We start from the raw sequence: 72,089 nt of genomic DNA, 5'->3' as shown, positions 1-72,089 counted from the left end.
TTTTGGCCAACTATGCGTATTGATATAAAGAAGTATGTCAAAACTTGTTTGGTTTCTCAAAAGATTAGGCCCCCTAGGTAAAAAATCACGTCTTTTGCATCCACTACCCATTCTTGAAAGACCTTGGCAACATGTTTCAATGGACTTCATTGCTAGTTTTCCTCTTACTACATAAAAACATGATATGATTTGGATAGTGATTGATCATTCTAGTAAAGAAGCATATTTTATTCCATTTAACACGATTTTCACCGCACATCTTCGTACGTGTACAAAACGTACGGGACCGTACGAGACCACTATGATAGATCCCATGTATGTAGACAGAGTCTGTCTCTCGTGTAAAGGTTTAGCGAGTAGGGACTGCTACCCGTCGCATTTGTGCTACACTAAATTGGACAATGATGGTCATTGACACAAGGCATCAAGTTGCACCCTTGTATTTGAAATTTATTTTTTCACATCATGGTTTACTTTTGTTATGATTTTGATTAAAATTTAAAGTTATGTAGTGCATTTTGGACTACTCTTTTTGAATATTTGGATACTATACTTAATTTCACTATTGAGCTATTAGAAGCTTGACAGGAGCTGGTGTTGATTTGGTGTTGAACGACCCTCTGTTCTATTCCTTACAATTAAATAGTATTTGAGCCACGGGTACAGTAGCTTGAGTGCTTTTTCTAAAGGGGTAAAGAGGAGTAGCAACTAGGGCTTGAAGTGCCAAAGTACACCTAAAAGTTGTTAGAATGGCCGACAATAGTAAAGAGAGTGAAATTAATGTTGATAACTTTGATTTTGGTAATGAGCAAGCTACTAATGATGCTCGATGCTTGTTAACTATCTTGTTTCTAGGCTTCAACAAGCCATGGGCAATCCATCCCTCCAAAGTGAAGTGCAACGGCAGCTTCGTGCTCATGGAATTCTCCAAGCTCCCCACCATGACAAGAGAGCACCTAAGAAGCCTCCTTGCAAGACTTCCAATAGAGGCCTCTCCCCGATTCGGGAAGAACAAGAGTTTCCATATGAAGGGCTCAGAAATTTTCTCCTTAATGACGCATCTCCTTCTCAAAGGAGATTCAAGAGGCCCCACCGAAGGAACGAGAAAGAAGCGAGTCTCCTGCCACCTTGACACAGATGGCTCCATGAAGATGGCGGGCTAAACGCTCTCCATTACCTCCAAAACAAAGAAGACCATCGCATACTTCTCCACACCATACTTCAAAGAGGGATGACAAAAAGCAAGAGAAGAAAAAGGCGAGAACAAGGACACCCTATTCTCCATCTTCTTCATCCTCTGTCTCTTATGAAAGTGATGGTGAAGACAAAGAAGATCAAGGCAACAAAAAGGCAAGAAAGAGGTCACCCTCTTCTCCATCTTCCTCAAATTCTTCATCTTCTGAAGAAAGTGATGGTGCAACCTTTGAACCATCGAAAAGAAGAGGACATAGGAAATCCTATGCCGCATAGAAGAGGTCATCCAAGCCCAAGAAGTTCAAAGAGGGAGGGAAGAGCATCTCTTTCCTTACCTACGATGGCACCTTTGGTGCTATGGACAAAGTCTTGGCCTTTATCCAAAAATTCGATGCGGCGATTGGAGATGAGGGCTTCACGGAGTCCTCTAAGCTATGCCATGTAGCTATGCACTTTCAAAAGTCTACCAGACAATGGTGGTCTAGCATACGGGCCAATGGTGAAGCTCCACGAACATGGAAAGCTTTAAGAGCTTCCATTATGAAGCAGTTTTTGGCCACCAATGCCAAAGACAAAGTACTCACCGAATGGTGAAGCTTAAAGCTCTCTCGTTACGAATCCATTCACAAATATGTAGACAAGTTTTGGGACCTACAACTCAAAGCCACTGTTTTCAAAAAGTCGGATTTTGGAGAGCAAAAGCAACAATTTTGTGCGGGCTTAGTTGAAGAAATGGTGCTGTATGTCAACTCCCAAAGTCCACGCACCATATTGGCGGTTATACACCGTAATATGGTGGCTTCTTGAATCAATTTCCAAACGGGGGCTAAAAGAAATTTTAAGCCCACAGAAAACAAGGGTTCCAATGAGCATAAGGGGAAGGACAATGTCCAAAAGTCTCCTAAGGGCAACTCAAACAAACCTAAAGAGAAGGGAGTTTACAAAGGCAAAAATAAACTCTCTCCTGAAGAGCTTGAGTGTTATCGCAAGGATAACCGCTGTTTCAAGTGCGGAGAGCAAGGGCATGCGTACCGCGCTTGTCCCCAAAAGAACACCCACCATGAGCCTCCTAGAGCTACCTTGGTCGAAATCCAAGAGGAGGAAACTCACCACAAAGGATCTCCTCTATCCCATGCTTGGGGAAAGGTAAGAGAACATGATGCTTTTATTCTCTTTGACCCTGGTTCTACTCACAACTTCATATCCACAGAGTTGGCCACCAAGCTAGGCATACAAGCTTACGAGATGGGAGATGTCCTATCCACAGACGGTGCTTTCAAGGGGCAAGAAGCTTCAGTCAATCCCTTAATCCGGAAATTGAGGCTTCATGTCCAAAGCTATGTGGACAAAGAGGACTTCTTTATCTCTCCTCTCAAGCATGAGTATGTAATCCTAGGGGCACCATGGTTTGATCGCATGGCTGCCAATCTTAAATTCCCTGAAAGGAGAATATCCTTTAGGTTCAGGGAAAAAGATATGTACATAGATGCTAAGGAAATGGGTAACACCATACCCATTGTACATACACAATCTTTCAATAAGTCAATAAAGAGCTCTGTTTCCGTGTACATGATTTTTGTTAAAGACTCTCAAAATGAATCTAACATTTTAGCAAAAGAAAATATACACAATCAAAAGGAATTAGAGTTATCCAAATTTCTCAAGGGGTTTCAAGATGTCTTTATTGATGACATCCCTTGTGAGCTACCCGTGAGCTACCTCCTAAACGAGGCAATGATGACCATGCAATTGAACTTCTTCTAGGAAGTTCACCGCCTAACAAACCTCCTTATAGAGTTTCTCAAGCTCAACAAGAGGAGATTATGCGGCAAGTGCATGAGTTAGTTGAGAAGGGCATGGTTAGGCCTAGCTCATCTCCATTTTGTTCTCCTGTGCTATTAGTGCAAAAGAAAGACGACACATATTATATGTGTGTCGACTATAGAGGACTAAATAGGATCAATCAAGAATAGGTTTCCCGTTCCACGGGTAGAAGACCTATTTGATAAGCTACAAGGGTCCACCTACTTCAGTAGGATTGACCTAAAAAGTGGCTATCATCAAATAAGGATAGTTGATCAAGACATTGTAATGACCGCATTTCGCACTACGTTTGGTCTTTATGAATACATTGTCGTGCCTTTTGGCTTGACCAATGCATCAGCCACATTCAACCGCTTGATGGAGAAACTATTCAAGCCTCACCGAACCTTTACTGGAGTGTTCTTTGATGATATCATCATCTACTCTAATTCATTAGACGAACACAAGCAACACCTCCAGGTAATATTTCAAGTTTTAAGAGAAAATAAACTTTATGTTAATCGAAAGAAAAGTGATTTTTTTCTTACAAGAGATTCAATATTTAGGTCACATTATCTCTCAAGATGGCATCCAAATGGATCCATCAAAGTTAGAGGTAATAAAAGGATGGCCTAAACCAAGGAATCTTCATGAACTAAGAAGCTTTATAGGTATGTGTGCATACTATAGACGCTTCATACAAAAGTTCTCACTAATAGCAGGACCATTGCATGACCTAACAAAGAAAAACGTTAGGTATACATGGTCTACCAAGGAGAACAATGCTTTTAAAAAGCTTAAAGAAAAGCTTATCTCTCAACCTGTGCTTACACTATTGGATCTCTCAAAGCCATTTGAGGTCTAATGTGATGCTTGTGTTGATTGCCTTGGAGCTGTTTTGCTCCAAGAAGGCCACGCTAGAGGCTATGAAAGTCGAAGACTCGACCCTATTGAGCAAGCTCTAGGCATATATGAAAAAGAACTCCTCGCAGTTCTACATGCCTTAGACTCATGGAAGCACTATTTATTGGGGAGTCCTTTCATTCTGCGAATGGATCACCAAAGTCTTAAGTACTTCATGACGCAGACAAAGCTCTCCGACAAACAAATCAGGTGGAAAATTTCCTTTCGCAATTACATTTTCATATTGCTCACATTGCTAGCAAGCATAATCAAGTAGCCGATGCACTCTCAAGACGGTCGAGAGTGAATGCGGTTTCCATAGCAACTCACAGTGATCTATCTTCTATGATAGATGAGTATTCTATTGATCCTGAGTTTAGAGATGTGATTTTAGCCCTTGCACTAGGGAAGAAAGAGGAACCATTACTTTACAAGATGGTTATCTTCTCTATGGCAATAGACTATGCGTTACTAACTCACTTCGTGAGTTTCGTGAGAAAGTAATGTATGAATCTCATGCTCCTTCTTATGCAGGGCATAGAGGGATTCAATCTACCCTAAAGGGGATTGAAACATATTTCTATTGGCCTACCATGAAACCAAACATACAAGAGTATGTTTCTAAATGTGTGGTATGCCAAAAGATGAAGTTTGATAAGAGGGAAGCAACCTAGATTGCTTCAACCTTTGCCAATCCTTAATTCACCATGGGAGAGAATATCCATGGATTTTATCTTTGGATTGCCTAAGTCTATCCATGGGAATACAGAAATATGGACGATAGTAGACAGGTTCAGTAAACAAGCTCATTTTATACCTATCAAAAAGACTATCAAAGCCCATCAAATGGCAACCCTCTTCAAGTACCATGGCTTGCCAATGTCTATAGTGTCGGATAGAGATCCTAGAATGACCAATAATTTTTGGAAGGGTCTCTTTGAGAATTTAGGGACAAGGATAAACTTCTCTTTGGCCTATCACCCACAAAGGGATGGCCAAAGTGAAATAGCTAACCTAAGAATTCTCTATCTACTAAAAGCCTATGTAACAGAAGTAGATCAAAGATCCCAATGGGAGAAGTACTTACCCTTAGTGGAGTATGCCTACAATAACACTGTACATACTTCCACGGAAAAAGCACCTTTCGAGGTAATTGAGGGAAAATAAAAAAGTCCCTTGCTACTTAAGGTACACGGGAAAATCTTCGCTGCAGATGAGTATAGCCGAGACCTACAAGAATCTTTGCAAAAGATTAAGGATGCTATCTCTCTCTCACAGCAAAGGCAAAAGGCTGCTTGCTGACAAGCACAGAAGAGCCCAAGCCTGTAAAGAAAATGATTGGGTCTTACTCAAATATCCCAAGGCTCGATTAAGGCACTTGACATGCAAGAATCCAATGGGACACCAAAAGTACTATGCTAAGTTAGCAAAAAGGTACTATGGTCTCTTCCAGATTCTTAGGCCAATTAATGACATGGCCTATCAACTCAAGTTGCCCAACCATTGGCTCATACATAATGCTTTCCATGTGAGCCTACTAAAGCCTTACAAAGGAGAGCCACCTCAAGAACCAACTATTGAAGACCCATCGGAGATCGAGGACCAAGAAGAGGTGCTGCAGCTCGAGTCCATTCTCCGACATGAAGATAAGGTACTAAGAGACGGTAAAACTATCCGACGATATCTTATTAAGTTCAAGAATTATCCTTTTGAAGATGCTAGATGGATGCAAGGCATACAATTAAAGGATAACCTAAACCTTGTCAATGCTTACAATGCTTCCCTATAGTAAGAAAATGTACAAAAGTTTAGAATGAACAAAGTTTTTGTCTTATGAGACTCTCTTTTTCCTTATTGTGCACAAAAATGAAGTAGTATGCATACTTAGATCAAGTTTGCAAAGACGACGTCTCCCGAACACCAAGTAGAGCTTGTCACTCTACTATGGAAGACTGATAGGACTAATGTGCAGACATGCTTGCGGTAGCTTAGTCTCTCAAGCGCCAAATGGACTACTCATCCATTCTGGAATGATGTCCTATGGTAACATAGGGATCCTCTACCCGCTAGGAAAAGGACTAATGAATATGCTTTATCTACTCTACCCCATAGTCGAGGACGACTACGATTTCAAGAGAGAGAGAATTTCATAATAACTAATATCTAATTCTCCTAAATTATTTTCTCATGTTAAACTGATCATTTAATATGGGGACCTGCCAGGGGAGAAAAAGCTAGAATATTGGTTAAGCTGGCAGACTGACCAAAGTAGGGATCCAAAGGAGGAAAAATAGGGATCCAAAGGGGGGCCCATCTGCAAAAGAGCAATGTGCAACAATGGGCTTAAAAAGACCTTAAGGTTTAGCCCATTAAGACTTCCAAAATGCTAAGGTACCAAAGTTCAAAGGTTGTGTCCAAAGGTCAAAGCTTAGGAAATTTGGATGCTTTGTGTGTGTGTACAAAAGTATTCACAAGTCCCTACATAGGAGGGGGAGAGCCCAAGAAGTAGGGGATGAGAGAGAAACACCCACACACACTCACAAGCTTCATTTGTACACAAGGGGAAAGAGGGACACATGTCAGCTCCCTAGGCCACATGCCCACAAGGTGTACTCAAATCCTATTGGATGGCCATGGAGGTGGAACAATGAAAATTAGGCTAGAGTAATCTAGATTAATTAATTTAAAGACACTTAATAAAAGAACCAATAAGAATTAAGCTCTCTTGAAGACTATTGGACAGTCTCCCAAGGGGTCCAATGAGCATTCAACAGCCCAATGGCTTGCCTGATTCCTATTGTCCAATGAGAGTTTAGTTGAATTAATTAATTACCTAAAGCTCTCACAAAAGGAGAAAGGGGGACACATGTCAGAAGGCTATCACTTATGCTCCTGAAATCATATTGGCTAAGCCTGGGGAGGTCCAATGAGGTGCTAGCAAGAGAAAATAGCAAGAGGGGTCGACCAAGAGAGAGAGGGGGCTGATTTTTCAAAGGGAAATTATCCACACACACTCACACAAGCTCATGTGTAGAGTAAGAAGACTCTCTCTCTCTCTCTCTCTCTCTCTCTCTCTCTCTCTCTCTCTTTTCTCAAGCTTTAATGGAAAGCTTATCACCTACTCCAAGCTTGTGAGAAGGGAGGCCTACACCAACAACTCTTGGCTTTGTGATGCAAATCCAACTAAGAGCCAAGCTTCAACGCTCATCTCCTCTACCATGCTAATTACTAAGCTAAGCTATGCTAATATGAGTGATTATGTGAGGAGATGTACATCTTTCTCGTAAGACTACTCCTTCTTCCTCTCAATCTACTCTCATACCCCGCTAGCTCTCACCATCTTCGAAGGTGTGTGAGGTCTTGGGTCTGAGACCATGAGGGAATTGATGTTGTGTTTGATAAGTGTTTTGCTTAGTGCTTGAAGTTTCCATCTTCATTGCACTAGCTAGTATTGAAGGAACACAAAGAACAATATTGTAAAATGTCTCTCTTGATGGGAGAAACCATAATACAAAGCCTTTTGGAGGGGGGACCGGCTCCATGCAAATCCGGTCCTCAACTGTTGTCAATTGCTTAATTTCTCTCTCTTTTGAAGTATTGTTCATGCTATCTAACTAGGTGTTATGCTTTTTGTTACTCTCTCCACCCAAGCACTCTTGTTATTCTCATTAGGAATCTATTCTAATGAAATGCTCACTATGTTCATGCTATTTTCTGCTACACACAAGTTACTAGGCCATTAAATGTTACAAATACCGCAAGAATCATGTCTTCAAAGAAGGAGATTATGTTATGGTGGAGAATTGGAAAGCGTATGATTTAAAGTGTTGACTTTGAATCTTTTGTTGAACTTGCTTGTCGCTTTTATGGATAATTTCACATCCCACATATCAACAATAATTTTTTATTCAAACTTGATTTGCCTTCTCTCGCTAGCACATACACAATGCCTTTTGCATGACTCTATTGAGACCATTTAAAAGACCCCTATCACCTCATCAAGTTTATGATGAACTACCATAACTTGTTGACCAAGAAGAAACACTTGCTCTTGACACTATGTCGGATCATGAAACTACCACTACTCGCTCTGATAAAGTTTATAATAGATATCTTTTAACATTTAAAGGTCACTCTAGAGAAGAAGCTTGATGGATGGCTGCAAAATTCTTTTGAAATTTTCTTGACTCTAGAGAAGATACTTGATGGATGGCTGCAAAATTCTTTCAAAAATTTCATGACCTTCTCTCCACCTTTCATCATTCAATAACGAGTTGATTTTCTCTTATGAGAAACTAAGAACAATTGCTATTCTTGGCGAGAGGGATATTATAAAATTTTCCTCTTTCTCGAGTGATTGATGTGGGACACATGAAAAATCACCATGTTGACGTGATTCAACGTCATCATGTAAATAGAGGACAAGGAACTCGTTTATAGTTGATTGCCATTCTTGTGGTCAATGGTTTTAACTAATGTGTGTGGTTTTAACTAATGTGTGGATGAAGGAATTATGGACTGGAGCTAAAGAAGGTTTGCGGAGCAATATTAAATTTATTTTGGCTATAGTTGCCATCATGGCTGCCACTGAATAAATCACTTTGTACATCTTAGCTTGTTAGTTTAGAATAAAGCTCATGGAAGCATCTGTTGTAAAAATGTAGATGAGAATGACATGCTTGTAAAGAGGGGCCTCAAATTGGCACAAGTTACTTTAATAAAATACTCTCAACTATCTAAGTGCAAAGAGTCTTGTGCCATGCACTTTGCGGGTTAGGATTTAAACCATTGTTGTACAGATTCCTTTTTCTCCTCTCTAATTTATGTGTTTATGCTATCGATCTTGTTGGCATCAACCTAATATTCTTAATGTAGTATGATGTCACAGTTGATTGATTGTGTGCGTGTAAGTTTTTATTTAACATGTCTACATCTTATCTAGAAAGATTGAAAGGGATGCTTGATTGTGTGCGTAGAGTTTCCATGATCTAATATGGTGGCGTCTTTCCCCCAATCCAAAAACATAAAATTAGAGTTTTTGTGTGTGTGCGTATGTGTGTGTGTGTGTGTGTGAAGGTTGTTTAATAATTATATTACGTGATATATTTCTTCTCGTTAGATTTTTAAATTTCATTTGAACAAAAAGGGAGTCAATTTATGCAGCCATTTCGGCCTATTCAAATTAAAAAATTGTCATTAAAGTAGTATTTTGGGACAAAAGGTTTGACTTCTTTAATTGTAAAATAAAATACCTTGTTAAACCCTACCCTTTTCCTCATCTCAATCTAGGTCGAATGCACACTCTCTTGATATTGAACTCTTGATATCGAAGAGGCACCATCTCTCCCCAAAGGGCAATGCTTTGATTCATTTGCCTCTACTCTAGCCATGTTGAAGGCACACTCTCTTTGAGACACAATAGATCAACAAACCCCAACCCCCCAAAAAAAAAAGAAAGAATAACCCAAAATAAATTTGTGATCATTTTGGCTTCCCTTTGATTTTATTTTCTCTCTCTCTCTCTCTCTCTCTCTCTCTCTCTCTCTCACACACACACACACACACACACACTCACACACTCTGACTCTCTCTCTCACACACACACACACACACACACACAAAAGGTCTTGAATTAAGACTTTTTTGATAGATATTTGAGCCCTCTTGGAACCGCTCCTATGACCTTAAAACTCCTCCTCTCATAGATTGTCCAATGTTACATTGACTTCCTTCTTCTTCTCTCATAGATTGATCTTTGTGTAAAGGGATACTTTGTTAAAAACACACTTTTCCTTGCTGAAATTAAATCTCAAATGAAAAGGTTGCCCTCCTGCTCCTCTTTGTTATACAGCTCATGGGGACACACCCCCCCTCCCAAAAAAAAACACACACACACACACAATTTAGATGCTTCATTTGAGATTTAATTTCAGCCTGCACCGTAATCAGGCTAAAAGCATTATGGTAATCTCCCAAAAAGAAAGAAGCTAACAACAAACATACATGCGATTGAGAAGCACTAGTCTGCATTGTACCTACAAAAAGACACTCTTTCTCTCTCTCTCTCTCTCTCTCTCGTGGTGGGGATACAATGTCCCTCTCGCTATTATCTCCCCCCTTTCCAAAACGTAAGTATACCTGGTGGCGCTGAGCTATTAATGAGGCACATACCACGACCATGAGAAAGGTGCTAATTTTGAAAGAGAAAGCACTATTTTTAGATAAAAAAGCATTGTGTTGCAAGTTTTCTTAAAAAGCATGGTTCTGTTTTTGGAGAGGGCAACCCTTACGTTTACGTAGTCTAGACTCTAAAGATGCCAAAACTGAGTACTATTATAATACATTCGAAATTGGTATGACTAGTACGGCCAGCCACCACCTTCGGCAGCCCCTCTCTCTCTCTCTCTCTCTCTCTCCCTCTTTATCGTGTGCACAGACAGGAGCTTGTCTTCTTTTTGGACTTTATTTAGTCTTCAACTCATAGTTGTCGACAGAGTTCCGCCATATTATGTTAGTATAGATAGATAAACTCGTGTAAAAGGAATTGCCCCCACAGGGAATTAGTATGATAAAAGTCGTGTATTAAGAACTGCCCCCACTGAGGATCGAACTCAAGACCTTCAGTTTACAAGACTGACGCTCTACCACTGAGCTATAGAGGCGTTGGTCGTTCAAATAGTGATTAAAAGTTAGTTAGAACTATTAAATGTCACGCCACAAGTCAATACGAAATCGACTCTAGCTTCAGAGAAAGAGAGAGAGGAGAGAGGGAGAAGAATCCATGGGCAACGTCTGCGCATGTTTCGAACCTCCGCCATCGACGACAGAAAAACCTGCGCCTTCCACAGCCCTGCCCACTCACACGCACACCACAAGCCATCAAAGGAAGACGGAGCAGGATGCGGAAGCACGAGCGATGGCTGCCCTTGCGGCACAGGAGCGGTGAGTTTCCCGCTCTCATCAGATCTCCATAACGCTCTCTCTCTATCTCTCCCTCTCTTTTTCATGTTTTCCTTTGGTGCGCAGATCAGAGAAGTTCGAAAAGTCTGCGCAAGGGCGGGCCGCACGCGCTCAAGCTGTAGCTGCCGCCAAGAAGCCATCCCCTGCAGGCAGAGCAAATGAACCGGTCCTCAAGGTACACACATCTCTCTCTCTCTCTCTCTCTCTCTCTCTCTCTCTCTGGCCTAACTGTGTTTTCTTCTCCCTCTATAGTGGCAAATGGGTGGCTAAAGCGAGCAACGCCCACTTGTACACGTCTTCCTCTGCTGCTGCCGCCGCCTCTACAACATTTGCAGAGAGCACCATCATCATCTTCATCATCAAACAAACCCCCCAAAAGCAGCTTCTCTATTGTATGTAGAATAATAATTGTATACAGTATTCTTATTCCGATGAACAACAGGGTGTTGCACTGCAATGCGCGCTCGACAAGTATTTGTTTGTAACGCATAATATCTCCCATTATTATGCAAAAGCTCTCTGTGTGCGCGCGCGCGAGAGAGAGAGAGAGAGAGAGAGAGAGAGGGAGGTAGAAGTTTTAACTTTAATTGCAAGAGACCACAAAGATCTATGTGACGGAGTCTTGAACTCAAGACGTGATAGAGAGAGAGAGAGAGAGAGATTCTGTGGGCCGGTCGCCCTTTATAAGCACTATCCCCATTTCTTGGCTCTTGCCCTTCTATGATGTGTGGTTATGGACAAGGATATCTACGATTGGAATTTCTTTTGTCGGTTGGTATGAAAATAGCAAGAGGATGCTCTCTCTCCCTCACGCACACATTGTGCACACACTTATCTATCATAGATGCGCCTGCTCCCCCCTAGCACTAGCTCACTCGGCTCCCAACCTCGAGGTGGTGGGTTCGAATCTTTAATCATTGTGACTGTTGACTTTTTTTGCACTACTCTCTTGCCTCGAGATCTATGCGCTTCAACTCCAACTGTCGATCCCACCAATTTGGGATCATTAAGACCACGTGTCAAATAGTCCCCCCCCCCCCCCCCCCCCCCCCCCCCCCCCAAAAAAAAGAGAAAAAAGAAAAAACAATCAATGGTATTAACAAAGATCATGATTGCAACTAATATTGAGCCCTCAACACTAGAGGCCCCGTGATGGGATCTATTTTTATATTAATGCTTGAGGAAAGTTACAAATTCCATGGACCCTCTATGCTCAATGCTCGTCAACAAAACTGTGTGGAAGAGTGACTCTAGGTACATATTTAAAGGCCCAAAAGCAATACATGAAAAAGCCTAAAGCTTCGTCCCAAAAGCTAACAGCACAAATCACGAAAATCCATACGATGTGCCACATTCATTTTGCAGTGTTCGTACAATCTGCCATGTCAACCAACCAATGTGATTTACAGAGGTCTTACCACGTCAGTAGCTATGCTTTATTTCTTTAATTCACATGGGCCCGATCGGACGGGACCCCCATATGATGGGACAACTTAAAAATTAGTAATTTACCCTTCTGGTCACGCCATGTCATCATTTTGTGACACCTACTACCAACAATAATTTGTCAAAAAGTTATATTGAGACTCAACATCCTCAGTACTGAGGTCATGGGATCTTTAATGAAGACCCCGTGATGGGATCTACGGCCGACAAGTGCACACAAAGGATGCGAGGTGAACTATGCCATCTGATTTTAAAGGGGCATGTCCGAGTTTACTTTTTTTGTCCTAGCATACTTCCGCTTGTAGAGGGTTACTTTATAGGTTTTTGTTTGAGCCCGAGGGCAACAAAACGTACGCGTCTACGTGGTTAAGCCATTGCGTTGCCACAGCCTAGGTCCCGGGCTCTTTTTCTGTTTGGGGGGGGGGAAGATCGACCGTGCAAAATTTCCTTGATCCGAGATTCCCGCGCGCACTTGCCGATTGTAGATCCCATCATGGGGTCTTCATTAAAGACCCCATGACCTCAGTACTGAGGATGTTGAGTCTCAATATAACTTTTTGGCAAATTATTGTTGGTAGTAGGTGTCACAAAATGATGACATGGCGTGACCAGAAGGGTAAATTACTAATTTTTAAGTTGTCCCATCATATGGGGGTCCCGTCCGATCGGGCCCATGTGAATTAAAGAAATAAAGCATAGCTACTGACGTGGTAAGACCTCTGTAAATCACATTGGTTGGCTGACATGGCAGATTGTACGAACACTGCAAAATGAATGTGGCACATCGTATGGATTTTCGTGATTTGTGCTGTTAGCTTTTGGGACGAAGCTTTAGGCTTTTTCATGTATTGCTTTTGGGCCTTTAAATATGTACCTAGAGTCACTCTTCCACATAGTTTTTTTGACGAGCATTGAACATAGAGGGTCCATGGAATTTGTAACTTTCCTCAAGCATTAATATAAAAATAAATATTGAAAGGCGCCAGACATTGGGGCCAACACCTCTGGCAGGGAACTACGCTAGCCGTGTCGACTCTATTGAATTGTGATAACGTTTGTGAAGTGTTTTAAGTGATTCTCTCATGGTATCAAATTCCCGACTTGGGGTGTCGTTTGTTACAGTGGTATCAGACCACAATCGATTTTTCCTTCGATCCCTTTTATCGCAACACACATGATTCAAGTGACGAATCCCGCAAGAATCAAACGAACCCACTCGAAAACTCAAGATTGAGAGAAATACGAAAAATTCTAATGGACAACGTTCGGATCTTGATGATTCAAAACACGAGTACAGACCATCACGACACAGAGTATGAACGAATGGAGATGCAGCGTCAACAATGGGTTGATGCTTGTGCTAAGAAGACGCTCCAATATTCGAAGGATCCCCACTATGCAAAATTTTTGACCAAGCATCCGATTGACAAAATGCATACTCGGTGGCGTACAACCATCAACTCACCTTTAATGTCGACATTGAAGAAAGCACCTGCCCCGCAGGTGTACACTGAAGATGAACTTGATGATGTGATAGAACGACGAGTCAACCACACATTGAGCACCACAAAGCATTCAAAGAGACGCAACTAAGGAGCAGACTACCTTGGTTATTTGGGTCGTCAGTCTTCTTTTGCAAATGCACGAAAGCCAAAGAAGCGCGCACGTTTTGAGGGTGTTTCCATTTCATCTTCATCCTCTTCTAATAGTTCAGATAGCTTCTCTGATTCAAGCAATGAGGACCGAAAGAGCAAGAACCGAAGAAAGACTCAGAGACACGGTAAGAACAAAAAGCCTGCCAAGAAGAGCATATCTCATCGAAGATCTCAAAATTTTTTAGACAGTTCTGAGGAGGATTCATTCTTTTCTAAGAGTTCGAACTCTGACGACCAGATGCTTTATTCTAAGAGGAAGCACTTGTATCGAGAAGACGACTTTCTCAAGGATAAGAGCAAGAAGACCAAAGAATTTAAGAAGGGTGGACAAGCACTAAAATTTGATACCTTTTCAGGCTTTCGAGATGCTCACAAGGCCCTCGCTTTTATTCAACAGTTTGACATACCTTTTTCTGGAGGCTCAAAGCACTCCAAGATTAGGAGGGCAACATCTAGGAAATGCACGCACATGGTGATCCACTCTTTTGTTACAAATAGAAACACCGACAAAGTGGCTAAAGTTCAAGTGACTTTTTATTTCCTTGTAGCTCACTCAAGAGTATGAACGTGATGTAATTACCACTTGGAATCATCTTCGGATGACCAAGGGAGATACTTTGGATATATATTGCGAGAGATTTTGAGATGCTTTTCTATCTGCCTCTTCTTTTAAAAGAATCACTTTCAAGCAACAAATCGAGCGATTTTGTTGTGGACTTCCCAAAGGGATATGAGATTACTGCTTACTACAGAGGTCTGAGTCCATACAACAACAAATGCATAGCAAGGGTTTGCTATGCATTTGAGTAATCTCACTTATCCTACTGATCAACTTTTTGACACCACGGACCGGACGAGATTCACTAAATGATAAATGAAGAAAAGAGAAGTTTCAAAAAAAGAAAGATACAAGTCCCGACTAACAAAAGAATAGAAATCCGAGTACCTCAAAGTGGGAAAGTGTTTTTTGACTGTGGGGAACAAGGACATATATCTGCACGGTGCTCTAAAAAGGCACCCGGTCGACAATCGGACGATAGGCAAGAGAGTTCCAGTGCAACTGAAGAACACGAAAGAAAAGGAAAGACGAAAGCAAAATTGGTACCAAATTGTGTGGAGACTAACCCAGATCAGATGGATGAAAACACTAAACTTCGCCGCACATAGGACACAGTATGAGATCGAGAAGCCCTCTTCTTCTTTGACTGAAGAGCCAAGGCCAACTTTATTTCACCTGAATGGGCAGCTCGACTTGGAATTACGCCCAAGCAAATGGGGCCACAAGCGAAGGCTGTTCTAGTGGCACCCGGACGGGATGTTGCCATTACGTCTGTCATTGGCAAACTTTGTAGAGGTATTCAGGGCACAAGGAGTTTTACATCATGCCTTTGGAAGGGTGTGACGTCCTCGGGAACCCTTGGTTCCACAAGAACAATGCCTTGGTCAATTGTAGGGGCAAGAAAGCGACTTTAAGAATGAGAAGGGAACCTTTGATTTGGGAGGTCCACGCTAGTCTTCACCTTACTGTATGCAGGTAACATTATGTACCCTCATCCTAATCTTATCCTCGACCATGTTTTGATCATGCAAAGTAAAACCTCATGTGAATTGCAAACCTTTTTAGGCAAAGAAGAATTAAATCATCAAATCCGCCTCCATGAATTCAAAAAGAATGAACAAATCCAACTTGACAAAATTTAACATGACCATTTAAAAAGAGCAGTTGGCACGAGTTCAAGATAACCAGTTCGGTTGTTTGTTTGGGGGGGGGGGGGGGGGGGGGGGGCTCCAAGACACAAATTGCACGATGTGATGGAGTGTGCCAGTTATGGCCAAAAGCATCCACTATTTGCCAATTCTTTTCGAGTATACAACACGCATCTTTACTGGCCAATGACATCCATTGCATGGGCAGTTGTAGAGCCCGAGTGCAAGGCAAATCAGGACCATTGCACTTATCATACAAAATCATTTGCTGGTAAGAGTGGGGCATGGGCATGGGCATGGGCATGGACAAAAAAGTTTACATGGACGTACTTTGCTAGTCCTGCCAAAGATTGGCATGTATAATATGTTACAGGATGCAAGAACTTAGGTGCACCCTTCACATCAAAACTGAGGCATTTTCCCAAACAAAGGCTCCGTTTACCTTCAAATGACATGGGGCCCAACAACAAGGCCATGTTAAGCATGTGTGGATTTTCAGACAATGAAGGCTGTGTTGCGAGAATTGGACCCTTCTTGCCACCCTTGCCCCAATCTGAATTTGCAAACAGGACAAGTCGCCTGTTGCCTTAGCCATTGGTCAATACAACTCGCATGAAACTGCAAACATCATAAAGTATTACACTGTCTTGAATATATCATACGCTCTAAATGGCCATTAAAAAAACTAAGAGCATAGAGTAAGCTCTTTTGTCGCTGTAAGGATTAATCGTATAAGCTGCAATTAGGCTCAATTATTCCAAGCCAAGGAGTGTAGTCACTGAAGGGACTAGAACCCAATAACATGCTTACACTTAATTAGAGCTTACCTGATGGAGGCATGGAAGGCTCCTCACAATCTCCCCATCACTGACTTGTTCAAGGCACACACTGCATGTCAGATCCTCATCTCGCCCTTTCACATCGGTATCAGGGTTCACAGAGTCTACTTTTTTCTATACACGGGCAGGGAATATCAGGATATGGTTGATGAAGTTTGATGCACAAAATAATGAATCCTTGCAACATGGCAAGATCAAATTATTACTATCTAGTAAAAAACATACCATATTCTCACTCGTCCCTGTCACTTGTTTTGATGATGAACCGTTTTCACTGCAATGCCCAAAGCTCAACCAAAGTAACTCCTCAAATCATATAAGTTATTTCAAAATTAAACAAGTTTACCAAACTCTCACAAACAGTCATAACGTGAGGCCTGCAATTCAAGCAGTGCGTGCCACAAAAAAGTGCACACACAAAAATAGCGAGGACTGAAGTTTTTGTCGGTGTGTAAAGGGGGCCACTTTGTCTTTCTTGGATTATATGTTAGCACCCCGATCATACACAAGCACGTGCACACATGAGCAGAGGTGAGAGTGTGCCTCGCACATGAAAAGGCTGCTGAAAACTTGCCTGCTTTGATGACTACCCAGCTGAGTTTTGTGCTTATGCAGAGGAAGGGCATTGATTTCTGCATCACTGAGAGATGCCACACCAGGAGGATTATCTCCATCTAATGCTCTCAATGCATCATAATCTGTTAACAAAATTGATGGTCGCCTTAGCGATAAGAAGGGCCAAACGAAAAGTACTTACGACAGTTTAATTGAATGATATAACAAAGATAAAAAATAGCAAAGAGACAAATAATTGATTTATTCAAGAGAACTAATTGCCTTTTCACACACATTCATCTTAAAACGCCCAAAAAAAGGTTCACCAAAAGGTAAAAGTGAAGGAAAAACTAGAAACAGAAATGAAATGTTATATTAACGTCTTCAAAAGGCCAAAATGAACTATGAGACCAACAGTTACAACACGGTGAATCTGATACAATGACTGAGTACCAAAAATAAAAAAGGTAATGAAAAAAGGGGTACTATAGAATCCTTAACTGCTGTATGTGAGCTAAGCAACTAGCTGGGAATGTGTAGGATATGAGTAGGGTGGTGAAAGTAGTGAATGAGGGCTACTACAACGCAATGTGGGTGTATCCTCGAAAAGAGCTGAATCACAAGAGATCCATCATCGGTCGCTTGCGGATCTCATCAATCTCCTCCATGGTCAGTAGTCTGACCGGGCATCGTGCATGTCGGGCCAAAGTGATCCGAATCCTCTAATGCAGCCTCCGTCGATGCTATTCAACAGTTGTGGACGTCTGGATCTCCCTAGCTTGATCGCTCGATCGATCAGCGTGCCTTTCGTGTGACGAGAATGTGAGCTCTGCTGTGGTAGCCGCTTCTCCGGCGGCCTACTGTCCGCTCTATAGAAGTTTGTGATCTGTCTCTTGGACTGGCTAGCCTCTCCTCACATCAGGCTCTCTCTGTGTCTGCGCAGCTCAAGCAAAAACAGTCCCAGGCATCTTTGGTTCTCATAACCCATGACTCTAGAGAGTGGTCCAAAGCCCTCTCTGAACAGGCAATGAAAGCGGCCTCGTATCTCATACTAAAGCGGGCAATGGCATGTGTAGTGCAACTCTGTCTCAGGGTCCATGTGACATAGGGAACATGTTCTGGCCTCTGCTGGTACTCCGCTGTATCTACCAGTCTCGACCTAAAGCTGGTGTGAAGATGTGCGTATCTGGCCAATAGCACATCGAGACTAGAGGCTTCTCCATGTGCGACCTGACCTCCCATAGTGATCCAATGAAGGCCCCCATACCTCAACTCCATAGAGCAATGCGGAAGCCACCAAAGTGTCAAAAAGGCAGAACTTCGTCCGAGGCTCTTGAAACTGAATCTCTGAACACATCCTCTCCAATCCACTCAATGCTGCATAGGCTTTGGTCAGTCTAGTCTAGCTGCTCTCCTTAATGAAAATTCTGGTCCACTAAAGACCACCCCAAGGTAGGTGTAAGCATTTGCATACTCCACTGTCTCATGGCCGTATGTGAATGCAGGTGCTGATCTCCTGATCCACCATAACCTTGGTTTTACCAAGATTGACGACAAACCACTGTCGTGGGCAAACCTATGCGAAGCATCCAAGTGACATTGCATCCCCTCCGGAGAGTCGAAGGTATAACCGGCCTGTACAACGTAGAGGGCGGTACTATTTCAATTACTTGTTAACTTTACACAGAGCACTGAGAAGGGAAGAGAACACAGTTGCGTTCAGTGACTAGAATGTCACTGCGCACACGAGACCGACACCCTGTAGGCCCCAAAGACTGGCGCCCCTTTCAGTATTTCTTTATTCAAATTAAAGTAGACGATCCGACCACTTCGCACAAGCTTTCACAAAGCTGTCCAAACCTGGCGAGGGCTGAAAACGCAGGTTTTTCAACCTGATTTTGGCAGCATAACGACGCAAAAACCCCTATAGATCAAAAGCACATGTCTAGGACGGATTCCCTTGCTATCTGGAAGCTTTCTGGTGAGCTGTTACAGAATTTCAGCAGGCTGTAATTCCCTGTTTTTCACTGCCGGGTGCCCAAAAGCCTGTACACGCATCCCAAGCCTCTCACGAGACTCCCCCGGTGTTCCCTTGCAGTTTAGGTGCGAAACCCTAAACCTGCAGAAAAACACAGCAGGCTGTAATTCCCTGTTTCGGATCGTTTTTAGCGGAGCGAACACGCCTATGCGTGTCCCAAGGGCTCCCGCACGCAATGGGACAGTTCCCCTGTGAATTGGACGAGTTTTCACGCGAGAAAACTCTCCGAACTCGCAATCTTTCGCGATGGAACTGTGCGTACCTGTGAGGGATTAGCAATTAGCTAATCCGGTTCCTGTTCAGAAGGCTCTTGCCTTGGCAAACGCGCATAAACCCCCAGAACTGTACATGTTCAACTGAGTAGCCCATCTAGTGGGGCATTACCATATGTGCCAAAGGGGAGAGAGAGATGCACGAGAGCAAATCATCGCGCAACATGAGACAGAGGAGAAGGCAAGCTTTCCATTAAAGCTGTAGACCTACACCCACTACTCACACACACATTGTAGCTCACTTAATGCAAAAATCAGCCTCCTCTCAAATTGGGCGCCCCCTCTTGCTGTGGAAGTGGAAAATCCACCTGGAACCGCCATGTGTCCAGTTTACCCCTTTTGAGTTAATTCTCTAGTTCCCACTGACTTATAAAGTTATAAGTGACTTTCCGAGTGGCCCAGACTTCATTTGGCGCACACAGGCTTCCATACTCATCAGAATTCAATGCTAACTGGCCCGACCAGTCCCACACTGACCGACCTAGACTCCCGATGTGAGAAACCTATTCGGCCACAACCGTTTCACACTGGCCATACAATGTCCACTTGCACCTTTTCAAGGGTCCCGGGGAAACAAGTAAAAAAATAAAAAATAAATAAAAATATCTAGTACTTATTTACGGAAGGCAACAGGAAAAATACACTTCCTGGTGACACACCCCACCCTTGAAATATTGCAAGCGACGTCGCTTGCATGCCAATAATACATGCAATATCTCCTGATATCACATATATTCTATGATGGGAATCCAAGATATACATGCTTCCGGAAATGTAGCGTTGGACGATTAAACAATCCCACCAACTTGGCTACGACACATATATCTATTATCAAGCATAGAAGCCTTCTAGTGTACTCTGAAGCACAAACTTCTCTAGCTAAATTCTCTATGGAAAGAGTAGATACAATTGCTTAACTACTCTCTTGAGCATCATGAACCATGCTCTTGCCTTGCTCCAAAAAGTCTACATCAAGTCACTGTGGGTTCCATCTGAAAGGCTTCAAGATACAATTGCAATAGCTGAGGTGAATCAAGCAATTCAAACTCTTCCATCCATTTGGCATCCAATGATGGATAGTTCTTGAACTTCACCAAATAGCGTCTTGCAACCTTTCCTCTAACCTTTCTTTCTTATGTGCCAATATCTGTTCAGGAACAAGGATTTCATCCAATTCTTCCACTTCGGGTTGTTCCTCATCAAGCATATTCTCTGGCACATCACCAACAAAGGGTCTTAGAAGGCTGACATGAAAAGCATTATGTATTTTCCAGCCTTCTAGTAGCTTTAACCTGTAAGCTACATCGCTGATCTTTTCTGAAATTTGAAAAGGACCATAATATCGCATACTGAGCTTAGGAAACAAGCGTTCCTTGCCTTTCCTTTTCCTTAACCTGGCCTTTTCAAAGCGCAAAAGCACCCAATCACCAAGTGAAAATACAAGTTCACGACGGTGACGATCAGCAGCTTTCTTTTGCTTAGCCCGAGTCTTCTCAAGAGCAATCTTTATCTTCCTGTATGTTTCATCCATATCTTGCACATACTTGTCTGCCTCAAATATCTTGTCCTTAGTCTGCAAAATGGGTGGGACTTTCTTTCCTCCTTCCACTATCTCAAATGGTGCCTTACCTGTTGACGTATGCACAGTGTTATTGTAAGCATATTCAACCAATGGGAGATGGTGTTCCCAAGTTGCCTTGTGCTCTGAGACATAACATTTGAGCAGGTCCAAGACAGTAGAATTTGCCTCTTCTGACTGTCCATCAGTTTGCGGATGAAACGAAGAAGAGAACTTGAGCGTAGTGCCCATGTTCTCAAACAATGACTTCCAGAAAAGACTCGTCATACGTGGATCCCTGTCACTGACAATTGACTGAGGCATCCCATGATATTTAAAGATATTGCTCATGAATATCTTGACCATGTGTTCTGGCTTTATCTTCTTCCTAACAGGAATGAAATGGGCCTGCTTACTGAACCTACAAATGATAGTCCAAATCCCATCATTTCCTGTTTGCGTCCTTGGAAGATCAAAGATAAAGTCCATTGCTATACTTTCCCATGGCCTATCAGGGATCGGCAATGGCTGCAACAATCCCGGTTGCTTTTGTCTGTCAAATTTGACTTTTTGGCATACTAAGCATGATCTTACAAATGTGTCAACATCTTGACACAAAGCTGGCCAATAGAAGAATGCCTCAACCCCTTTCACTGTCGCATCAATTCCACGATGCCCAGCATAAGGTGGAGCATGACTTTCCATCAAAATCTTTGGCCGTAACTGTTTAGTAACGCATAACTTTCCATGCATCATGAGAAAGTCATTCTTAAGCATATAGTGCTCATGATGTTGCCCATCAACAAGCTGGTCATAGATCCTTGCAAAATCTGAATCTTCAGCATATTGTGTCTTCATTTCGTCTAGTTCACAATGGTACGGAATTGACACTGCTGAAATTAGGGGCTTTCGTGACAACACATCAGCCACCACATTCTTTTTCCCTTGCACATGCACAATCTGAAAATGGAACATTGACAAGATGTTTGCCCATTGCATGTGCTTCTCAGACAACTTCGTCTGTGTGAGAAAATATCGCAAGGTTTGATGATCCGTTTGGACAACAAAATCAGCCCCTAGCAGATAGTGTTTCCAACTAGTGAGAGCATGAATTACTGCCAGCAATTCTTTCTCATAGACTTGCAAGTTCCTTTCAGTCTTCAAAAGAATTCTGCTCTCATATGCGACTACTCGGCCATTCTGCATTAGAACTGCACCAAGACTATGGCCACACGCATCACACTGAACCACAAAAGGTTTCGAAAGATCTGGCAAAATGATTACCGAATCTGAAGTCAGCTTCTCTTTCAAGTGTTTGAACGCTAAAATTTCCTTGGCTGTCCACTTGAAAGTAACTCCTTTTCCTTGTAGTGCATGGAGTGGAGAAGCAATCTCAGCAAAATTTCGGATGAACCTCCTGTAGTAGGAACATAAGCCTAGAAAGCTTCGAATGTCATGTACGGACTTCAAGTCTGGCCATGGCCTAATTGCTTCCACTTTAGCAGGATCCATGCGTACCCCATCCTTTGAAACAATGTACCCAAGGAAGTGAATCTCTTGCAAAAAGAATTCACTCTTCTTCGCATTAATGAGTAGCCTGTTCGTACGTAACTCGTTGAAAACTGCAGTCAAGTGATCCCTATGCTCCTCTTCGGACTTTGAATAGACAATCATGTCATCAAAGAAGGTACACATGAAGTTTCTATGTGGTCTAAAAATTCTGTCCATCATTCTATTAAACGTGGCAGGAGCATTTGTGAGACCAAATGGCATAACAAGAAACTCATAGAGACCAAATGTTGTCCTGAACGCAGTCTTATGGACATCTTCTGGCCTAATGCGTATCTGATGATACCCACTCTTTAGGTCTATCCTTGTAAACAATGACGCTCCCTCAAGCCGATCAAGAATGTCATCTATCCTCGGTATGGGGAACCTGTTCTTGATGGTATTCTTATTCAAGGCACGATAGTCAATGCACATGAGCCATGAACCATCCTTCTTTTGCACTAAGAGTACAGGCGAACAAAAAGGGGATGAACTGGGCTGAATCAGCCCCTTCTCTAAAAGCTCGTTGACCTGACTCATAATCTCTTTCTGTTGGGCTGCACTAACCCTGTATGGTGGTCTATTCGGTGGACTAGAACCTGGCACAAGATCTATTGTATGATCCTCAGGTCTCTCAGGAGGTAACTCCCTTGGCAAAGAGTCCGAAAAACAATCACTGAAACCACTCAAAAAAGTTGACCTGTCTTTATCTAAGGTAGACAAATTAGATACAACTTGAGGTACTTCTTTTGCAAAGATCAAGTACGCAGAAAGATGATTCTTTATTACAGATGAAATAGCAGAAGCAGAAACAACTGGAACAGACTAGCCTTTAAGCTTTACATCAAGGACATGAGTCTTTCCTCTATGTACAAGGGTAATCTTTTTGTTGTAAGTATCCACCATAGCATGCAACCTGTAACACCATGGGATACCCAATAACACATCACAGCCCTCAAGCGGCATAATATGAAATTCTTCCGCATCCACATAGCTCTGAATGTGCAGACGAAGCTTTCCCAGAATGGGAGTAACAGGCTTTGAATGTCCTGGGCATGCCAAACCTGCTTCGCCTGTCATACCCATCTCCTCTGCACGAATGCCCAACTTTGATGCCAATTCTGGTGATATGAAATTTGCACGGGCTCCTGGATCAAAGAAAACCAGCACTGTCTGGTCTCTAACTTTGCCTCAAGCTCTGCACAGCTCCGTGGCATCTGTGTTTGGCTGATCTCCAACCAAATCTGGAACAGGTCCTGCACTCGGCTTTGGCTTCTTCCCTTTATGGTCTGGCTTGTCATCCTTATCCTGTGACTTCTTCTGTGGGCACTCATTTGCAAAGTGTCCTTCCTGTTCACAAATGTAGCATTTCTTGGCCTCCCTAAGAGCTTTCCTTTCTTGAAAAGTTTTCCTAGAAAAATGCCTTTTTTGTCCTTGTCCTCGTTCCAAAGAAGATTTAGACTGCTTCTTGGACGTATCAGCTTATTGAGTGGAGGGCTTCTTTGCAGGAGACTCAGAAGGCTTTGCTGCAACATTGCCCTTGGCTGAAAACTGTTTGCCCTGGGCCCCTTTCTTGTGGCTATTAAATCCATCGGAATCTCCCTTCGACACATTGTTGGCCACTCTTGCATTCTCTATCAATTGAAACATATTCATGACAGTAGTCTTTGTGCAGTAGTCCCTGATTTTCTTGGGCAATCCGCAACAGTACTTCTCAATTGGTTCTGACAAAGGCACAAACCTGTAAGAGGTGACTGGCAACAGTGTGGCCCAAAACCGTTTATTGTACTCTTCCAAATCCGCACACTGTTTAGCATTCAACTCGTGCCATTCCGTCATTACATCCACTTCAAAAGTGTTTGTCAACCATGCAGGCGCAAAAAGTTGTTTGAATTGGACCCACGTTGTTGGGGCTTGACCCTGGTTCAACAATGCGGTCCACCATTGAAGCGCATTCCCTTTCAAGAAAGTGGCAGCCTTGCGTATCTTTGAAGATTCCGTGAAGTTGCCTTCAGCATAAGCTGCATCGAACTGTTGTATGAAGGTCAAAGCCTTCAATTGGTCCTCAGTTCCTCTGAAAGTTTCAAACTTCACTCCCTGTCCACCTTCCTTGTAATCCTTAGGCTAACTCAAAGGAGTCACATTATCATAAACAGGTGCCTGTAACAGTGGTGGTCCATGAGTGTTCATTCCAGCACTCGCACCAACTGTTTTCCCTGTCATATCTGCATTTTGTACGTATGGCTGCGAAAAACCAGCCATACCAAATTGTATCCTAGGCACTCGAAACTGGCCGTAGGCACCCTGAAAACCTGGTTGGACACCCATGTTCGCGTACATAGGGTTACCCATGCCTGTTTGCATTGTCCCGAACACATTCCCTGGCATATAACCTGTGGAAGATCCAGCCATAGCTTGAAACACTGAACCACCTCCAAAATAACCAAGATAAGTATTAGGTAATAGAAGGGTCTGACGCACAGCGTGTTCATTACTCCCTTGACCATTCACAAACGGTTCCTGTCCAGCTAAAGCAAGCTGCTTTGGATCATTGGACACCTGCGAAACCCAGAAGGAGAAGGTGGTCAAGACTCTCTAAACAAGGAAGAAGCCACAGGCTTAGAGGAGATGCTAGCTAAGGACCTACTAGAAGAAGAGAGAGAACCCTATTTGCAGGTACTAAAGAAGCATGCTGGCCTCTTTATAACTGATTACGAGCACATTAAAGGAGTGACGCAACGGCTCAGTCGTGCCTTGTGTAGGAGGCTGAAAACCCTGTGTCGGAGCCTGTAAGAACTCCTGCATCCTTGGATTGTTAGCCAACTGCTGAAACATGTCCATGCAGCAACGCAGTTGAGTTCTAAACAACCTGTCCTCTTCTTGAAGAGTTGAAGGAACTTTCTCCATGCCATGTGAGGAAGATCCCTCTTCAGGTACTTGGTCTCTCTTCTCTACCATAACGACAAGCTCTCTGTTGCTTTCACCCACAACAATCCACGCTGCACTTTTTGAAGAAAAAGTGACTATCCCGTCGATGGAACCATATAACCGGCCTGTACAACGTAGAGGGCGGTACTATTTCAATTACCTGTTAACTTTACACAGAGCACTGAGAAGGGAAGAGAACACAGTTGCGTCCAGCGACTAGAATGTCACTGCGCACACGAGACCGACACCCTGTAGGCCCCAAAGACTGGCGCCCCTTTCAGTATTTCTTTATTCAAATTAAAGTAGACGATCCGACCACTTCGCACAAGCTTTCACAAAGCTGTCCAAACCTGGCGAGGGCTGAAAACGCAGGTTTTTCAACCTGATTTTGGCAGCATAACGACGCAAAAACCCCTATAGATCAAAAGCACATGTCTAGGACGGATTCCCTCGCTATCTGGAAGCTTTCTGGTGAGCTGTCACAGAATTTCAGCAGGCTGTAATTCCCTGTTTTTCACTGCCGGGTGCCCAAAAGCCTGTACACGCATCCCAAGGCTCTCACGAGACTCCCCCGGTGTTCCCTTGCAGTTTAGGTGCGAAACCCTAAACCTGCAGAAAAACACAGCAGGCTGTAATGCCCTGTTTCGGATCGTTTTTAGCGGAGCGAACACGCCTATGCGTGTCCCAAGGGCTTCCGCACACAATGGGACAGTTCCCCTGTGAATTGGACGAGTTTTCACGCAAGAAAACTCTCCAAACTCGCAATCTTTCGCGATGGAACTGTGCGTACCTGTGGGGGATTAGCAATTAGCTATTCCGGTTCCTGTTCAGAAGGCTCTTGCCTTGGCAAACGCGCATAAACCCCCAGAACTGTACATGTTCAACTGAGTAGCCCATCTAGTGGGGCATTACCATATGTGCCAAAGGGGAGAGAGAGATGCACGAGAGCAAATCATCGCGCTACATGAGACAAAGGAGAAGGCAAGCTTTCCATTAAAGCTGTAGACCTGCACCCACTACTCACACACACACTGTAGCTCACTTAATGCAAAAATCAGCCTCCTCTCTCAAATTGGGCGCCCCCTCTTGCTGATGGAAGTGGAAAATCCACCTGGAACCGCCATGTGTCCAGTTTACCCCTTTTGAGTTAATTCTCTAGTTCCCACTGACTTATAAAGTTATAAGTGACTTTCCGAGTGGCCCAGACTTCATTTGGCGCACACAGGCTTCCATACTCATCAGAATTCAGTGCTAACTGGCCCGACCAGTCCCAGACTGACCGACCTAGACTCCCGATGTGAGAAACCTATTCGGCCGCAACCGTTTCACACTGGCCATACAATGTCCACTTGCACCTTTTTAAGGGTCCCGGGGAAACAAGTAAAAAAATAAAAATATCTAGTTCTTATTTACGGAAGGCAACAGGAAAAATACACCTCCTGGTGACACGAAGGTCGACACAATATCATCAGCATATAGCAATAGTGGAATCCATGTCCCTACCAGTTGTACACCTTTATCACTATCTCTCTCAATATAGTCAGAAACCTCATCCACATACATACCAAATAGAGTAGGAGAGAACGGGCAGCCCTACTTCACCCCAATAGTGCAGTGAACTAATATAGATAGCCCCTCTGAAGTGCGTACATGCCCCTCTACTAACTTGTATAATGACATGATCCCCCAAATCAGCTTTGTGGGTACTCCCATTGTCACAAACGGGAGCACATAGCAATATAAAATACATTCGAATAAATAGGATTTACCACTTATTACTGAAGCCAGAGGATATAGAGAGAGAGAGAGAGAGAGAGAGAGAGAGAGAGAGAGAGAGAGAGAGAGAGAGAGAGAGAGAGAAGATCGACACAGTACTGGGGACCAGAAGATAGGTTGGTCCCCCCTCCCCCCCCCCGCCGCCCGGTAATAGTATCTTTATTACTGAGAAGAAGTCTATACAAGCACTTGAACCGAATGTATTACTATGTTTGACTTGATGGTTCCCGGAAGCCTCGGCTTCCTATTCCAAGGAACTTTCGTTCCTTGTTCCAAATCCTCGAGAATCAAGGTTCTCGCCTCTGGATCTCACCTTCCAGACTCAGGGCGTGGCATCCCTGCAACTCTTTTTCGACTCTGTTCCCAGAGTCCTCTTCTTGCAAAATAACTCTGCTTTCTCGGACATGAAGTCCTTACTTGGGAATCCCAACTTTCGGATCAAAACTTGAGAGACTACCTCTCTCCGATCCATGGATCTACTTCCCAAACTCGGGTACGAAACCCTTAGGTTGATCTAGCTCTAGTTTCTCAGAGCGCTTTCTCCTGCAGAGGCTCATGCCTTCCTCTCCTCCTACTCTCTCACTAAGAGGAAGTACACCTGCAAACAAATACTCAGAGTTTATAACATGAAAATCGTTACCTTCAAAGTCTCGACGCTCGAAACGCAACTCGGTTCTTGAAAAGCAATTTCCCCGAAGAGATCTTTACATAGAAAATCCTCTCTTCCAATCCTACACACAAAATAAGTGTGTTCTCGGGTTCCTTCTCGTAAATCAGCCCCGTCTACGACGTCTATGGGCTGAAAACAAAGAAAAACAACAACTTGTCACACGGAAACACGCTCCGTACACTTGGGGCAGCCATGGGCATCACCGGCAACATCTTCTTTGCGGATGAAATCTGCAGCAGCATCTTCTTCTTGCAAAAATTGATCTCCCCTCTGGGAGAGGGCGTCTGATGCTTTTATAGCTCCCTGGCTGGCAAAGATAGCAGAGCATTGGCTGCTCGCGCAGAGATCGCGGCCGTTTTTCGGTTTTTGTTTTTTTGTTTTTTGTTTTTTTTTTAGTGTTGTTCTGCCAAAAAAAGAGAGAAAAATCGCTAGCTGGTTTTTGCTGATTTATTTAACCATAGGCTGTCCACTTATTAAGTGGGCGGCCGGTCACCTTTAACAATGGTCTGTTAAAAATGGTCTGAATCTGCCCAAAAACTCAATAAAACCTTATAAGTTAAAAACGATGCTTTCATAGCACTTCCCAGGCCACTGGATGCAATCACATGCACAATTGCAATGCAGACATAGACTTCCTCGTGGGAAAGCATCTGCTTTTCCAAAAAGCAAACCCGCTTCCTCAAAAAGCATCTGTTTTTCCTCAAAAATTCCTCCGAACCCATCTTCATTGAAGTGCTTGCTTTTCCTTGTGCACAATTCTAACACAGTTCGGAATTTCCTCTTGACTATGGATATTCCCTTTCCGATGCACCCGTCACCCACCTTGTGACGCATCAGAAACACCCATCACCTAGTCACTTCCTACCGAACTTACGATACAATCTCCTTCGCGATGCTCTATGTCACCCATCCTATGACGCATCAGAGATGTCCATTCCCGGATGGTCGAATACTTCTTCCCGATGCTCCCTGTCACCCATCCGATGTGACGCATCAGAAGTACCCGTTCCTGGTGGCTGTACAGATATTCCCTTTCACGGTGCTCCCGTCATTACTCTCCATGACGCACTAGGAATACTCTGCACTCGGATGTCTCTAGTGAGAAAAACCCTCTCACTTAAAATTCCAATAATTCATTTAGAATTATTTTTCCTAGTGTTCCAAGCGAGAAAACTCTCTCACTTATAAATCCAATAATTCATTTAGAATTATTTTTATGTCAAATAAAGCCAATTTAGCAACACCCATCTCCTGTAGTCTACGCATCAATCTAGCTCTGGGAACTGTGTCAAATGCTTTGCGGAAGTCCACAAAGCTACAATAGATCCGTCTCCCATGTGATCTGTGTCGCGTGCACATCTAACCCTATGTGTACGTGGACAAGTTGTTCCTACTTCTAGGGTTTAGGAAGCCTCGAGAGTGTTCTAGCAACCTCGTGAGCCTATGCGTAGGCTGTGCACGTCCAGGCACTTAGAGTAGCTGCATACCCTATGATTGCACATAGCATGATCATTAGCATAAGTGCCCAAATACCAAGCATGAGCATTCCCCGCCGCATGAACCCAGTTTTGTTGCGCATGGGAACCACCTCTTATAGGTCACTTAATTTATTAAGTGACTTAATGATTTTCCAGAAACATGGGGGCTAAAAGAAGGGCTGCCCGACCCAATTGCAGATTCATATAAAAGAGCCCCTTGGCGCTAGAGACAGGCAGAAGAAGCACGACGCAAAAGGGCAAGCACTTGCCATAGAGCAGGTAGGCACCCAAGGGTTTCCAGCGTTTTCTCAACAGTTCAGCCCAGCGTTTCAGCATCAGCAAATCAGCGTTTTCAGCCCACAGCCACCAGCGTTTTCAGTTTCAGCCCTTATCCTCACGAGAACCCGCAGCTCCCGTTGTAGATCCTCACCGAATTTCCCGTCACGACCCAGATCAGCCTAGCGTTTGCAGATTCAGCCCAAATCAGCCAGCGTTTTGCAGTTCAGCCCTACCACGCCTCGGCGGTTGCAGATCGGCCCGCAGTACAGCCATAGTTGCAGATCCCCTCAGCATAACCTAGCGTTTTCAGATTTCAGCCATCAGAATCGCTAATCTTGGACTTGACAACGACACCCTCGTCGTCCACGTCTCGGTCACCGTCGTCATCGTCAACATCATTGCATCGTCAACATCGTTGTCAACTTCGGCATCATCAAGTACCACAGCATCTAGAAGCATTGTACCAGACTTTGTGCAATCTAAAGCAAATACCTCTCTAGCAATAGAGAGGGGGCCCTTGGAGGGAGGTTTGGGACCCCATCTGGTGTCGTCTCTTCTCTCTCTCTCTCTCTCTCTCTCTCTCTCTCTCTCTCTCTCTCTCTCTCTCTAGCACTCTCTTGCACACTCACCCACAGTTTGCATTCCACTCTCGTGTTTTGGTCATGCACATTCTGTAACCGCCTGTTCAATCCAAAAAGGGCGGTAGATTTTACTTTAAACCTTGATTTAGCTTTCACCCATTATTAGTCGTCTATTATACCTGCGCTATAGTGACACAAGAGAGGGGAATGGGATACAAATGCTAGAATGCACCTGTATGAGAAGACCGACACCAGATTGGCCCCTAACTTAGGCGCCCCTTTCGGTATTTCTTTATTGTTTAAAAGAGGGAATAAACGTTGTGGTTCTTTCCAAGCTGCCCCGCACAACCTTGGCTGAATTTTGACTGTTCTGGCCTGATTTCGACAACATACCTGTACTAGAACCCTTCACGGTCAGTATTCCCACGCATTAAATGACTTTCCCGACGCATACAGGCACTTTGCAAAACCTGGCGAGAATCTGCAGCACGCTGAATTCTCTGTTTTCAGCCCTGAAAATGCGCCAGATCGCCCGTACAGCGGTCCCCTTGCGTCCCCGAACCTCCTGGGGGTATTAGGGTCCGTTTAGGGCCAAAACCCTAAACCTACAAAAATACACAGCAGGCTGTAATTTACTGTTTTGGGCTCCGTTTCGCGTGCCGGTCGCATCCTTAGCAAGTCCTCGAGCTCCCGCACCTGTAGGGCTACTTGCCCTTTGAATCGGACGAGATTTCTGGCGTGAAACCTCATCGAATTCACCTGTACTGCTAGCTAATCCAGTACCTGTGCAAGAGGCTCTTGCCTCGGTAATCGCGCATGAACCCACACAACTGTACATTGGTCAAATGAAGAGCCCACTAGAGGGGCATAACATACTGCCAAAGGGGAGAGAGAGGGCAGTGCGTAGCGTGTAGGGCATCACTCCTGGCACCGCACTGTGCATAAGAGGGAAAGCAAGCACTCTATAGCTCTTAACCTGTGACAAAAGCTGCAAATGAGCCTCTCCCAGCTTAAAATTCAGCGCCACTTCTTGTTGCATGAGGAAAGTGCACCAGAAGGTGCCACTTGGCACATTTCCAAGAATTTTCCCGTTTCGGGGTTGCCGCCTAAAAATCTCCCAACCGGTTGCCCAGTTGACTTCACGACAGAGTAAGAAAATGTTCCCTTTGTCATTCCGGAGGTAATGACGCCAACACATTTTCAGGTGCCAAAATAGCAGTTTCCTAAATTTTAGGAGATGCTGCCATTGTATCTTTCTAGGTCATCCGACCCTCTTTGTACATTGTGGCCACACCCAGAACTGAAATGTAGCCTCTGTAACAAAGGATTCCAATATGGCTAGTCAATGACCCCACTTTGGCTAACCATAGTCTTTGTCCAACCTTAGTGCTCTCTTGCCCTCAGGCCTCGACTCCCTCTGGACAGTTCCACACTAGCTATGCAATGCAGGGCAGTTAGATTTCCCGAGGGGTGTTTCCAAAAAGTGAAAGTAAATAGATAATAAGAAAGAAATCAACAAAAAGGATAGATAATAGTCACACGCTGGTGACATACCCCCCTCTTGAAATCTCAAACGTCCTCGTTTGCATCTATGTCGTACATTCTCCTAGTCAACACTGATGTATTCAACACCTGTCGACACATGTACGACACATACATGCTCATTGTCAACCTTGGTGTATTCAACACCTCGTCGACACATGTATTGCCTGCGTGTGAACCCTGTCCCAATGACATAGTGGTAGCTTCGCACTGTGCCAGTGCTTTGAGTCACCAACTTTCCAATGACAAAATGGTAGCTGCACATTTTGCCACTGTGTTATAGTACACGTTGGATCCCGTAACACTTTCGAGCATACCCAAACCGACAATTTAAGAATGCAGTTACACATGTACTCTTTAATAGAAGCAATTGCTGTATCCTTGACAAACTGACAAGAAATACTCACTTCTATAGCACTAAGCACACTTTTGGACATTCCATAAGAGCAATTGCCAAACTGACAATCTGTATAGCTCTAACATTCATGTAACAGGTATTTCATTTGAGCTCACTTTAAATACCATGTACATCATTTGTTTCAAAAGCCATCGCAACACTGACAATCCATGTAGCTTTGAAACTCATGGGGTCAAGGTAGGTTGCAAATCGAAGGCTTCAAGGTAAAGTGATAACACAGTTGGTGACTCTGCAAGTTCACCTTCTTCCATCCACTTAGCATCCATTGGTGGATAGTTTCTGAAATTTACCAAGTAACGCCTAGCAACCTTGCCTTTCACTTTTCTTTCTTTATGTGCCAAAATCTGTTCCGGGACCAAGATCTCGTCAAGTTCCTCGACTTCCGGCTGATCTTCAATTGGCATATCTTCTGGCACATCACCCACATAGGGTCTGAGAAGACTCACATGAAACGCATTGTGAATCTTCCAACTGTCAAGGCAATTTCAGCCTATATGCAACATCACTGATTATGTCGCATACTTTAAAAGGCCCATAGTAACGCATGCTGAGCTTTGGAAACAGTCTTTCCTTGCCCTTCATCTTCTTTAACCTTGCCTTTTCAAAGCGTAAAAGCACCCAATCACCAAGTGAATATACCACTTCACGATGGTGACGATCAGCTGCTTTCTTTTGCTTTGCCTGAGTCTTTTCTAAGGCCACTTTGACCTTCTGGTACATTTCATCCATGTCCTGAACATACTTATCTGCTTCAAATATCTTGTCCTTTGTATGCAGTATGGGAGGAACTTTCTTGCCACCTTCAACTATCTCAAAGGGTGCCTTGCCAGTTGATGAATGCACTGTATTATTGTATGCATACTCCACCAATGGCAAATACTGCTCCCACTTTCCTTCATGCTCTGACACGTAGCACTTCAGCAGATCTAGGACAGTAGAATTTGCCTCTTCTAACTGCCCATCTGTTTGAGGATGAAATGACGAAGAGAATTTGAGCGTGGTGCCCATATTCTCAAACAAGCCTCTCCAAAACAAACTTGTCATGCGTGGATCACGGTCACTAACAATCGACTGTGGCATGCCATGATACTTGAAAATATTGCTCATAAACAAGCGTGCCATCTGATCTGGCTTTATCTTCTTCCTGACAAGAATAAAATGAGCCTGTTTGCTGAATCTGCAAATAATGGTCCAAATACCATCGTTTCCTGTCTGCGTTCTCGGAAGATCAAAGATAAAATCCATAGTAATACTTTCCCATGGTTTATCTGGAATAGGTAGTGGTTGCAATAACCCTGGTGCCTTTTGCCTATCAAACTTGACCTTTTGGCATATTAGGCATTCTCGCACAAAGGCATCCACATCTCTTCTCAATGTAGGCCAATAGAAGAATGTCTCAATCGCTTTAACTGTAGCATCGATACCACGATGCCCTGCATACGGTGGGACATGACTCTCTTCCATAACTTTGCGTCGCAATGGCTTTGTGACACACAATCTGCCATGCATCATCATGAACCCGTCTTTAAGAAGATAGTGTTCATGACGTTGTCCATCCATTAGTTGCTCGAAGACCCTTGCAAAATCTTCATCATTTGCATACTGTTCTCTCATATCATCAAGTTCATGATGATAAGGAATTGACACAGCTGAAATTTGTGGCTTCCTTGACAAGGCATCAGCCACAACGTTCTTCTTGCCTTCCACATGCACAATCTGAAAATGGAACATGGACAAAATATTTGCCCATCGCATATGCTTCTCAAATAACTTTGTCTGTGTCAAGAAGTATCGCAAGGTCTGATGGTCCGTTTGGACAACGAAATCTGCACCTAGCAGGTAGTGTTTCCAACTTAAGAGCGCATGAATCACAGCCAGTACCTCTTTCTCATAGACCTGCATGGTCATCTCTGGCCCTTGCAAAATTCTGCTCTCATAGGCTACTACCCTGCCATCTTGCATTAGCACTGCACCAATGCTACTACCACAAGCGTCACACTGGACCACAAATGACTTCTAAGATCTGGCAACACAATGACTGGATCTGAAGTCATCTTTTCCTTTAAGAGATTAAAAGCTGAAATCTCTTTTTGTGTCCATCTAAAGGTGACTGCCTTCTTTTGAAGGGCATGTAAAGGTGAAGCAATCTCAGTGAAATTTCGGATAAACCTTCTGTAATAGGAGCATAGTCCCAAGAAGCTTCGGACATCGTGCACCGTCTTCAAATTTGGCCATGACTTGATCGCTTCAACTTTTGCAGGATCCATTCTGACACCATCCTTTGAGACAATGTGTCCCAGAAAATGAATCTCTTCCAGAAAAAATTCACTTTTCTTTGCATTGATGAGCAACCTATGACTGTGTAGCTCTTTGAACACAATGGCCAAGTGATGCCTATGCTCCTCTTCATTCTTTGAGTAAACTATCATGTCATCAAAGAATGTACCAACAAACTGCTGGTGTGGACGGAAAATTTTGTCCATCATCCTATTAAACGTAGCAGGAGCATTTGTGAGACCAAAGGGCATCACTAAAAATTCGTAAAGGCCAAACGTCGTTCTAAAAGCAGTCTTGTGCACATCCTCTGATCTAATGCGGATCTGATGGTACCCACTCTTTAGATCTATCCTGCTAAACATAGCTGCTCCTTCTAATTTGTCCATAATATCATCAATTTTAGGTATAGGGAACCTATTCTTGATGGTATTCTTGTTCAGTGCACGGTAGTCTATGCACATACGCCATGAGCCATCCGTTTTCTGCACCAACAACACTGGAGAACAGAATGGAGATGAATTGAGCTGATTCAGCCCCTTTTCTAACAGCTCCTGTACTTGGCCCATTATCTCTTTCTGCTGAGCCGCACTAACCCTGTACGGAAGCTTATTTGGTGGGCTACTGCCTGGCACCAAGTCTATCGCATGGTCCTCGGGTCTCTCTGGCGGTAATTGAGACGGTAATGAATCGGAAAAACAGTCACTGTACTGTTGTAAAAACATCGACCTTTCTTTATCTAGCACAGATAAATTTGATTCATCACAATCTGACACTTCACGTGCAAAAACCAAGTACGCAAAAGATGCTTTTTCATTACAGAAGTAATAGCAGAAGTTGATACAGTGGGAATAGACTCCCCGTTAAGCTTTACATCCAGAATGTGAGTCTTTCCCCTGCTCTGAACAGTGATCTTTTTGTTGTAGACATCCATGATTCCCTGTACACGAAATAACCAAGGAATACCTAACAACACATCACATTCGTCCAATGGCATGATGTAAAATTCTTCAGCATCTACATAGGACTGGATATGTAGACGCAACTTTCCAATGATGGGTGTCACAGCCTCTGTATGGCCAGGACATGCCAAACCTGCCTCTGCTGTATACCCCATCTCTTCAGGTCTGATTCCCAACTTTGAAGCCAATTCTGGGGAAATGAAGTTGGCTTTGGCACCTGGATCAAAGAAGATAAGCACTGTTTGATCCCTGACCTTTCCCCATGCTCTGCAAAGCTCACTTGCATCTGAATTTGGCTTGTCGCCCACCATATCTGGCACTAGACCAGCCATGGGCTTCTTTCCTTTCCTGTCCTCCTTGTCTTCAGAATCAGCTGGCCTTTTCTTTGTAGAACAACTGTAAGCAATGTGGCCAGGCTGCTCACAAATAAAGCATTCGTTCTCTGTCCTCAGGACCTTCTTTTGCTCTTCAGACTTGCAAGGAAAACGTCTTTTCCATTTCTTCACTGGTCCCTTTTCTGATTCAGCCGAAGCTTTGCCTTTCCCTGCGTTGGCTGGCTCCTGAGTCACTTTAGGAACCTCCTTGGAAACATACTTCTTCGCTGAATTTTTCTTGGCCGATCCTTCCTTGACGCCAGTATTGAATTCACAATCTTCTCCCTTGAGCAAACCATTGCCAGTGTTTGCTACCTCGATGAGCTGCGTCAAAGTAGTGACTTTGGTCTTCGTACAGTACTTTCTCAATCCTTTGGGTAGGCCACAACAGTATTTTTCAATCTGTTCTGTCAATGGCACAAACATATAGGAAGTTATTGGAAGTAGAGCTTTCCAAAACTTCCGATTGTAATCATCCAGATTCTTGCAAGTAGCAGCATTAAGCTGGTGCCATTCTGTCATGACATCTGCTTCAAAGTCATCAAATAACCATGCTGCTGCAAAAATCTGCTTGAAGTAAATCCATGTGGACGGAGCTTGCCCTTGGAGCAATAAAGTTGTCCACCATTGTCCCGCATTCCCTGTCAAGAAAGTGGCTGCCTTACGGACCTTGGAAGCCTCTGTAAAGTTTCCCCCTGCATAGGCCTTGTCAAACTGCTTGAGGAATGAGAGAGCCTTCTTCCTGTCATCAAACCCTGTAAAGGTCGTGAAAGACACACCTTTGCCACCTTCTTTGTACGGAGTTGGCCTCTCCAGCGGCGTCAAATTGTCATATGGAAGTGACTGAAACATGGGAACACTATTAGGGTTCATCTGTGTTCCTTGGCCGCTATTAACTTGACCTGGAAATGCCATATTTGGCTGCTGATTTGTAATTCCAGCCATACTAAAATTTGCATGTGGCATCCCAAATTGGCCCTGAGTGCTTTGAAACCCTGGTAACATGCGCGTGACACCGTACATGGGGTTAGGCATCATCGTTTGAGCGCTCCCGAACACTGTTCCTGGCGTGTAAAACTGATTTCCAGGCGCATGACCAGCCATGCTCTGGAATACCGATCCACCTCCAAAATAGCCAGGGTGTACTGAAGGTGGTGGGAAGACTTGTTGCATAGCCTGTAGGTTGCTTCCCTGCCCATTAGAACCAGCTATAGGCTGCTGAAAGGTGGCGGGCTGAACTGGTACAGCTTGAAAGACTGGCATCTCAGCCACCTGTTCTTGCATCTTAGACACAAGTTGTGGAGACTGCATGTTCTCCGTCAAGTGTACAGGTGTTTCCATTGACTGTGCAGTATGAATCACCTGTGCTCGAGCCTTAACATGCTTTTGAATATGACCAGTGACCCAACTTGCTAAGACGGAACTGGAGGTTGCAGAAAGGCTAAAAACCTCGGGTTCTGCATTACTTGTGTGAACATAGCCACAACAGTAGCCAACTGGGTCCTGAATATATCATCATCCGTCTGTGGTGGTCTTGAGGACTCACCCACTTCATGTGTCTGTTGACCCTGTGAAGAGGAAACCTCTTCAGTCACATCATCTGGTCTGTCAACCATAATTGCAATTCCCTGTGTCTGGTCTATGATCCCCTGTGTCTTCAAGCCCAACCTAACCAAGGCTCACTTCTATGGGAAAAAGTGATTTAATCCCGTCGATGGAACCATGTAACCGGCCTGTTCAATCCAAAAAGGGCGGTAGACTTTACTTTAAACCTTGATTTAGCTTTCACCCATTATTAGTCGTCTATTATACCTGCGCTATAGTGACACAAGAGAGGGGAATGGGATACAGATGCTAGAATGCACCTGTATGAGAAGACCGACACCAGATTGGCCCCTAACTTAGGCGCCCCTTTCGGTATTTCTTTATTGTTTAAAAGAGGGAATAAATGCTGTGGTTCTTTCCAAGCTGCCCCGCACAACTTTGGCTGAATTTTGACTGTTCTGGCTTGATTTCGACAGCATACCTGTACTAGAACCCTTCACGGTCAGTATTCCCACGCATTAAATGACTTTCCCGACGCATACGGGCACTTTGCAAAACCTGGCGAGAATCTGCAGCACGCTGAATTCTCTGTTTTCAGCCCTGAAAATGCGCCAGATCGCCTGTACAACGGTCCCCTTGCGTCCCCGAACCTCCTGGGGGTATTAGGGTCCGTTTAGGGCCAAAACCCTAAACCTGCAAAAATACACAGAGGCTGTAATTTACTGTTTTGGGCTCCGTTTCGCGTGCCGGTCGCATCCTTAGCAAGTCCTCGAGCTCCCGCACCTGTAGGGCTACTTGCCCTTTGAATCGGACGAGATTTCTGGCGTGAAACCTCTCCAAATTCACCTGTACCTGCGGGGGGATTAGCCGCTAGCTAATCCAGTACCTGTGCAAGAGGCTCTTGCCTCGGCAATCGCGCATGAACCCACACAATTGTACATTGGTCAAATGAAGAGCCCACTAGAGGGGCATAACATACTGCCAAAGGGGAGAAAGAGGGCAGTGCGTAGCGTGCAGGGCATCACTCCTGGCACCGCACTGTGCATAAGTGGGAAAGCAAGCACTCCATAGCTCTTAACCTATGACAAAAGCTGCAAATGAGCCTCTCCCAGCTTAAAATTCAGCACCACTTCTTGTTGCATGAGGAAAGTGCACCAGAAGGTGCCACTTGGCACATTTACAAGAATTTTCCCGTTTCGGGGTTGCCGCCTAAAAATCTCCCAACCGGTTGCCCAGTTGACTTCACGGCAGAGTAAGAAAATGTTCCCTTTGTCATTTTGGAGGTAATGACGCCAACAGATTTTCAGGTGCCAAAATAGCAGTTCCCTAAATTTTAGGAGATGCTGCCATTGTATCTTTCTAGGTCATCCGACCCTCTTTGTACACTGTGGCCACACCCAGAACTGAAATGTAGTCTCTGTAACAAAGGATTCCAATATGGCTAGTCAATGACCCCACTTTGGCTAACCATAGTCGTTGTCCAACCTTAGTGCTCTCTTGCCCTCAGGCCTGGACTCCCTCTGGACAGTTCCACACTAGCTATGCAATGCAGGGCAGTTAGATTTCCCGAGGGGTGTTTCCAAAAAGTGAAAGTAAATAGATAATAAGAAAGAAATCAACAAAAAGGATAGATAGTAGTCACACGCTGGTGACACATTCTCTCACTAAGTCGAGGAAGGCTCTCCCTTCCCGTCAGTAAAAGGAACCTTGAGCACTTACTGGTGACTCATCTTGAGCCATACACCATCATTCACTTCCGCTGCACATTACATTGGCATCATAGCTCTTTGGAAGTGTTCGGTATCATCACTCAAGGAAAGAAGCACAAAAACCACAAGATTTTCTTTTTGCTTGTTGAGGTCGCACGTAACCCAAGACCACTTGGGCGTGTCAATCCCTAATCTGTGTTTTTGAAGAGTGGCAAGTAACCCAAGAAAGAAGGGCTTGTCCAGCCTCCCCTCGCCCTCTTTTCCACTCATTGAGAGCGGACCTTGCACTTAGCGACAGGCCAATTGACGTGAGGTGGGAAAAAGCAACCTTGGTGTGAGCGTAAGGCCGCTAAGGGGTGCACCCGCAAGAAGGAGTTGAGCTTGGATAAGAGAAAAGCATTCTTAAACGCAGATTGTGAGCCAAGAACCTCACGACCCTCAAGGACTCAAGACCCTCAAGACCTCAAGCATCCAAGAACCCCAAGTAACCAAGAACTCGGTGCATGGTCATCACATGAAGCGGAATGGATACTTTGCGTGAAGGTGATGAGAGTGGAGTTGGAGAAGAAGAAGTGTTTCTACACCAGGAGGATTGTTCCCCGATCCTCCCCCATCCCCATCTACGCCACGGATTGAACCAAATCCTGTGCAGGCTTTGCTCAAGTCGATGATGGAGATGATGCTACAACAAGAGGTGCAACGTGCCGCCATGGCAGAAAGAAGGGCAACCATGGAGCGCGAGTGTGAGCAAGCTCGCATGGCGGCCGAAGAACAAAGGGCAACTATGGAGCTCGGGCGTCAGCAAGCACGCGAGGCTCAACGCATAGCGGCCGAAGAGAAGCGAGCGGCTATGGAGTTAGAGCGAGAGGCGCAAAGAGACCAACGCATGCAAGAGTTGGTCCTACATGTACTCTCCTCAAAGACCGAGCCACTCAAGGAAGTTGGCGATTCATCAGGTAGCACAGGTAGAGACGAAGATCATTCATAATTATGTTTCAGCGTGCGAAGCACTATTCTTATGAGTAATAAGGAGGGGAGGTGTGGTGGGGGTGGGCTACGGGGAGGTGCGGTGTGGGTGGGCTATGGGGTACGGGGTACCAAACGCGTTTCGCTCCATTGAGGAGCTCATCAGTGGTAGGAGAAAGGAGAGAGGAGAGAAAGAAAGGAGGGGGGGAAACATGGGGGAGAGGGTGTTCTTTATATAAGGGGGGGGGGGGGGGGGGGGGGGGAGAAGGAAGTGTACTTTTTGAAGGGATTAAGTTAGGGAGATAGTTCCTCTAACCGAAGGAAAAGAGTGGTGTATAGTGTGATGTAGAGTCCCCGTAAAATCAAGGGAAGTCTTCATTGATTGTTATTGAGGAGCGGTTAAAGTGAAGGCAGAGCCTGAAAATATGGGAACATCTCCATTGATTGTTATTCGAGGAGCAGTTTAAGTGAAAGCAGGGCCCGATAATATATGGAAAAAATGGTGGGTGGGTGGGTTGGGGGGGGGGGGGGGGGGTTGTGGCGGGCGTTGAACGCAATATAAGGGGGTGTATCCCTCAAGGGGGGGTTTAAGTCCTGAAGGGGACTAAATTAGGCAATAAGGGGGGAATAGAGGGTAAGGGAGGTTTATCAAGCTAAGAACGTGAAGGGTGGTGTAGCTAAGAACTCTCCATGAAATGATTGTTAGGAAAAGACGATGTTGGGTCTCAAAAGAGTATCTAATCCAAGACTGGGAGTGTAATGCACATGACCGGGTGTACGGTGTACATCGAGGGGAATGTGGGGGGGGGGGGGGGGGGGGGGGGGGGGGGGGGGAGGCCTTGAGGAGCAAGGGAGAGTATTTAATTTCATAAAAAGGTGTTACAATAGTACCATTCAACGGGACAAAAATTGGGAATGTAAGCTCCAAGAATGGGGATTTTTTAGGATAGAAGGGGTCTTTATCATCGGTGAGGTTTATATGGGCGGGAAACGAAGGAGCGGTTTTAAGGATCAACCTGCAAAATAAGCGGTAGTGGTTAGGGAGGGAATAAAGAGTATTAAAAAAACTTGGCTTGAATCTTGTTTTTGGATTTGGTTAGAAGAGTGTCTTTTTAAAAAAAACTAGGTTTGAATCTTGTTTTTGGATTTAGTTAGAAGAGTGCCTAAGTTATGGCCGTTGGTCCAACATAGGATAGGTTTGCCAATATGAGAAAGGGTGGGAGAGTGATTGCAGGCTGTATGGATAGGTTTGCCTATTGTACGGGTAGGATGAAGTCTTCGAGTTTCAGGTGCAAAAGGGAGTTTGAGGATGTTAGGGAGAGGATTTTTTGAAGAAGGGGTTTTGGTTAAGAGCGAGGTACGTTCCTTATAAGTGATCAATCCAAATATCTTAAGAAGGAAGCTTCTTGGGTAGCCTCTGCGAATGAGTCTTAGGAAGAAGCGGTTTCTCAAGCTAGCGAATCCGTCGGGATTACTTTCCCTGATGATATAGCGCCTGAGTTCTATTTTGATAAAGGCTACTTTTTGGTGGAGCGGGTGCCAAGAGATCCAAGGTATATATTGGTATGAGTTGAGAGGCTTTTGGTAACAATTGGAATCAAGGATATCATAAGAGTTAAAAGCATGTCCCTTGTAGAAGTGGATATCTAGGATGGTAGCCTCGAAGGAGGAGATGATGGGAGAGATCACTAAATGTTTTTGTAAAAGGAAGGCGTAAGAAGAGAGGGCTTTGGTAAGTGATTTGCGACTACCTGTCCAGACCCCGAAGGCATCATCTATGAATCTTTTATAATATGCTAGGTTCGGGCTGAGGAGAAGAAGGGATTGGTTTTCTAGGTGGCAGAGAAAGAGGCAAGCATGCACTACTGCGAAATTAGATCCCATTGCGGTGCCTTTAATTTGCTGCCACACTTTATCTTTGAAGCAAAGATAATGGTGTGAAAGAATAAGGGTGGCAAGTGAGATGATGAACTCTGTTTTTGGGGTATCGAAGAAGTTAGTGATGGTATTTCTGAGGGCTATGAGTCCCTCAGTCATACGTATGCTAGGGTAAAGGGAGGTTACATCGAAGGTGAAAAGGAGACAATGGGGGGAAGGTCTGGGAGTGGAGATCGGTGATAAGGGATAGTGAGAAGTTGACGTTTAGTAAGTATGATGGTAAGATGGATGCTTCTTTTATTCATTCTTGGTTGCATCAATTCAATGCTTACTTTGCGACTGTCAAGAAAACAAGTGACATTAAAATTTGGACTGCTGCCATGTACCTAGCGGGTGATGCCATTAATTGGTATCAAGCTTGGCAAGAGTCACAGATGGCTGAGCATCTTGAGCATGCCGAGGAAAGCGTACCCCTCTCTTTCAGTTGGATCGACTTCCAAGACAAGCTCAAGGCTCACTTGATGCCACCACAATACCTTGATCGGTTAAAAAAAGATTGGCATGGTCTTAAGAAGAATGGATCCCCTGTTAAATCTTTTTCTAATCGTATTTTCCAGATTGGCGTGCAATTGTGTAAGTCGGATGAGGATCGCAAGGAGGCTTTCCTCTTTGGGTTAGATGGATACATCAAGTTCAATTTGCAGGTTCACAGCCCTAAGGACTATAATGACGTCGTCAAAATCGGCTTAGCACAAGAAATGAAGCACAATAAAGGCAAGCCGAAGGAGAACAAGTCGAGTAATTTACAAGACCAACCGAATGGTAAGCACAGTAAGACCATTGGTAAGAATGACTCTTTCAATCTTCTTCTACACCTAGAGCACAAAAGTCTCACAGTGATGATAAAGGAAAGGCTAAAACTCACGACACCCCTAAGTTGACGCCCGATAAAAAATCTGCTCAAGGAATTTTAGGAGGTTGGTTAACTCTTGAAGAACGAGCCGACTATGCACGAGACAAAAGATGTTTTGAGTGTCACAGTAAAGGTCACATGAAGCGAGATTGTCCTAAAAAAGAAGATCCTAAAGAACCCAATGTCACAAAGTTCTGACGTGTCAAGCCACTGAAGAACAGAGCCAACCTTCAGATCCCGGCCAAGGGGCCAAAACCCTAAGAAGAAGCAGCAACAGAAGAAAAAGAAGTTTTACAGACTTACAAAGTCTTGACAAGTGGCCTATTTTTAAAGAAGAGTTCCCACCAACTTATGGGACCCCATCCGATGGGACCCAAGTGACATAAGGGCATTAAAAATAAAGCAGAAACACACTCAGAAGACTTTGCACAACAAAATATGATCACGTGGCACTTGTACGGACGTTCCACAATTGGCGACAGGTTTTTAGGAAAATCCTGAACTTTTAGGATAGTGTTTTTTTGGGGTCAACTTTTCATATTTGATGCTTTTAGGCTTTGGGCCTTTAGATATGAGCCGTGGGGGCCCTCTCTGGCACTCTTCAGTGCGCCGATTGCAGAGGAGGTGCTCCCCGGTTATTGTACTTTGCAAATCAGCAATAATAAAGAAATACCGAAAGGGGTGCCCGCGTGTGGGGCCAGTGCTCTCTTGGGGTGGAACCTCGCCACTCCCCGTCTCATGTCGTGCTCTCTCTCTCTCTCTCTCTCTCTCTCTCTCTCTCTCTCTCTCTCTCTCTCTCTCTCTCTCTCTCTCTCTTTCAATTCGGTTGTTATTAAGGTGATAAAAGCCCGTTCAGCCTGTTCTTTTCTATTGGCACGCGGTGCCCGTATTGTGACAGTGATATCAGAGCATCAGGCGTGTGCTTTTCTGAAAGCATATCGGTCCTACAAAAGAGCAGACAGAGCAAACCAGAGGCTACTGGAATTTTATTTGAAGTATCTTGGGGTCCCGACCCCGGAGTTATTAGCCACTCCCACCCTTACTTCATTGCGCATCAAGCGCGCTCCCGTCTTCCATGTCTTACAAGGCATAAGCCATAAAGATCACTTGCAAGAGAAGGATCACGGATTTGTTTCAAATTATACAGAGGTTGATGACTATAGCTACCAAGCCGCACGCTTCAAGGACTTGGCAAGCTTTCAAGAAAATTTTTGCCCGAAGTTAGATGGTTTCTGACATCTTCCTTCGGAGTGCAACTTCTGGCAAAGTGGGGTATCTTGAATGCTTTCCATGGAAACCCTAACAGATTATAACTTGAAATTTCTCGACATCTCGATAGGTGTCTCTTTTCGAGCTGATAACCTTGGAGGTCCATTGTGATTGCTATGTCTTGAGACTACCATCACCCCCAGAGGAACACTGTTTGTCCAAGACCTGATGGACCATGCTGTGGTTGGCTACGACGTTATGGAAGGAACCTAACCCTAATTTTTGGTGCATGTTTCGGGATGGAAAATCAGTCGACTTTTCGAGCTCGGGATTGCTTTTTAAGTTTGAATTTTATCTGAGAACTTGATTGGTGATCCTGTTTGAAATTTGTTTGAAATGAATGGTATTTATTTTGAACCTGTCTAGGTGCCGATTTGAACTGTTTGACTCTGGTTTGAATATTGGTTTCAATGCTTGGTGATTTACTCCCGGGTGGAGTAGTGAGAAATGATGTTTGAAAATGCTTATTCATACTCATGGCCCGGACCCTTGCGATTATTTGCGGGGGGATTATTGAATGCTTGAAAAGTATTGTTGTTACTCCCAGCATGGACCTGGATAGTTATGCAGGAGGAGTATTAAGAAGTATGAGCAGTGGTTGCTCTTAGCACCTCCAAACGACAGGGGCTGCGGTCTAGGGGGCGTTTTCTATATCTCCCGGCCTGGACCTTTTTAGGTTATGCGGGAGGAGTGATGAGGGAGTCGTTGAATATTTCCCGGCCCGGACCTTGTTAGGTTATGGGGAGGAGTGTTCATCGGCGACTTTATGTTTCTATGTCTTGTAACATGCATATGTGAGCATTTGTATTGCATTGTGATGTGCCAACTACTGAATATTCCTAATTGGATGAGATTACCAGGGTATGTAATTTTAGTGCATCAAGACACCCGTGGAAGATCAGTGCGGTTTGGGTGTGATGGCTAATTTTACTACGCCGGAATATCAAGAGTTCCGATCGGGACCAGAGGAGAAGCCAACTCCTTAACAAAAAGAAAAGCAAACTGATTGTCCCTCGGAATGACCCTCGGAAATTTTTGAGCTAACTTGAGTTGTTTTGCAGATATGTTGTAATCGCGGAAGATTACTTTCTTTCAAGAAGGGGGGATGTTGCAAACTGCTGACGTGTCAAGCCACTGAAGAACGGAGCCAACCTTCAAATCTCGGCCAAGGGGCCAAAACCCTAAGGAGAAGCAACAAAAGAAGTTTTACAGACTTACAAAGTCTTCACGAGTGGCCTATTTTTTAAGAAGAGTTCCCACCAACTTATGGGACCCCGTCCGATAGGGCCCAAGTGACATAAAGGCACTTAATTTTTGGCATTAAGTGGTTTAAAGGTCATAATCCACACATTGATTGGAAAGAAAACACTCTCTATCTCACAGTTGAAGGAGCACCTCTTGTGGTCCTTCGATGTGACAAGAACATTCCTTCTTTGCCATTAGTCTCTCACTCTCATGATTCAAAAGAGGTTAGAACACGTAGTATCATTGTTTCTCTAAGTACACAGTCCCACAGTCTAGAACAACATAAGTCATTGCATGAACAAGACTCTCTTGCTGTCACGTCTTCTCCAAAGCACGACAGACATTTTTTGCATGATAGGGATGTAATTGTTTGTAAGGAGCAATTTGGTGGTTTGGATGATGATGATGTTAGATTCTTTCTCTCCAGATGCTTCGCACCCTGCCTACAAGCTTCACATACATCACGTGCACTGGCCCTTGGTTGTGGATTGGCCACATGTACACCTGCTGGACAGGGATCTTTAGGCACATTAAGGGTTTTGATCAGCACTTTGCCTAGCCGGACCTATTCTAGTCCTTTATTATTTTTTCCTCATTTATGGGTTTTTTGTGCATGGTCGTTGGGGCTTCTGGTCTGCCCTACCTACTCCCTATTCTCCTATATATAGGAGAGGGGTGATGCACTCTCCCATTCATCTTGTCTTGTACACAACAATTTTTGCCATCTGGAGTTATTGGGGCTTGCCAGCCTTTTTCATCTGTCTCTTGAGTGTCCATCGCCACTCTCTCTCTCTCTCTCTCTCTCTCTCTCTCTCTCTCTCTCTCTCTCTCTCTCTCTCTCTCTCCACACCTTCCGCTGCTCAATTGACATGGTATCAGAGCTCTAGGCTTGGATCAGCCATCGCCTACACCTGGGAGGACTCTGCGGAGGAATTCATCGCAAAGAACTGCTTCATCACCTCCGTGGTTTTTTGGGATCTAGCGTTTTCTGCTTCAACCCTAGCGTTTTTGGCGGACGGTACCCTCTTCTGCATCCTCTGCTCTTGCCCTCCCTTTCTCTGCCTCATCGCCACCACCTGCCCTCATCCTTGGCCTAGCGGTTTTTGCAGGGGACTCCCTTTGCATCAGCGTTTTTCAGTCAGCCTGTGGATCTAGTGTTTTTGCAGGAAGGCAGCCCGCTGATCTGCGTTTTTCAGCCCTAATCCCTAGCGTTTTTGGGCAGGACAGCAGCCAGCATTCCTAGCGTTTTTGGTGGCAGTCAAGACACCATTGGACAAGCATTTTCACCCTCTACTTCAGCGTTTTCTTCTTGCAGATCTTGGACAGCCGGAGCCCCGCTCCTTGCCCCTTGGTCTTCCTGCTTGGGAGCTGAACAAGTGTGACTGTTGCCGACGATTTCCCGATCACTTACCTGCAGATTTTCAGCCTGTTTTGGTGCATTTACAGCCCTTGCCTACCAACCTCGGCATCTGGTGTTCATCCCTTGGAGTTTTTTGCTCAAACCCCTGCGTTATCACGGTGTTTCGAGCTCCCTTTTGCTGCGATTTCAGGTTTGGACAGCACCTCGACTTTGCTACATCGGCATCTCTTCGGATTTCCCTTGCCTCTCCCGTCACGTACCCCCTACTTCACGGTCTTCTGGCGTTCTATCCGGCGTGGTTTTCCGATCCTATCCTCACCTTTGCTTTTGACTTTACACACGAGACTTCTCTGCTAATTTTTTGTCTATATCTATGGCAACACTCCCAACCATGCGCATCTTTCCTCCCAGCGAAAAGCTTGACGGCTCCAACTTTGTCGTCTGGAAGATGAAGATCATGGTGATGCTTATGCAGTTTGACCTTTGGGACTGCTTACCAATCCTGCCAATGCCATGAGTCCTTGCCTTGCTCCTGCATCTGGTGCTCCTACATCGACATCATCAGCTACCACTTCTTCTGTAGTTACAAGTGCTGGCTCCTCATCTACTTCTTCTCATGGTACTGCTTCTGGCGGATCAGGTACTGTGGTTACACAGGCTAAGGTGGATCAGTGGAATCTAAACCATCCCAGAGTTTACTCTTTCTTACTCATCAACTGTGCAGATAGCGTGTTGACGTCTTTACGCTCTCACACCACTGCACATGGGGTATGGGGTTTCCTTTGCAACATGTATGAGGCGAATACACCTGGAAGGATCTTGCTCTGGAGAAGACTTTGATGGACTTATAGGTCTCGTCATTTTCGACTATCTAGGACTTCATATCCCGCATGCTTCTGCTCCGTGATGAGCTAGCAGCTTGTGGTCACCAGATCTCTTCCGAGGGCATGGCAACTCGGTTGCTGCTCAAGCTTCCCGATACTTATGATTCTTTGTTCCAGTCACTCACTACCTCCACGCGCCCTACTCCTATCACTTGGGAGAAGCTCTTACCCGTTGTGCAGTAGAGAGCTTCACCCATTCAAGACAGAGACACCTCAGACGCCTTTGCAGGTTCTACTGCATTGGTCTCTACATCCAGTAGGGGTGGTAGTACTCTCGGACAGTCTGGATCTGGTTGTACACCTTCTCGCCCTGACATTACTTGTGCCTATTGTGGAAAGAAAGGTCATTATGCAGCAAAATGTTATAAACGACGACGGGATCGCAAGAAGGATTCGGATCCTGAGGATGGGATGGCTTCTCGACAGACATCTGCCACCGCTATCTCTAGCCCTTCACAGGCCGATGGCTTCACCCTCTAGTTTCATCCACCTCCTTCTTCCCTCTTATGACCGAGATCACTTTTTGGCTTGGAGTTTGCCGGTTTACCACCTTGGCCTTCTATCCTTTTGTGACAGAGTGCTCTTCTTAGGGGGGGTTCTCTCTATTCCATCTCTCTTCCGCCGACCTCCACCGATGAGCTCCCTGCTCATCTTCCATCTTTCCCTCATATATATCCTCTTCAGCAACTTGTTCTGTTGTTAGCCTCTCCATCAACTTCCTTGTGCGCCTTGATCAGTGTGACCTAGCTTCGGTCATCTTCACATTGGTGCTGGACGGTTCTTCGTTTTTTGTTTGGCTGGCGCTTCTTCTTTTCAAACTCCAGATTTGCCAGGCGTGTTGCATCTTCTTCCTCAACAACTCCGCATCTGTCGTTGACGGGGGGTGTTAGATTCTTCATCTTAGATGCTTCACACCCTGCCTATAGGCTTTACACACATCACGTGCACTGGCCCATGGTTGTGGGTTGGCCACCCGTACACCTGCTGGACAGGGATCTTCAAGCACATTTAGGGTTTTGATCAGCACATTGCCTGATCGGACCTATTCTGGTCCTTTATTATTTTTTCCTCATTTATGGTTTTTTTGTGCATGGTCGTCGGGGCTTCTGATCTGCCCTACCTACTCCCTATTCTCCTATATATAGGAGGGGGGGGATGCACTCTCCCATTCATCTTCTCTTGTACACAGCAGTTTTTGCCATCTGGAGTTATTGAGGCTTGCCAGCCTTTTCCATCCGTCTCTCGTGTGTCCATCGCCATTCTCTCTCTCTCTCTCTCTCTCTCTCTCTCTCTCTCTCTCTCTCTCTCTCTCTCTCTCTCTCTCTGTTCGCACGACTTTAAGCCAATAAAGCAGCTATTAAAGCTATGCCTGTTAATTGAGTAGGTGATTTCGGATCAGCTCTCGGGATTATTGGTCGTTTTACTCTTTTTTAAGTAGTGGACTCTTCTACCACTTTTGCTCGTGTTAGTGTTTTTTCTAAATCTAATCATTATTTTCTTTTTTGTAATATGGGATTTTATGCCATAACTGTTATTCGTATTTTACCTCTTGTCGACGCTATCGAGAAATCTGCATAAATGGGATTGCATACTCGGTTACCCGACGCAATGGAGGGTCTCACTCCAGTATCCGCTTTGATTTATGCAGCTATATGGTAACAGCAGGCGTATTCATGATAGCAAGGTGCTCCCCTTTATTTGAATATTCACCCAATGCTTTGATTGTTATTACTTTTGTGGGAGCTATAACGTTATTCTTCGCGGCAACTACTGGAATGTTGTAAAACGATCTAAAGAGAGTCGTAGCTTATCCAATTTGTAGTTAATTAGGCTATATGATCCCTGCTCGCGGCATTCCTAATTATTCAGTTAGCGTATTTCATTTAATGAATCACGCTTTTTTTAAAGCATTACCTTTTTTGAGCGCAGGTTCAGCAATTTATGCTATGTTAGATGAATAAGATATGCGCAGAATGGGAGGGCTTGTTTCTCTATTACCTTCCACTTATGTTATGATGCTTATAGGCAGCTTATTCTTAATTGGATTCCCTTTCTTGACCGGATTTCATTCTAAAGATGCGATTTTGGAGCCCGCCTATACCAAAGTGCGACTTGAGGGACATAAGACAATATGTATAGCCCTCCTATAAGAGAAGAGAAAAGGGCTATATTGCCATCTCAGCCCAGTGGGAGGCTCCTACCCCACCATGCGTTCCTTTGGGGAGGGTGTGAAGCATGGAAAACAAAGCAAAGAATAGACAATGCAACATAGAACCTGCTAAAAGAAGCAAGATTATTCCTTTTGATTAACCACAGTGAACTGTGCAACGACGCTTCGCTTCTACAAAGCGGCCTAGCACACACCTACGAGCTATAATTAAATAGGCCCTTGCTCCTGTAGGGAAGGGATGTGATTTAAGACACGACGTTTGGTTGCGTGCTCCGATCGGCAAATGATCACCGGAGTATAGCACAGGATCGCTTTTCCTTGTAATAAAGTCAACATGTCGACAAGGTAAACCCAATGGGCTCCCCCCAGGAGGTCTGGTCGTAAGATCAGATACCGTCCAGTGGGCAGAAGACGATATGAAAAGCTTTAGCTTACCTTCAAGAGAGGTAAGATAGGCAACAATTTGCCGACCAAAGTGCTGACTCGAATCCTGGATAACAAAACACTATTGCCGGGCCACTTCCATTAACCACACAAGAGTAGAGGTAGTCGGGACTGTGAGTAGTACTAAGTAAATATGAGTCAATCGCGAAGTTACGGCCGGCGGAGGAAGGGAAAGAATTTGCCTTTCGTGCGTGCCCCGCCCCAAAAGAAGAGAAAAGAAAGATGTTACAACTGGGCTAGGGAAAAGCGAATTAGAAACAGGCAAATGTGTAACTTGCGAAGTAACATTACGTGTGTCCATCAGTGACTTGCTGAGGCCAGCCCAACCGTCACTTTTTTTTGCTGCTTAAGCCGTATGCAAGGAAACTTGCATGTGCAGTTCAAAGAGGGGGGGAAACTTGAAAGAGCCTATCCTTCCTGATTATACCATTAGTGGTAACTTCGCTTTCCGGTTAGGAAGCGTCTCTGTCTTCTTTACTTCCTATCACTCTTTTCGTTTACTTTTCTTAACATTTCTAGCACCAACCAATTCATTCAAGCGAGACATCTTATGATGCCACGATGCGCCTATTCTTATGGCCATCCCCTTGATCCTTCTGGCTTTCGGAAGCATTTTTGTAGGATACTTAGCCAAAGTGTGACCTGTTAGCCCATAAGTCAGTCCCGTGACGAAACGGCTGTTGCTCACCTAGCATGATCCAAGCAAAGTGAACAATAATTGAGGATTGGATGCGAGCGAAACTCCCGCCAATGGCTGAGATGTTCAGTCGACTCTTTTCCCTTTGTAGGAGGTCTGGCAGCCTCTGAGTCACAGATAAGCAAAAAGGAAGAGAGAAAAGAGGCCCCGGCGAACCTTCATAAGTGAACAAGTGTAAGCTTTGCCGCCCAACAGTATCCAGTACTGACTACATCGAGGGACAGGCCCAGTGAGCAAAGGGCAAAAACAAAGGGTACAAGCAGTGTCAGTTTTCGGGCTTGCATCGAACATCCAATGGACCATGGACTAATAAACAGCCACTGCATGAAAAGACTATGTCCAAGAGACCGCCCCACAAGGTACATCTTGCGCCTATGGGCCACTATAACTGTTCAATACACTTGAAACTGGAGTACCCTAATAAGGTTCCCTTGCGGTGGGCTGCCAAGCTACAAGCCCTACGGGAGCAGGATTCTCCGAAAAGCAAAAGCCCTAACAAATAAAGGCTAGGGATATGCCCATTTGGAGATTTAGGATCTCGATGGTCAATGGAAAGAGAAATGGACTATAAGTATATTTTACATAGATAATACTTAAACAATACCTTGATGGAAACAAATCCCCTGGCCCAAAGCTAAGGCAGTTGTAGACCTAGAATTTACCAACAAGCTTCTTGCCCCAACGAACGATATGAACAAAATGTATGTTCTTTAATCTAGGCAACTCATACAAAATGTACACGCAAGATTATAGTAATACGAGTCACACAGGGTAACCAAAAAACAAACACCCCAGACCTCGACAATGGGGTAAGTGGTGACCTTAGGGTCGCAAGGAATAGAGACGGCAAGAGAAGGTCTCCTGTTGGGTAGAAAGGCTATAGTACTCATTTGTTGAATATAGATACTAAAGCCTGAGAAAGAGAAAAGCGACTGCTTCGCACCTTTAGCTTTTATTTGTTTTGCCAACCACTAAACTAACAGGTGGAGGTGAGGTGAACCCCGCGCTGCGGAGTTGACCACACGAATAAAGGTTCAATGGGAACGCAAGTCCTCGAAAGCACATTACATAAGGGAGGGCGGGGAACTGGAGAGGGCCCTGAAGGTTCCTTTACTCGTCTCGTAAAGCCGGCCAACAAAATAACTTCCATTCCAACAAAACAAAGAATACTTGACAACAAAAAGACTTATAGGGCCAAAGGCTCCCGGGGCTATGCCAGGAAAAGCTGCACAACCCCTTCTTTCTTTTTACTTTCTTTTTTCAGTTGAAAAGTAATCGCCGAACCGAATAGTTGAATGGCTAGCTAAGAGCACATAAAAGTAAGACAGAAGCTTAGTAAAACGTAAAGCGTTTAAAATCAATCAACGAAACTACAAACAACAAAAAAAAAGCTTTGCAAATGCAAACAAAGGCCAGAAGCCTTTGTGGCCCAAAGAAAAATTGTTTAGGTAATCTATCTCCAGGTATACATATATTTAGAGATTGCCTTACATATCCGTATAGAATTGTTTTTTGAAACAAAGACTTAATAAAAGGCAACCTCAGCTCCTATGCAGGCATTGTCATATTGAAAATCCCTTTTTGAACCTTCGTTCGTAAAGCCAATAAAGATCTTCGATCCTGGGAGAAGCCGTATGAGGCGGGTAGAAGCTTCACGTACGGTTTTGAAGCCGGGCCTTTCTAGCAGCAATGGGGTGGCCTAGGGACCGATATGATGATTGGTTTAGGTACTAATTTTTGGGCCAATTCCCTTTCAATGCTACCCAAAAATGATATTCTTGCTGAATCTGAGTTTACTACTCTAATCACTATCAAACTAGTACCTATTACGTTTAGCATCTTAGGGGCTCTTAGGGGCTCTTACGGCGTATAATGTAAATCTTTTTGCAAACGAATTACTTTTTGCTTTTAAAACCAGTACTTTCGGTAATAGACTTTATTGCTTCTTGAATAAGCGCCGGTTCTTTGATAAAGTTTTCAACGACTTTATAGTGAGATCGTTTTTGTATTTTGGATACGAAGTCTCATTTAAAGCCTTAGACAAGGGTGCTATTGAGATCTCAGGTCCTTATGGGATTTCGTATACATTCCGGAAATTGGCTAAGTAAATAAGTTAACTTTAAAGTGGATTTGTTGTGCGAGGAGTATGTCATGACTTGTTAGCCCTAAGCTCCGTGGTGGGTAAACGGTAAACTCGACTCTACGAGCCCAAAAAGCGACAATAGGGACGTAAAGGCCAGAGTTAATGTAGTGCTAGCAAGAACGTGAGTTAATAAGCCTCAGACTCCTTTTTTTTGTCCACAAGGCATGTTAAAATGAATAAAGGCATGGTAGGCGTATTTAACAAAGGTCGCGGTATGTTAGGTTTCGCTAAAGCAGGGAAAATTGCAGCCCCCTGCCTTTCCTTGATAATATGGAATCACGCTGCCGTCACTATACATACGGTAAAAGGTTTGAAAGGCAAAATAGCTAGAGCACAGGAAAAAAACAATCTCAGCAAGAGCCATACGTAACGACTACTAGTGCTCTTAAGGCTCTGGGATCTCCTGTAAACCCCCATACGATATATGACGGATATTAAGGGAAGCAGTAATGGGGACTATTTCGAAAGTGCGTGCTGCAGAGAGCCAGATGAGGGGAGATCTCCACGTCCGGTTCGGAGGGCAGTGGTATCTTGACCCTACTATCATTATGCCTTCGTTATGTTACCTGGATTAACTTTATTTGCGACTTTTTTTGGTATGTGGGATTTTTGCTTTTTTTGGGTGGATAATCGATCGTATCTTATTTTCATAGTTTGTAGTTTCCTTTTATAGATACAGATATAGACTTTCTTTTTTTTATTATAAAACAGAACTTGAAAATACAAACTAACGTTGGGGGAAGGTCCGATCCCTTCCCTTCCCGGAGGTATGGCTGAGCGGCTTAAGGCATTGGTTTGCTAAATCAACATACAATACATTGTATCATGGGTTCGAATCCCATTTCCTCCTACACTTTTCCTTGATGATTATGCTGAAGTACAGTACAGAATCGAAAATTACAAGACGCTCTTTCCCTATGATATGATGGCCAAGCCGTTACCTGAGCACTCTTCCCGCCGATCTTACCTTGGTAAGAATGTAACTGTGTCGTTGCCTCTGTTCCGTAACAATGAACAGCAAAAATAGACAATCAAAGGAAAAAGTGCAGTGGTCACCCCATTTGCCATCCCTTCAAAATGACAAACCAAACGACACATAAGTCTACTTTGATAACTGTAACAGTAGCCGCTACCTTTACCTTATCAACGCTTTTTTGTTTTATTAACGCAAGCAAGCAATTCTATTTTTGCTTTCGTTTGCTTTCTCTCTTTTTAGAAAAGCAGCAAAAACAACAAGCTATAGTAGCGCTACAGCAGCTATAAAAGTAACCCAATCCCAGTCCTTCACGTTAAGCGGTCTCCTTTTCATGCTTTAGATAGCATAGCATCTCAGTCTCTTGCATTTATGTTATGGCCCTCGATTTCCCCAGCAGAAAGGGAACCCAACCCTTTAGTCTCTTTTTACCCGTATATAGTGGACCTAAAAGCATGAAGCCTTACTACGAGCCCTTCAGACATGTATGCAGCAAGTCTTTCTAAAGGATCTCTAAACACAGACGCCGATTTATGAAGATCTTGCATTGCTAGCTCTGCAACCTCCATCTTTTCTTCAAATAACGCAGCAACACATGTGATAAGAAGATTCTTCACACGACTGCCAAGATTCAATGCTTTCAACAAATGCTCAAAGGAAAAAGAACCATGCTTTAAAGCTGTTACTGCACTTATTTCCATCTTGGTTTCTTCTGGAGCTACTGAATCATGCACCAGCTCCTTTATATTATATGCTGCTGTTTTTTAGTCAAATGATGGAAACACCCAACCATACCCGTAATGATAAAGACAAATGCCAACACGTAAGCCACTATTATTGCAATCAGAGCTCCTAATTGGCGCAAGTGGTGCAAGGACAAGCTATCTATGAAGGTATGGGATGTAGTATGGTGCAATGTCTGCATAGAAACGCTAAGGTTGCATCTCTGCTCTGGAAGTTTAGAATTTTGCTTAGCCTTAAGGGGTGAACTCTTCTCATGGTAAGCACTGAACCCAAGCCATACTCTGTGCATAGATCTTCATGCAGATTCTTGAAAAACGCAGGAATACTCCCTTGCCTGTGAACACATTTGCTTTGCACTAAGGTCAAGGACCTCTAAGCTACTGGAGTTGGCAAGGGATGCAGGAAATGGCCCTGTAAAGTTGTTAAAGCTCAATACAAGCTACTGGAGTTGGCAAGGGATGCAGGAAATGGCCCTGTAAAGTTGTTGAAGCTCAATACAAGCTTACGCTTGAAAAAAAGAGAAAGGTTACTACACAGTCGATAAAGTAAGCCAACCGCAGGGACTAAACAAAAAGGCGTCACTTAGCTAGTTAGCCAAAGAGGTGCTTTTTTGTATATATACAAGAGATTAATTATGTTCTTATCTAACGTCGTCGTGTGTTTAAACGATTGAAATCAGTGGGTTTCTTTCTTCATTAAGCTCAACTGGTGTGGTAAAATAGGACTAGGTGTTTCTTGGTTAGCTGCATTTTCGTTATGATTGTAAGCTTTACATAGATTCAAGGCTTTCCTTTCATTCTCACTTGCCTTTTGCATATCTTGTTCACAGCTCGATGGCCGTACTAAGAATATAGTAAAAGTGTTGTTGTGCTTGGGAGCGCTCTAGCTCCCAAGCCGTGGTTTGTTTTGAAGTGTAATTCCCAGTCACAGGTTTATTCGTGAAGTTCCTCTGTGTCGTAAAGTTTAAAAGTGTAAAGATCGGGTGAAAGCTAAAGCCTACCGCCCTACGGGCCGATTTCAAAAACTATCCTCAAAAGCATCCACATCAAGGCGTAGAGATCCATTACAATTCCAAGTAGCAACTTTGAGTGTGGTCCCATAGGTCTCGCACCGTCATGCGGAGCGTGGCTCCAATATCACCACTCTCCCATCTCGGTAAAAAGCAATCTTACCTTTTTCCCTTGCCGCTCTAATGTCTGGCATTACCTCCTGCATATGAGCGATCTACGAGAGGGTGAGGTCATCTCCGAGAAATATGCCGGTCTTTTTAAGACTTCTCTTCTTCAAAAAGTCCTTTGCTTCCATGGAGGGGAAACGAAGGATAAGTGCCCTTTCCTTCGAGGTTTCCCCATTGCCTCCGTTTTTCTTATTGCCCGCTCTCCAAGCTCTCATTTGCGTTGGCTCACTAATCCCCATCATAGTCATGAGTTCTTTTACCTCTGCATCAATATTATCTTGGTCTTTGAGGCCACAAATCCTCACATGTAAGGCACGCATACGCCTCCTTTGCTCCTCTTCTAGCGTCATGTTAATGATGGTGGGTGTGGGGGTTGCTTCCTTGCCTTTCCCTTTCTTGGCGATTGCAATCCATTTCTCGGCTTCGTCCGCTTTTTGTTGGGTCTTTGTAATAAAATCTACCCACAAAGTCGTCATTTCTTTGTGTTACTCCTCGCCTTCTTTGATGGCCCGTACTTGTTCTTTGATCGTGTTGAGTTCCTCAACTACCGAGGGTTGGAGCGCTCCCTCTTCGAGTGCATTTCCTGATCACAAATCTGCGAGCTCCTTCTGGAGTAACGCAATCTCTTCATCTTGGGCCATCACACGATCTTCAAGTGTGTTTATCTTGCTTTCCTGCACTGACACGAGTTCTTCGAGCGTCTTTATTGTGCCCAGGAGGTTGCTCCAGAGGGTCATCCTTGCTATTTTGCTTTCTCATGCTTGAGAGCCACAAAGGGATAGGGAGAGGGGGAGAGGGAAAGCTCTTTAGAGAGAGAAACCCGCATTACACATACATGTTCTTGCACATTATGCGTACATGTTCTCTCACATCAAGTAGGCATATTCAAGCATATGAGAAGCATACGATTATGCAATTTCTGAAAAGCTGAGAAACTGAATCCTTCACCTGCACTTCTGGAATTCCCAGAAAATCCCAGAAAACTGTTCTGAAAATTTTCTGATTGCCCTGGTTTGTGGTTCGGAACTTCTGAACACTCTTGCAAATGCAGCAGCGCGTGATACAGACCTGGGGGGGGGAGGGGCTGTGGGGGGCAGGCGCGACAGGTGAGGGGAGGGGCGGGCAGGATGGGCGCGAAAGAGAGCAGCAACAGGAGGGGGCGAGAGAGAGAGAGAGAGAGAGAGAGAGAGAGAGAGAGAGAGAGAGAGAGAGATCAGGTTCCTAAATCATCTCTGGGTTTTGGTAGAGCTACACTTCATTATCTCTAAGTCTGCCCTGCATCTCCAGAGTCATGACGCAAACTCAGCACGCACACCCTTATGAAATAGATAGAAATTGAACTGGTAGTACTGAAAAGTAAAAGGTACATACCAAGGTCATCAAACTCTCGATCGAGTAGTGCAAGTTGCAGTCTGAGACCTTGCAAACGACCCCTCGTGGCAAAAGCTATGGATGGAGGCATTCGAAGGCGAAACTCTGTGTGACCAACCAGACCTCCAGCTGCAGCTGCTGCAGCAGCAGCATGAGCTTGTGCTTGTGCCTGCAGCTGTTGGCATATGGCATACACACGTAGACCTGTAGCCATGAGAAAAATGCCCATTCCCAGCCAAAGCTGTAAGAATCAATACAAGAAAGCCTTTGCTGATCAGCTCATACTTAGTCTCGTAAATCTACTAGAAAATAGATCATAACCAAAAAGACAAACCAGAAAATTGGGAGACATCTGATGAGAGTTCAGAATCATAAACAATAATAGCACTGGGATCAAAAAAGACACAAATAAGAGATGGCTCAAGTTTGAAAGAACATAATAAATCACAGCAACTATAACTCTGGCAATTAACCTGTGACAAGAAATGCCATTGAGTTTGAGTTGATGGACCTGCCATTTGCATGAAACCTCTGAAAAGAAAACCCAAAAAAGATTACCAACTTGGCAAGTATGTGATGTCATGCCGTACGTACAATCATAGGCGATACGCATGCTTATATGGTTACACGCGTGTATACGTGTGTGTCCTATCAAAACATAAGACATATCTACATACACACAAAGTTACCCCAGTTTTTACCCCCCCCCCCCCGGGCCCCTTTTTTTTTTTTTTTTTGGGCGGGGGTAGGTAGGGTAAGAAGCATCTAAAAACTAAACATTATAGCAATTCAGCTATAACTTCCCACAATATGCCGAATTTTACGTCATATTGGTGATGTCAGATAGAACAATCAAAGTCGGTTACCACGTTTCGGCGTTCAGGGATAAAATCTGCAAATCCACTTTCTAAATCTCCACGAGATCCCCGAAATACAAAACTCATGGCTCCAAAATTACAATCCAAATCGAACAGTTTGAAATCTTCAAGAATTTGTCCTTTGTAATGACCTGCATTTGAATCCAAACAAATCTCTCTCTCTCTCTCTCTCTCTCTCTCTCTCTCTCTCTCTCTCTCTCTCCAACTTACAGGATCCTCATCGAGTGGCCCAATTATTAAATGGGTTAGGATTAAAATCCTAACCCCCAACCACTTATGGAGCCCCGGCCAATGGGGCCTGAAAATAAAGCGCGCGTGCATGCACACACACTCTCTCTACAAATTGCCTAGAAGAGTTGATGATGTGGCAACTGTACGGACGCCACGTTTTGCGCTGACTTCTGCTGACGTGGTACTGATATATGGACAATCCCTAAGGGCGCTAGCTTTTGGGACCAGATGCTTTTAGACTTGATGCTTTTCATGTAACTACTTTTAGATGGCCAAGGGCCTTAAAAGATGTCCCCAAGGCTCACTCTCTTCTTATTTAGGATAGTCAATCGCATGTCTGCTTGAAATGTGAGAAAGGACATCGATCTGATAGTGACAAGGCTTAGTGGATCAAGACATCCGTGAAAAGATCAGCATGGTTTGGATGTGCTTGCTAAATAAGTTACAATGATCAATAAGTTACAATGCTCATGATTTGTATCCGAGATCTCGACGGAAATATATTATATGATGTGATTGATCAGTAATTGCTGCCTTTGTGCAAGTACTGAAGGTGTGCAATTTGGTGCATGGGTACATAGAATCAGTGTCTATTGAGCTAATATTTGTCCTTTGCCTGTTTTGCAGCGTAATCGAGGGTAATTACTATTCTTTTAAGAGGGGGTAATGTCACAAGTGCTTGACGTGGCATAGCTAAGGGGTTAATAAGACGCCTTGATGGATAAAAACCTGCTGAAAGTGTACAAGAGCCTAAAACAGTGAATTTGATGACATGGCAGGCTGCTTTGTGTTTTGCGCTAACAAGTGCTGACGTCGCAAAACTGTACGGCCTCACACAACTCGGTGACAGGGCTGCCCAGTACACACACCCTCTGGCAAGGATGCAGCAAATGATGACGTGGCTGGCTGCCGGTTGGGTGACATGTGGCTGGCTATACGGACGCCCACGTTTTGCGGCGGGAATTGCGGTAGCAAGAAAAAACAGGCAGACTTGCGGCAGTTTTGCTTTTTGGCTGGCTACGCAATTGGAAGAGAGAGAGAGAGAGAGAGAGAGAGAGAGAGAGAGAGAGCTCTTTGCTTTATTTTTGCAAAGCCTATGAGAGAGAAACCTCTTCTACTTTACTTCCTGAAGAGCTTTTGATTTTCAGCTTTTGGGGCTCAGCTTTTACCATCCCTTGTAAACCTTTATATTGGTAGCTTGGGCTCTCACTTCTCAGAGCATCGGGACGTAGAGTCTCAGAGTGAGTCCCGGCTACTCGCTTGTACTTTGAGTTGCAGATTAATACAAAAAGAAATACCGAAAGGGGCGCCAGTCTTTGGGGCCAATATCTCTAGGCACGAACTCCGCCGGGCCAGTGTCGAATCAATTGTGAACTGTGAACTGTTTTGAAGTGATTATTTGTGGTGTCGCGGTAGATTCTCGACTTGGAGTGTCCAAGTCTCTTACACGGCCCGCATTTGGGATGCTTTTGCGCAAGAGATTTTTGAGTGCCAGCTTTAGGCACGTGCTTCTGGAACTCAATGCTTTTAAGGGGATTTGCTTTTAGGCCCCATGTAACTCTAAAAGAGTGCCCAAGGCCTTTCTCGGAGACAAAAGCAGGGAAGAGCTAGCAAAGAGTCGGACCCTCGGGAGTTGTACCTTTGTGAACAGCAATAAAGAAAGAAATACCGGAAGGGGCACCAATCTTTGGGGCCAGTGCATCTGGAAGCTAAACTCCACTGCTTCGTGTCGACTCTCCACTTCTCCCTCTCTTCTTCTCAAGTTCAATTGTTGCAGTTTCTGTTCGTGTGCTGGTATTGATTTCTCACTTGGGTGTCCAAGCCTATTACACCATCCTCTGCATAGTGTCCTCCAAAAAAGCCCAATCAACTCTATCATAAGCCTTCTCAAACATGACAACCACTAGCTGTCCCGCCTGTCGTGCCAACTCAACTGCCTCATAAAAGGTGAAGATGCTATCCAAAATGCATCGATTCTGTACCAAACTATCTGTGAAAGATGTATGAGGTAAGGCAAAAACGGTCTCTCATGCATGCTCATCATGCTAAAATCTTATACGCAGAAGACATGAGTGTGATCGGCCTTCATTGTTGGAGGGACGATACATCTCCAAATTTCAGTATAAGAGAAATGAGTGTCACAAATTTCAGTATAAGAGAAATGAGTGTCACAAATTGATGACGTGGCAGCAATCAGTACAAATTTTTGGAATTTTCGCTAGCATGCTAACATGGCAAACAGTACCGACTTCCACATTTTGCGCTGACAGCTGCAGACGTGGCAGGCTATACGGATTTCCACAAATTACGCTAACTACTTTTTGGCAGTTTATGAAGCCCATTGCTTTTTGGGGATTAATGCTTTCAAGTTTAAAGCTTTTGATCAAGTTGCTTTTGAGTTTAATTGCTCTTGGGGCTCTGCTTTTGGCATCCCTTGTAAGAATAAAAGAGCCTTAAGGGCCTCAATTCTAAGAGCATCTGGACGCAGAGTCTGAGAGCAGAGGTTCCCAACGAGAGTTGTACTTTGCACAAGGATTAATATAAAAGAAATACCAAAAGGGGTGCCAGGTTTTGGGGCCAATACCTCTGGACACGGAACTACGCCGGGTTGTGTCGTCTCGAATTGCACTGTGATCTAAAGTTGTGAATTATTTTGAAGTGAATTCTCTTTTGTGTCGCGACAGAATCTAGACTTGGGGTGTCCAAGTTTGTTACAATGGTATCAGAGCATAGCCGATTTCTCTTCTACCGGAAAATCCGATCCTTCTCCTCACGACACCTATGGATTCCAAAAAGAATCAGTCGACCTATTCTGCCACCATTGAGGCAGGAGGAGGCAATACAAAAAATTCAAGCGACTTAGCAAAAGATGAGTACGGGCCACCCCGGCCCACACAGTATGAACTCTTGGAGATGCAACGTCGACAGCAGGTTGACGAGTGCAAAAGCAGATGCCTCAGTTTGCTAAAAATCCCAATTTGCAAAATTTTTAGCAATCGATGGTTGAAGTGCATACTCAGTGGCAGAAAGCCACCGAGCCACCAATCAAACCGGCAATCAAGAAGCCTCCTACTCCAAGAATGTTTACTGAAGAAGAACTCCATGATGCTGCCACACCCAAAGCAATCAACTTCTGGACACGGAGAAGCCGTCGAAAAGCAACTCAAGAAGTGTAACAAGAGAACTGATTTCCCCATTACTTGGGCCAAACACTTTTGAAAACGCCAGAAAGCAGAAGAAGTGTTTACACCTGAAGGATTGCCCAATTCGTACTCATTTTCTTTTGACAGCTCGAACAGCTCATCTTCTTCTGACTCGATGATGAGGACAGAAAGGGCAAGAAACGACGGAAATATCATGTTTTATGCAAAGAAAGCACTTTTACAAAGCCAATCAATATGATTTCCGCGACGACAAGGGCAAAAAGCCCAAAGAATTCAAAGAGGGAGGACAATCAGTAAAGTTTGAGTACTTTTTAGGGTTTTGAGATGCTCCCAAAGCTTTAGCCTTAGTCCAACAGTTTGACATAGCATTTTCTAGAGGCCGCTATACAAAGCACTCCAAGATTGAACGACCGGCATCCTTTCTGAAAGGCAATGCACGGACATGGTGGTCCACTCTTTTGTTAAGGAAACAAGTGTCGACAAAGTCGTTGAAATTTAAGAAACTCTTTATTTCTTCATGGCTCACACAAGGATACGAACGAGACGTGATTACTGACTAAAACCATATTCAGATGGTCAAGACGGAATCTTTGGATTCTTACTGTGAAAGATTTTGGGAAACTTTTCTACTTATTTCATCCTTTAAGAAGACCAGTTTTAAGGAGCAGATTGAGCGGTTTTGTTGTGGACTTCCCAAAGAAATTCGAGACTACTGTCTTGAAAGGAAATCCAAGTCCATACAACAGTTGATGGGACATGCGAAGCGAGGATTTGCTATACATTCGGGTAATTTGACTTACCCATCAAATGAATCTTCAACAAGTCATAGCAGAAATAATCGACAGAGAGATAGACAACCTCCACTGACAGAAGATCAGAGAGATGAATATTTCAAAATAGGAAAGTGTTTTGAATGTGGAGAACAAAGACATATCGCAACACGGTGCCCCAAAAGGCACAAGAATCAGAACGACTGACAGATTGAAAGGACAATAGGACGAGGCGATACTCGTTTCATAACAGATTTTACATAGAAAATTATGGATGAACTAGCATTATTTTGCTTAATGAATTTATGAAATATGACTTTTTGGAAGATGATTTTAAATTTTGAATAAAACTAATGTTTTATAAAAGAATCTATTAATTCTAGACAGAGAGCAGAATTAAGAATGAGACGATGATTTTGGAGCAGTGACAACTCCCAAATGAACCTGATAATTGAATCACGACCGATTCAATGGAACTGTAGTGCGCGCATCAAGAGTTCCTGCGGGATGAGTTGGCCACATAGCTGGAACTGAATGATTGGACCACTCTATGAACTTAGTGATGGATTGGGATCCCCGGAAATGATTACTCGCACACGAAAGTGCTTGAGGTGAATGATTCTCGCACACGAGTGCTAGAGGCGAATGACTATTCGCACACGACAGTGTTTGAGTCGAAAATCTCTATAGACATGATCGCAATATGGGATTAGTTAACCCGGCATCAGTGAGGTCCATAATAGATCTAGGTGTGGTTACTAAATACGTTGCTGGCAGTCATGGTCTGAGATTTGGAATGAATGTTTCAGTGATTGATTTGTCATGTGATGTCCTGTAATGTCATGTACAGTGATGTGACTATCGTCTTTATACAAGTGCTAGATGCGTCATGCCTAATGCGTCGGTACTTAGAGTCAGTGTCTACTGAACTGGTTTATGGCCTCTGTCTGTTTTGCAAGCGTAATGGAGGGCGATTACAATTCTTTCAAGAGGGGGGTATGTCACAAACTGATGACGTGGCAACAGACAGTACGGGCAGGCAGACAGATGACGTGGCAGCAAGCAGTACAAATTTTCGGAATTTACGTTGGTATGCTGACGTGGCAGACATTACGGATTTCCGCGTTTTGCGCTGACAGCTGCTGGTGTGGCAGGCTGTACGGATTTCCACAAATTATGATGACTGCTTTTTGGCAATTTATGGAGCCCATTGCTTTTTGGGGATTAATGCTTTCAAGTTTAAAGCTTTTGATCAAGTTGCTTTTGAGTTTAATTGCTTTTGGGGCTCTGCTTTTGGCATCCCTTGTAAGAATAAAAGAGCCCTAAGGCCTCACTTCTCAGAGCATCTGGACACAGAGTCTGAGAGCGGAGGTTCCCGATGAGAGTTGTACTTTGCACAAGGATTAATATCAAAGAAATACCAAAAGGGGCGCCAGGTTTTGAGGCCAATACCTCTGGGCATGGAACTACACCGGGTCGTGTGTCTCAAATTGCACTGTGATCTAAAGTTGTGAATAATTTTGAAGTGAATTCTCTTTTGTGTCGCGACAGAATCTAAACTTGGGGTGTCCAAGTTGGTTACATGAGCCCCAAGGCCATAGTGGGAGACATCTTGCTTGTAACAAAAAAATGTTGCAGACCAAAGAGCATAATTGGACTAAGCACATTCCAAAGTTGTCGTGTCTACCCGTCCTCTCCAAGACAAGAGGCACAATGTATACCAACCACTGCACCATGCATCTCTAGCAACGTGAAAGGAGTGAGTAAATTGTGACTCATAGCCTCCATAACCACTGGCCGAACATCAAACCAAACCTCCTCTCTTGCATGCATAGCATCATCAGTCGACTGATCTATAGTAAACAAAAGCTCAAAATAGTCTAAGGCTATGCCAAGGACCTCATCACGATCTATGTGCAAATCTATCTATAGAATCACACATGGCCCTAATAGAAGTCCCCATGGGATGCTCCTTGAAATGTGCAAAGAAATCCTCATTCATCCTATCAGCTTTAGATATCCATGTAGATACCGAACTATGATAAGAGATTTCAGATTTCTCTTTCTGGATGTGGCAAAGAGTCTCTTTGGTGTCAATCTCACACGCTCCCAGAGACCCGTCTCCTATAAACACCTCAAGCTTTCATAAAAGTGATGATGTGGCATTAGAACGGACCGGCAAAGACAGTAAAAGAGAGAGCGAGCACAGAAGATGATGACGTGGTGATGACAATTACAGGGCTCTTAATAAGATTACCATCATGAACAAGTTTCCAACACCCAAGACCAATGATATACTTGATAGATAACATCATTCTACTTGTTTTAGCAAAATCGATCTTAAAAGTGACTATCATCAGATTAGGATCGCTCCACTTTTGTTCCCCTTTTTTGTACCACCTCGTTTACTAGCTTTTGTCATCCCCACCTCATTCCTGTTCCATGTTACTCTAGATAAACTACAACATTTTAGGACGACCAACCTCCCTATGTATAAAAATGCTCTTGCTCCAATGAATCGATTTCTAGCTCGTTTTGACAACTTTTCCTTCTTCTTTGTGGTTTCAAATCAACTCGCTGTTACATTCATGTTTATTTCAGGTTTCATGGCACAGTTCTTCCCATATCTCGCCATGGAAGAAGCTAGTTAACAGTGAACACAACTCAAGAACCACCACCCATCAGCCATATTTTTCCTTTTTCAGCTACAAATATCTCTGGGATGGTCTATGAAGCATGCTTGTTGTACACGTAGAAAAAAGGACGAAAGGTGCACTGGGCACAGGCCTACACAAACGTGGCACTACCTCCCATCTTGTATGCACATCTCTCTGAGGATTCTGGCACTCTTTTCCATTTCTAGTACCAACAATGACACACAGAGACATCAATTACTGACCACTTTCTTTTGTCTCCTAGGTTCTTAAGTTGAAAGAATAAACATGGCTCGTCTGTAAGTTGAATGGTCTCGTGGACCTGGCAACGTAAGATTCAGCTTGTACGAAGTTAAACACAGCTTTACACAACAGCACACAGAAATGGAGCCAAAAAGATGAAATAGGATCCATAGAAATCTCAGACCTCCAGAAAATGGCCGTCTGCACAAAACGAAAAAAAAGATGCAGCCTCATATGGCAGGGAGGTACCTTGGTGTTGTACGCAGCAATGTTGTTGCTTTGGCGCTCGGCTTCCAAATTGACTCGTCAAAACGGTGTAAGATCCACTTCGTCGACTCCCCTCCCACAAACCGCTAGCGTGAGTCTTTGACTCGTGTGTGTGTCTCTCTCCTCTCTCTCTCTCTCCCCCTCTCTTCAAATTCCAATTCCAATTTGCAAGTCATGATGTACAAGGCAAATGAGTTGAGGTGAACCCTCTCTCTCTCTCTCTCTCTCTCTCAGCCTGCGCACATGCCTTGGTTCCGGTGGGTGGCCGGTTCAGAGCAAGACTTTACCACCTATCGGCAGTAAGTGCACATGCTACAGCTCCAGCCGATATCAAAACGCTAAAGACAAAAGTTATTGTGTTGTCCTCCTATCGCAACCACTAAGGCTTCTTCCCGCCAGGCAAACGGTCCTCACCGCCGAGTCACAGGAGTAACCGTTAAGGCGAGAAAATGCACGTTGCAATTGTGTCGGTGGGAAGAACGGTGGCTGCGTGAAGGGGTGTGGTGGGCCTTTGGTGGGCACGGAGAACTTTTTTGCCGGGAGGAGCCGTCGCTCTTAAGCATGTGCGCAATCTCTCTCTCTCTCTCTCTCTCTCTCTCTCTCTCTCTCTCTCTTCAACTCCTCGTCGGGTAGATCTTTAAGGATAGTTTCCTACGCGTTAAAACTCTCTTCTTCTTCTTCTTCTTCTTCTTCTTCTTCTTCTTCTTCTCTCTCTCTCTCTCTTTCTCTCTCTCTCTCTCTCCACCTTGATGACACGTGTACTTCTTTATGGAATTGAAGTAGCCTATGGAGTGGTAGGCCTAGCATCTCTAAAGTCTATTTGGAAAGAGTTTGAGAATGTCCATAGGAGTTTTCCTTTCTTCAAGCCAAGAATCAAACACCATGTCAATGAGTGTTAGCTCACTTGGAAGAGTCATAGCCTGTGATTTTATAGGTGGTGGGTTCAACACCCCTTGACTGCTCGAAGACATGGTCTAGTCCTTAGGGATGTTTCCCATGTGGTTTGGCCAACCTTATCCGTTCGGGATGACTCCACCTTAAGGGGTTGGGCTACATCCACCACACGAGGGTTGTGTGTTGTAATTTCAAAGTTGTAGTTATCTCTCCAAAAAAAGACTCAAACACCATACATGTTGTTATTTCTTGAGTCTGGATCACTTCCCTTTGAGATTATGGATATGGAGAGAGTGGTGGAGTACATGGTTAAGATGTGGGAAAATCCTTCACATTCAACTTCCGAGAATTGCATGGAAAGCAAGTAAAAAGTCCAAAAAATGCACAAAAGAAAAATCTTAAGTTTCAGATCCATGCAAGACATGAAGAAGTGGTTTGGAAGTTGGGATGAATTACACTTGGTTCGTGATGCCTTGATAGACTCAAAAGTAAATGAGGATTTTTTACAATGCCAATGTATCGAGCTTGGGAGAAATTTGAGGGTTCACACTTCATACATAATACCACGTATGTTGCCATCAACTACAAAACCATCTGCTTCTATATACACCCTCCCTTACATGCTCGAGCCCATCCCCTTTGGTGCAATTTGCACTATTGCCTCCATCTAGCCTAGCTCCCATTCTTTGCGGTGCAGGACAAGGAGTCGGCGCACCATCGTGGAGTCTCATCGATAATGTACTTTATGCCCCCATAAAGTTCACAAGTCTTAGCATCACACTCTACTTGAGTGCTTAGGCTTTTATCACCTTAGAGCTTGTTTTTCCCACATTTTCAACCAATGAGCTCTCCTTGCACACATTCCTCTCCCAACAACGATGTGGACGCTCTATTGCAACGCTCATTTCCACAATTCTTAAGCATCAAGAGTCACTTACGAGCACACATTGATGTCCCAACCACGATGTGGATTCTCTATTGCGACGCTCATTTTCGCAATTCTTCAGCACATCGAGATTCACTTATTAGCTCCACACACCCCACGTGATATGTTTTCTTTTGGTCCCATACGTCGTATTTGACCTTCGAGGACAATAATGAAATCTCTCTCTCTCTCTCTCTCTCTCTCTCTCTCTCTCTCTCTCTCTCTCTCTCTCTCTCTCTCTGTGTGTGTGTGTGTGTGTGTGTGTGTGTGTGCACGCGCGCGCGCAATTGACGACTCTTCTATGTCGCCACTAGAACGATTGGTTTTATTTAAGTTGTGATGCATGGGTGAGTGTGTAGGCAGCATTTATGAATTGAAAATCACAAAATAACAACAACATGAGGAAGTCAACAACTTTTAGAAACCATTAAAATCCATTCAAACTCTCACAGGAGAGATACACCTTGTTAGGTACATGCAAGGGAGAGGAGAGTAGATAAAAAATGTTGCAAGCTCCATAGATGTTACCTGCAACCATCATACAAACAAATAAATCATCAATTTTTTTGTTAAAACATGGAATGCAGGGGTCATTTCCATAAAGCTCTTGTTATTCGGATCAACAATATTAGTTGTCCAATGCTTGCTTATGCAAGTTACTTGTTGTTTGCATGGTGATGGCTTGTTGGTTGGAGAAGTATGGTCCAAGGAGATATTCTTCTAGCTCATGGCTCTTTCCAATACAAACAAGGCTTTTCAAATTATTTATTAACAGTATGATCCCATGCAAGAACAGGTGTCCCATCATCCTTCCTACACTAGGCCATGTGCAAGAAGTGATTACCTATGAAAGAGTGCGGAGTACGTAGATGCATGTGTACACAGTGCAGTGCAGGAGAGGGAGAAGAGAGTGCATTGTGTGTGGGTGGAGAAGGCCTCTAAGTAGTGGGGAGCTCCTTATTCTTTTTGGTATATGAAGAATAAGGTAGTGTGTATGTACACACAGTGGGCGCCATAGGTAGAGGTGTAACGCCTTTACCCCAACAACCTCCCACTTAAAGACAACAACTACTAGTTGTTGGGGTAAAGGTGTTCTGTCTTTGTCCGAGGTCGAACGCCCAATATTCACCCACTATGTGTACATACACTAACCTTATTCTCTATATACACAAAGAATAAGGAGCTTGTAAGGACATGGGTCCTATGGGCAAGGCCACCGGCACGGCAGGACAGTGTGTGCGCTAGGGGGAGGCTATAAGATAGCACGGTTGGGTGGAGACTAGCACAGGCATTATCACCGCCCTTTCACTGGTATCTGAGCTATTTTTGGAGAAGGGGAAAAGCGGGTTGCATGTGCATGTGACGTGCTACTTCTCTCCCATGATCCGCAGACAGCGACGGCTCTGTTGTGCAACAAAAGAAAGGCAGACACAATTTCCTATGTGCAACGCGCGCAAACAACGACAGCCGACCGCGACCACCCCACAACGGGCAACCAAGGAAAATTCAACCGACAACTCTATAACACCGAGGCTTCGAAGGCTTCTGTTGGCACCGTTGGCTACGCGCGCAGAAAGGTCCGCTTAGCTCCTGCATGAAGGAGGGTTGAACCCACCCTATGAGGGTAAGAGGCCAACACTTTACCATCAAGCTATTGACCCTTGTTGTGTATAACGAGGAAAGATAGCATACTTGTGTTGAAAGGAAAACTAGAAGGAAAGGGAAACCTTCAAACTTCAAGGAAGTAGTTTCACCATTCCTTTTCACTTCTTGGAGGAAGGCAAGTTTTCCTCCAAAAATTCTTTTTTCCTTAAGGAGGTAGCTTCAAAGTCAACAAAAGCCTTCACAAAAACGACGAGTTTTTGTGAAGAATCTACAAAGGTGTTCTTACGACGAACGACACATGAAGCGCTACAATTTCCGCAAGGCGAGGTTCTCATGCAACGCAAATCGCGGAGCATACAAAACACAAAGACTTCAATTTCACAAGGTACAAGTTGACGTTTTTTTTTTCTCTCTTTACATTAGTGTGTGTTTACCATGGCCAGTGAGAATATCCCACCTACACACACGTTTGATTTTGAGCACGTAGATCAAAATCAGGGCACCACGGGTGCGACTGACACTAATATGGATTATGACGATGATTTAGGAGATCATGGCCTTGTAGATATGGTTGTTTCAAGACTTTGGAAAATCGCCAAAGTGTACTTGAACGCAACCTCTCTGCACTCAATGCAAATGTTACCAATCTTACGGAGTTACTTGTGAAATTTATGAATTCACAGACGGCTCAAGGAGCCACAAGTGGCACAGTTCAAGGGAACCAAGCTCGCATGACTCAAGGAGTCCAAGAGACAAGTGCTTCAGAAGATGCAGAAGGTAGCAATGCATTACTTAAGAATATCACCATTCCTGAGTTTCACGAGGAAGAGCGTGATCGCAACAAGGATGCGGTCAATACGTTCTTACACAAATGGAGTGATATTCATAAATTGAAACACACCCCGGATATAAAGACAACTGTGGAAACAAGTCTATCTCTTAAAGGCAATGCTTATAAGTGGTGGATGACATTTGCAATAGATGCCCGTCCTCCATCTTGGGCTGCGTTTCAAGCTTCTTTCTCCAAAGAGTTTTTGGACTCCAATGAAGAAGATAAGAATTGGTTAGCATGGGATGCATGCCGCATGTCTTGCCTCTCTCTCACACAGTACCTTTCAAAGTATCGAGAAATCATATGAAAACTAGAAGGTCTAGATGAATTCCAAAAGATACGGGGTTTTGATAGGGGTCTTGACAAAGACTACCGTCTTCATGTCAAGACCCAACATCCAAAAACTTTGGAAGAAGCCATCAGTCATGCCCAAAGATATGATGATGACCAAGAGAGGAAAGGAAATGTTCCCTACTCTAAGAATAATTTTGCTAAGAGCAATGTAGCTAAGATCCAATGGCGAGGTAGATCTCCCACACGTTCCAAGAGGAATAAGAGACAATCTAACTCTCCACGCCCGCAAGAGGCTAAGAAGCTAAGAAATCACGAGATACTTCATGTGGGTCTCTCAGCACTGTCGATTTTGAGCGTGCGAAGAATTTGTGTTTTAAATATCTTTCGAACCAACATAACAAGAAAGATTGTCCTCTTTTGCAAGGCAAAGAAAAGGCCATGCACACGGTGCAATGCCTCGCATTAGATTCATCTCCTAAATATTGTGTTGTAGAGGTTCTTTATATGGAAGAAAAGCACAAGTGTTGTGTGCCTGCTTCAATGTGGCAGCCCACCTTTGGCCCCGTGATTTGATTAGCATGCATGGCACTATTAATGGACAACATGTTCGTATTTTAGTGGATGATGGTGCAACTCATAACTTCTTGAACTATAAGCTAGTCAAGAAATTGAAGCTTACACAGACTCCCGGCTCTCACAAGTTTGTGGTGGAGCAGATGTCTTGGAATGATAAAGAAGTATGGGACACGGTAGTTCAAGGGGTTGAGCTTATTGTTCAAAATCATACGATGACCCTTGACTTCCAAGTTATGAACATGGACCGTGCTGATGTAGTTTTAGGACGGGAGTGGCTGCATGGTTTAGGAAACACATTGCACACTAGTTATGAACACAACTCCTTATCCTTTATGACCAATGGTAAACATGTGCTTTTGCTTGGCGAGAAAAATATACCATCTACACCTCTCATATGTACAGCCAAGCTTTCTATTTTACAGAAAGAAAATTTAATAGATGAAGTCTTTTTGTGTTACTGCTTGTCTCCAAGTCTTGTGAATTCTCAAGAGCAAAGTGCAGTGAATTCTAGTAATGGTATGCAAAGTACAATGAATTCTAATGATAAACAAAGTGTTAACAATTCTATCGAGCAAAGTGCTCTCAATTTTAATTCTATAGAGCAACGTGCAACTGTTGTAAAACAAACATTACAGGAATTACAAGATTCTCCATCCTAGCATAACTCTAGCTTACTTTCTCCTTTTGCACGACAAAAGCTGACTCACGGAGAATAGTGAGGTGATCTCAAGTGATTTACCGCCGGGTTTATCTCCTCCACGTGATATGCAGCATGGTATAGATGTCTTGTTAGGCACTAAACCGGTGAGTAAACCACCTTATCGTATGAGTGCTAAAGAAGCCAAGGAGGTTGACAATTAGTTGGCTGACTACCTCGCCCATGGTTTCATTAGACCTAGCACTTCGCCTTGGGCATCACCAATTCTATTGGTAAAAAAGAAAGATGGTACTATGCGTATGTGCGTAGATTATCGTGGATTAAACGCCATAACCATCAAGAACAAGTATCCTCTACCAAGAGTAGATGAGTTGTTTGATCAACTCCATGGAGCAAGATACTATACAAAGATAGATCTTCGTTCATGATACCACTAGGTGCGTATCCTTTTACAAGATATCTCCAAAACTGCTTTTAGAACACGCTTCGGGCATTTTGAATTTTTTGTTATATCTTTTGGTCTAATCAATGCTCCAACTACATTTATGACAGTCATGGATAGTGTCTTACGTCCCTATCTTGGAAAATTTGTTGTGGTTTTCCTTGATGACATTCTCATTTACAGTAAGACTGAAGATGAACACATAGAACACTTACATTTAGTGTTTGAACAGCTACGAGGTCACGCGTTGTATGCTACGCAACGCAAGTGCGATTTCTTTAAAACAGAGATACATTACCTCGATCATGTGATCTCTTATTCTGGCATCAAGATGGACACTGACAAGGTCGCTGCCATTCTTCGATGGCCACATCCCAACACGGTTGAGGAGCTTAAAATATTTTTAGT

The 72,089-nt window shown here is 44.0% G+C and overlaps 2 protein-coding genes and 1 non-coding gene across 4 annotated transcripts; 1 reads left to right on the top strand and 2 right to left on the bottom strand.

The window, feature by feature from the left end:
- Nucleotides 1-10,490: 10,490 nt before the first annotated feature.
- On the bottom strand, nt 10,491-10,562 carry TRNAT-UGU (transfer RNA threonine (anticodon UGU)). The gene has a single exon. It is a non-coding gene; the product is annotated as a tRNA-Thr (tRNA).
- Nucleotides 10,563-10,632: 70 nt separating this feature from the next.
- On the top strand, nt 10,633-11,374 carry LOC147440269 (uncharacterized). Its single transcript, XM_086483498.1, has 3 exons — nt 10,633-10,842; nt 10,927-11,035; nt 11,113-11,374. Exons 1-3 carry the CDS (start codon nt 10,682-10,684, stop codon nt 11,128-11,130), a joined length of 288 nt encoding a protein of 95 aa, XP_086339624.1. The 5' UTR covers nt 10,633-10,681; the 3' UTR covers nt 11,131-11,374.
- Nucleotides 11,375-15,774: 4,400 nt separating this feature from the next.
- On the bottom strand, nt 15,775-65,736 carry SDIR1 (RING/U-box superfamily protein). Of its 2 annotated transcripts, none has more exons than XM_086530052.1 (9): nt 65,438-65,736; nt 58,118-58,257; nt 57,722-57,779; nt 57,583-57,635; nt 57,249-57,489; nt 17,082-17,205; nt 16,733-16,781; nt 16,496-16,621; nt 15,775-16,286 (listed from the first exon to the last, which is right to left on the bottom strand). In XM_086530052.1, the coding sequence occupies exons 2-9, from the start codon at nt 58,190-58,192 to the stop codon at nt 16,164-16,166; spliced, it is 849 nt and encodes a 282-aa protein (XP_086386178.1). In that variant the 5' UTR covers nt 58,193-58,257; nt 65,438-65,736; the 3' UTR covers nt 15,775-16,163. The 2 variants fall into 2 exon arrangements, with proteins under 2 accessions (XP_086386178.1, XP_086386177.1); XM_086530051.1 differs by having other exon boundaries at nt 58,115-58,257; nt 65,438-65,734.
- Nucleotides 65,737-72,089: the final 6,353 nt, after the last annotated feature.

Source organism: Adiantum capillus-veneris, chromosome 15, assembly GCF_014529385.1.
Source record: "Adiantum capillus-veneris isolate H3 chromosome 15, ASM1452938v2, whole genome shotgun sequence".
Lineage (NCBI taxonomy): Eukaryota > Viridiplantae > Streptophyta > Polypodiopsida > Polypodiales > Pteridaceae > Adiantum > Adiantum capillus-veneris.
This window is presented reverse-complemented; position numbering and strand designations above follow the sequence as displayed.

Coding starts and splice junctions, on each gene's coding strand:
- LOC147440269 (XM_086483498.1), top strand. CDS start 10,682: ATGGGCAACGTCTGCGCATGTTTCGAACCTCCGCCATCGACGACAGAA. Junction 10,843..10,926: donor GCCCTTGCGGCACAGGAGCG/GTGAGTTTCCCG, acceptor TTTGGTGCGCAG/ATCAGAGAAGTTCGAAAAGT.
- SDIR1 (XM_086530051.1), bottom strand. CDS start 58,192: ATGAGTTTTGTATTTCGGGGATCTCGTGGAGATTTAGAAAGTGGATTT. Junction 17,206..57,248: donor TCGAGAGTTTGATGACCTTG/GTATGTACCTTT, acceptor TTTTGTTAACAG/ATTATGATGCATTGAGAGCA. Junction 16,782..17,081: donor CTGGGTAGTCATCAAAGCAG/GCAAGTTTTCAG, acceptor TGGGCATTGCAG/TGAAAACGGTTCATCATCAA.